Below are 72,089 nucleotides of genomic sequence, written 5' to 3' on the forward strand. Positions count from 1 at the left end.
CCCAAGACTTTCAAAATCAATTAAGAAATTAACCTTAGCCAAAGTTGATCCTTGGTTTTAGTGATTGGTTTAATTAAGTGTGTTGAGATTGGTTAACAACAGTGGTCATTACAACAATAGCCCTTGCTTGCCCCTTGTGTATCTGTCCCTAATCAAGGAATATGGATCATGCAAATTGAGTTACAAACTGTTGACCCAAAAAAAAAAAAGAAAAACAGTGACCAAACGTAATCTTACAATGAAGAATAAGAAGCGTCGGTTGATCCCACCCACTGAGATAGTCTGGAGGATACCATATCAAGCTACGTATGATTATTTATTTATTGATTATTAATATATGAATTATAATATATGGTAATGTATGATTATTTTTTAAACTATCATTTTTTTTTACAATAACCACTTGGAAGCATGTGAAAAATGTGGACCCTACACCTAATGGCCGCTTGTCCTTTTAAAACTTGGCCAAGTTTTCCATAGTCAGATACCCACACTCCTTCGCTTATTAAAAGAAAAAGTTTTGCAAGTAACTTTCAAGAATCACATCGTCTTTGTCAGTATTCCACTCTTAATCTTAACCCACATCTTCTCTCATTTTTCTATCAAACCTACAATCTTCCATTGTTTCTTTTGTCAGTTACTTGAAATTATAAATTTTACTCTTATAAATCATGAATAATATTTTGGAATTCTTCATGAAAGGAAGTAGGTTGAAGATCTTTTAGAACTATATCTATATATTGGATGGTATTGCTTGTGAAAGCTATGGGAAAATGTCAAGGGGTCATTCTTAGGAACCAAATCAACGAATTCAGATTTCAAGGCATCTACCCATTGATGATGGTGTCATCAAGAGGTGCTAGTTGCTTAAGTTCTTGAATTACTAATTGAACTCTTCTTACATTCATTACTAAAAAAATTAAATTTATTGAGGAACAAATTTCTCACTAAATACCATTTTTCCTTGTGAAAATGCATTTAGTGAGAGATTGTGGCCTTTGTTAAATTCGTTATAAAAAAGCAACTTGCTAAATTTAGTGAAGGAATACAATTTTTTTAGAATTTAGTGACGGATTTAGTGAGAAATTACATCCCTCACTAAACATGTTCAAATACTAATCACATCAGTGAAGGATGAGCGAGGAATATGGGTCCTTGCTACAATCCTTCCCCAAATGGTGAGGGAATACAATTTCTTTGTTAAATTTAGTGGGCTTTTTTTTTTTCCAACGAATTTAGTGAGGGTCACAATTCCTCACTAAATGAATTTTAGCAAGGTTCGTTACTCCCTAGTGTTTTGATAGTTTTTTAAAAATAAAAATCCCTTGCTAATTTAATTTAATAAATCCCTTATCAATTTGCAAATTTTTAACATTTTAGTTCTTATATAGCCACACAACTAATCATCTATTCAATTTTCTAATCATAATTCATAATCACATTAATATAATATAACAAAAATTCAATGCCACATCAATTATAGGTAAAAAATTCAAACTAGTTCAGCATAGAAAATTGAGCAAAATATAAAGGAGTTTAAAAAAGTTCAAAATACTTCATACAAAAGTTACCTTGTTGCATAAAGAATATGAGCTATTAACATTTTGTTGTGGAGTTGAGACTTTTTCACCCAAAGTTTAAATAGCCCTGAATATGTTTTGTTATATAAAAAGTCTCATATCTAATGTCCTTTGATCCAATGATTGGTTCATCCTTTGGTGGGATCAATGCCTTATTTAGTTTAGGTTTTACAGCTTCAAGGTTCTTGTCTCATCATTCTATAAGTTTAATCAAAGTAATTTAATACATTTTTAAGTAGTACAGTGGTATGTAAGCATAAGAATTACCCAATTCTACTATAAGCGAGTGTGAAAGTCCCATGCCTCAATTGGGGGGCACATCACATGTTTGCTGGATTCCAATTCTCTACCTTTGGTGTACCTTGAAATGACATGAATTTTTGAGGATCAGAAGAACAAAGAGCCCCCCTTTTCCAATAGAAAATGTTAAGCAACAAAAAGATGGGCTAGAGTGCTCCAAAACATATATGTATGCATGTACGTATTATTTTATGAGCAAAACCAACACACTAAAATTTATTATTTTACGTGAAAAAACTAAATCTCAAAGCTGTACAAATTTATATTCAAACAGTTAAGAAATATCATACTTTGGCATATGACCTTTATGATCTTTCATCTGCATTAGCACCCAATTTTTTGTAGATCCAAGCCAGCTCTAACTTGTTATTATAATAAATTTTATGATTATCAATCTAATTTACTTTTAATTTAAAGGGTCTAGTTTAATATCAAGATTTTTAATTTTTAGAACAATTCATATTTAAAATTTTTAATTTGTAATTTTTTTAAAAAAGTGCTAGTTTTATATATTTTAATTTTTAATGTAATATTTATCCCTCAGACATCTCATTATTTTCCTCGTTAATTATATATTTTAGATAAGTATGAAAATGCATCACTAAATATATATTTTTAGAAATTTATAAAAATTTCCATGGTCCCACTGAATTGTTACTTCTCCTTACTTGATGTTAGTCAATTTGAGTTGTTAATTTTTTATTCTTGTTTTTTAGACATTTTGTGTTTTTCTTAAATTGTTAGGTTTCTTCATTTTCTCTATCTCTATCCCTTGCCTTTAATTGTTTTTTGACATTGAAAATCTGGATTCAATTGCATTTCTTGATTGTTTTTTTATGTTGATAATCTAAATTTAATTTTTCATCTTAATGGTTTAAGTTATTTTGCATTTTTAATATTGTGAATGAAGAAGATGTTAATGAAGACAAAGCATAACTCTTTATTTTTTTATTTTTAAAAAATGTCATGTGGCAAGTGAAATCAAACAAAACGGTCAACTCTAACAGCAAGGCAACATTGCACCGTTTTGAAGAGCTCTGAGGCAATATTGCTCCCAAAAAAAGTTGAGAATACTAAACACTCAGAAAAAATTTTAAGGTAAATTTATACCTTTATCATTTTTTTAAATTTTTAAAAATGCCACATGGCAAGTCCAGCTAAACAAAATGATCAACTCTAATAGCAAGACAATATTGCACCGTTTTGAAGAGTTTCAGACAATATTACTCCCAAAAAAAGTTCAGGATACCAAGCGTCTCTAAAATAAAAGTTTCAAAATAAATTTATACCTTTACCTTAAAAAAATTATTTATATAATTAATTTAAGTATATAAGCAATTCCATTATATATATACAAAAGTTCAACCAACAAATTTTCAATACTACAATATACATAAATATAATGTAGATTACAATCTAAAAATTTTAAAACATTTTCAACACTCACATACTTACATGGTACAAATACATCTAACACTATTCTTATTTGATTGTAGAGTATTCATTCACATTCTGTTTGCAAAAAAAATAAATAAAAATAATTTAGTTAAATTATAAATGTGATATTAATTATGAATACTATCACAGTAATCACACCCAGAAAGAATATATGCGCAAGTCAATGAATTACTCCATGCTAAGATTTAGCTCCTCCAAAATCTGAACCAAAAGAAATATCAGCATGAGCAAATCAAAATATCAGCCATAAATACAACAAATTCACTTGTTCCCTCTTATTGCAGGCAGCAATGCTGGAAGCCAGGAAAGCAAAATGAAAAGATAGTATACATACAACCTAGAACAGCTAGGAAAGGAAAAAATCTATCCACAACAACGTTCAGACTCCCAGATTTTTCTAACAAAAGGATAGATATTACGACATCAGTGAAAGGTAGCCCTGGATTAACCCAAAGTTTAGTTACAGTTTTGCATGCACAAGCAAACAAATCATATTAATACTTTTTAGCAAAGAGAGCTAGATACTAATACCATATACAACAGGAATGCATTTATCACCAGGAGTAATCTATCATTTCGCATTAACATTTCAATCAAAGATACTCATGTAAAGAACATGGAAAATGAACTGTATATTAAAAGAATGATGAAAGGGAAAGTAAAGTATATAAAAAAGACAAAAGCGTGCAATAAAAAAGTAGTCATACAAATAGTAACTAAGATGATTTTTAAAATGCGGGAACCATAGACCCCTACCCAAACTTCGACAAAAGATGGAAGAATGAGATCTTCGGGTGGCCATGAACTTTGCAAAATGGTCTGAACAGAAAATCTAAAGAAACACATCTTACTTTTAGGAACCTGGCTCTTGCCTCATTGTTTTGCTTAAGACTTCTTTCCTCCAGATAAAATAAATCCACAAATTATTTAGGCAATTTTAAAAAAAGTATAATACATCGACAAAAGATGCACAACCTCATAAGTCGCTACCTTTTCCTTAGCTGCAGCAACTTTTATCTTTGCTACTTTGGAAATTTCAGCAAATCTTGTGTGTTGCTCATCAATAAAACTCCTTAAAGTCCTGGACAGATGTAAATTACAAATCATTCCAAAAAAAAAATTAAGACTATAAGAAGGGCAAACTTGAAATTTAAGTCCTCACCTAAATTCCAAAATCAAAATTTATTGTTGTTATATTGCAGTACTGTTTCGACATTAAACCCAATTGCTGCTTCAAATAACAGAGTGAATCTGTCAGTAATTAACTATACATAAGGAGATGTTTAACATCATACATACAAATTGTCCACATTCTAATTCTAATTTTCATATATAATTAAGCACAGGATAATAGGTTAATTTTTCTGGAGCTTACAGTACAATATAGATTAATTTTTACTTCAAAGCTCTACCAAAGAAGGCTTTTGGAACTCTCATACGATACATGTGATTAAGCATAGTACAATACGTGTGCTCTGATTTAAAGCTCGTATGTCATACCCACCTTGACCAAACACTTATGAGGAATATTGAACACTTTGTCACTCTGTCTCAAGTTTTTCTTCAGAAAGTTGTAAGCAACCACCTCGCTCTCACCAATCAAGTGAACAACACTATCTCTCATCACTCTCTCAACGGCCTCAATCTCTCTTTTAACAACCTCTTGCGGTCTCTCTTCACTACGAGACTCTTGGACTCCATCTTCAACCTCAGTTTCACCATTCTATATCAATATTCTCTGTGACACCAACCCTCTCCAAAAATGAATTCCTTCAACCTCTCAACCAATAATCTCTTGCAAGGCTCTTGCTCGTTGCGTACGTCAGTGTACCCATATCTCAGCTATACAACAGAACACGTTAAGTTCTCTGGGTTCCACATTCTAATTCTAATTGTACATAAGATGTTCCGATTCCGCAGAGGGATGGGCAGAATAATCTTAGTGCATGAATAGCATTCAAATCACTAGAAAATCATCAATAAGCTATTTTCACAGAAAATCAGATCAGATCCTAAAGCAGAGCCCTAATGCTCCCTGCAAAATAGTAAACTAAATTGGAGGTAGCCAAAACATTTCAACTGGAACAAACCTACAATCGAACGAGCTGTAGATAGCAATGGCCAACAGCAAGACAGCTTCTGAGGAGGAGACAGCAGTGACTTGGCTGAAGAATGGAGCCTCAGTACGAGTGGACGACGGCGCTGCACGAGATCTGAAGCTCCACACCTGCAGGCGAACAGCACGCGATCGACGGCGCCATAGTAGATTGGAGCTTCACGGAAGATCGACGTCGACATTGGAGGCTGGAGCGGACGATGGCGCAGCGACTATAGGGAGCTGTTCGAGCGAAGAAAAGAGGAAAAGCCCTCTGACCTTGCATAAATCTAAAAATGAATGGAACTGGTTGGACAAATAAATAAATAATGATTCAACCAAAATAAATAAATAAATAAATAATTAATTAATTAATGAACATACAAGAGCATTTTTCATATAAAAAGCTCGCGCATGCACTTGCCTGTGGGAGTATTTTGCACACAACACGCTCTGGTAGGCTTGGAAATAAAAAATTTAAAAAGAAATGAAACACGTTTTAGTAGGCTTGTAAATAAAATTTTTTTTTTTTAAAAATGTATCTTACGAAAGCTTTTCTGCTAGAAAAAGCTCCCGTAGGTTATAAATATTAGAATGTTTGTATTCAAAAATGCTCCGGTATCTTTCACATTATAATTTTAAAATGTTTTTTTTAATTAAAAACGCTTCCATATGAACATCTTTTTTTGCAGTAGAATTTGGTTGACATAGTTAGACAGAGTGGCAATGCCAAATGCTAAGACAGTAGCGAGGCCATGGGAGCATTGGGAGCTGTGGATTTCATCGATGGCGGCCATGGTTTTGGGCTTGAAGGTTGAGAGGATCATCACTGATATAGCGTATATGAAGCAGAAAAGGAAGAAGAAAAAAGAGATATGTTTTTTTTTTTTTTTAATGCCATGTGGCTACTACTTATCAACCCACTGTCAACCATGATGGTAGAATTACATTGCACTTTTTTTAAAAGTTTTGGATTAATATTATTCCAATAAAAAATTTAAAATATTAGATGCCTTACATAATGAAGTTTCAGGGCAACCCTTCAATCCTTTATTAATTCTCGTTTCAATTACCCTATTCCTCTAACTAAAACGTTATAAACCTCATTGTTATAGAAATAATCAGTTTTCTAGTTTTAAATTCCAAATTGAATGGACATTACTCATTTTATTCCTTTAATTATTTACTTGCGTGCACCCACCATGTTTGGGTCTTGTAAATGGCTTAGATCCACCTATTTAATGTCTCAATTATAATCATTGAATTTTATCAATACTTAAAGATTATTAAGATATATTTTCTCCCAAAAATATAAAACAAACCTCGTGATCAAAATACACTTTATGTGCATTATGCATTTATCCTTTTCAAAAATTTAAAATTTGGTGCTTTTAAAGTATCATATAACAAAATATTTGACTCAAAATCCGTCAACACCATTAATTCAAGATATATATATATATATATATATAATGATTTCTGCAAAGACAAAAATATTAGAATATCAATAATATCCGGAGATCATAATAGAGCAACAAAAGTTACATTATATCCATGGATAAACATCTCATCTTTCCTTATTATTATGTAATTATAATAAAGACCTAAAAAACAATATTCTTCTTTCATGTTCCTTTTACTTTTGGTTCTTAATTTCGGAGAGTGAACAAAAATTACAGATAACCCTTTTCCTTGCAGCATTGAATAGCATCATCAAACGTTTGTTCCAATCCATACTTGAACTCAAACCCAGCATCCATAAGCTTCTTCGAACATAGATCTGGTAGCTTGTAACCCTTAATTTCCTTTAGAGACCTGTATATAAAAATTGAATTTAAAAAGAATAAAAACCAAACATATATATATATTAGTCACATACATATATACATACATCCCTCATATGTGTGTGTGTGTATTTCTCCAATTATTTTTATATAAGGTGCTCTACATGCATAAAATTAAAAGTGATCCCAATTGTAAGGTGTCTCACAAAAACATAAAATAATATAATGTTCCATTTTTATCCTTTAATTTTAATGGTATTCTTATATAATTTGAGAATGCATGATGACCTTGCACAAATAAAAAAATGTTCTTCTCATGCTTTCATTGGCTACATTTTTAATAATAATATTTATATCCATTTAATTAATAACAGTACATAATTAGAAAATTGACATTCATTCTGGTCCTTAATATAAGGAGAAGTTTAATTTTTTTCCTAATCCTTATTATAAGGCAAAGTTAAATAATTAGTGTTTTTTTAAATTTTTACCCCTTATTTATTTATTGTCGTTTGAATTTCAATCAATAATTTATTATAATTATTAACTTTAAAAAAGGATAAAATTAAATAATTGCATATTTTTTTACAGTTTTAAGGTTATCACTAACATTTCTTAATAAATGCAAAATTAGTTAATTTCACCTAAGAACCGGACGAAGTATATTTTTTTTAACAAATAAAATAAAATAATAATAACTTTTCTTAATGTATATGAAAACTGTATTTAGTACTAGAACTCACTCTTTTGATGGGATCTGAAATTCTGGGTGTTTGGCAGAGAGAAGCTCAGACATGTCTTCAATGGATACAATGAATGGTGAACAATTATATCTTCCTTTTGGATTAGGATGTTCAAGCAGAAATATGTGAGCTCGAGCCACGTCATCGACATGCACCATATGAGCACGAAGAATCAAACCGTATTGATCCTTCTCACCTGCATCAACTTAATCCCTTTTTTTTAATAAAGAATCTTTAAAAGAAATTTTAGATTGAAATATATTCAAACATTATTCATAACCATTCTCTCCTTTTTATTTTATTATAAGTCATCTCTAACATATTTAATTAAAATTTAAAAAAACTTTTAAACTCATCAAACTCTTATTAAAAATTTAATAAGTTGTTAATTTTATTTTTATTAAATATAAATAATTTAATAACTTGTTTACTCACATCAATATTTAATGGAGGTAAAAAGATAAAAAAAAAATTCTTCTAAGTCTTTGCCTTATAATAAATAAGACCACAGAAGTAAATAGGGACGCAAGGACAGAGAACAATTCAAAGAGTGTTTTTTTCTTTTGACTCTGAAAGTATGATTTAATCCTAATAACTCCTAGAACCTACCTTACCTAGAAAAAAATCAAAACATAGACCTTTCATTGGTAGAAGACTTTTCATCGGTGAAGAATAAATCATTGTAGACTTTTTTGATCCGCCATAACCACTAATTCATAATAGATTCAATCTTACATATACATTCACTACACCTCCAATTTATAAAATATTTTTAGAGAATATTTTATTAATAAAAAAATAATATGTTTTGACAAAAAAAAAAAGATTTCATTAATTATTTTAAGATTACCCTCATTATTTCACCCCTTAAATAATTTTTTTCCTTTTTATTTTTGAGAGTTTATAAAAAAAAAATAAGATTGCAACCTGTATTTATTAACTTTTATTGTTGTGTATAGTATTGTTAAAAAAATATATCGTTTAAATTGAAATGACAGAATATGTAATAAATGATAAGCAAGATTAATAAAAGTAGAGGACTTACCGAAAACCAAAGACAAAGAGAGGTGAACAGAGCCAGGAATCTTAGGGCAAATGAAAGGTCCAACCACAAAAGAAGGCATCAAACTCACAACTTGTAATCCATTTCTTTCTCCAAACTCAAGCACTGCCTTCTCTGCTAACGTCTTTGAAACTGCGTAAGTCCATGCGAATGGTTTCACGCTTCTCAGAAAATCCACGTCGCTCCAGAAGCTCTCGTCCATTACGTCGTCGTTTTTGTTGTTGTGGATCACGGCCGAAGCACTTGACATGTAAACGACGCGTTTCACAGTGTTTGATCTCACACAGGCTCTTAAGATTCCCAGTGCTCCCTCAATCGTCCTCCTTGTGACCACTTCTTCGCTTTCATTCTCTTCAAAATCAACTGGTGTTGCTGTGTGGAACACTCCTACGCACCCTTCAATGGCGTCTTTGAAACTTTCCGGGTCGCTCAGATCAGCGTTGAAGAACTTAAGCTTCTGGGCAGCTCCAGGTAGGATTGTGAGGAAGCTCAAATCTCTCTTGCGTCCTACACGTTATAAGTTAATTATAATCAATCAAGCTTTTATGAGTCCCAAATTTGGAAGCTTCATAAAAAAAAATGAGATTTATAAGTTCAACGAACCTTTTCACCTAACAAATTAGTTTTTTAAAATGATTTTTCTTTTTAATTTGAATATATGCTCATAATGTTAATACTTTTATTGAGAGGCTAATATTATAAAAAGAGTTAGTCTAGTGAAATGTTGTGAAATGGATCTATTAGAGGCATCAATTCTAGAACAGGAATGCATTGTTATATATGAGTCCTAGATGAGTGAATCCCATAAAAAAAAGGTGAAGTTCATAAGTTCAAGAGGCCTTTTTCTCAAGTAAGTTTAGTTTCTTAGGTTGGGGTTTTTCTTAAAACATGTGCTCATAATAATTGATACTTTTATTAAGAGGCTAATGTCAAAAAAATCATAACTATTAATGAATCTTTTGACCAACAAGAGGTCAAATGAAGTGACGTGAATTGGAAATAATTGAGAAACTTTATAAAAAAGTAAGATTTATAAATTTAAGAGATTTTTTTATCTAACAAGTTAGTTTTTCAAGATGATATCTCACTTTAAATTAATTATGCTTGTACATAACACAAGCTTGTTTAACCTATTAGGTTTGGAGAGCATCCTAGAAAGGGTGAGTTGTCAAGAATTAGAGAAAGATGCATGTAAGAAAAGTTATACACCATATTTTAATTCAAAACCATTTTAAAATTACAAGTATATACCTGGATCGGATCTAATGGTGGTATTAACAGAGTAACCATCTTCGAGCAGCCTCTTGATGATCCATGAAGCAATAAATCCAGTGCCACCAGTCACACATATCTTTCCCTTCCCTTCTGACGATTCCATTTTTTCAAAACGCTTTTGATGTGTTTTTGGATATTTTGAAGAACAAGGGGAAAACAAGGCACATATTTATGTTGGTTTTCATTTTCTTGTGTAGGTGAATTGTTTCAAGCTTGTTTTCTGGTCAAAGCATTTATTTCAGACTGGACTTTTCTTTTCATTGACTAAGTGGTATATATTATTGTGTGTGATTCTTTTCCCAGTGAATTTGGCTGGACTTTTGAGATTTGTCTTCTATCAAGTTTGCCACGATAGCCATGTCGTGCAAATTTAAAATTACATGAAAGTCAAACTACTTTATATATTAGCTGTTAAACCGTACAAATCTTGTATAAAATTATACATTAATTGATTTTTTATCAATTAACTATATTTATTAATGAAGATATGTACATATAAACAAAATATATGTAGAAAATAAATTCTTAATTTTTTGGGGGAATCTTGTTCATTGCATGCACTTAAAATATACACTAAATATAGTTGTTCCACACTTATTTTTGTAGATTATATTATGTTAACGTTGATTAACATTTTAATATATACTGCCAAATTATGTATTTCCCTAGCATTCGCATGAGGTGCTTCATCCTAGTAAAATGTTTAATTTATATTTGTAGGATCTTCTAGAAACTAATTTTGATCCCCGGTCAACCATCCAATATAATATATATATATATATATATATTTTTTAATTACCAAGACTTTACTTGGATTGCGTATGTGGTTTTTTCTTTTTTTTTTTTGATTTTTGGTAAATCCAAGTTTAAGTGAGTTAAATCCAATGGTTTAATAGGGTTAGAGCATGATACATGCAAGCTTAAAAAATACTTATTGAGGTATTTACAAATGACCTATTGATTATAATGTTCTTACATTGACAGTAAGATTTTAATCCATGAATTATGCATCAAATCTTTTTTAACTGGATTAAATTTTATTAATTACATGGTTTTTGTTTAATTGATGATGGATGACGACGATTTGTGGGATTTATAAACATACCACTGTCCACCAGGTGAATTTGGTTTTGAGGGTTATGATTCTTTTTTCTTTAGTTATTTGATTTTTTTTATTACCGAAATTTCATGTAGAAATTTCAAAAACCACCGACCTGGGATTTGGACGAAAACATCTTAATGATATTAAAAAAGCCATGAAACAGTTAAGTCAAAGGCTCTAGAACGTAGAATTGTTCCAAGGGAAAAAAACCTTTAATCAATTAAATTAAATACTTCAGTCTCTATTATATGATACTTCTATTTATCTTATCAAAATCAAGAAAGGGTGGTTAATTATATCCCTATTTAAATAAAAAATAAAATTTGCATTATAATATTTTCTCTCATAATTAATAAATTTAAATAGAAATAATATTAGAAAAATAATTAATACCACATCAAATACCTCATATTAAGGACTGTAATTTCTTTCAGAAAGTTTCTTTATATACATGACTACGATTTGTTAATTCTATTACTAAGTTGGTAAAATTATAATAAATTATATATTATCTAAGCAAAACAGTTACTAACATTTCTTCCTTTTTGGCCTAGTCGTTGTGTTTTATTCTTTATGAAACTTTGCTCATCATGCATTTAAAAATTTTGATTTAATTTCTTGCTCATTTCCCTTTGTTTTATACTCATTTTTAATGCAACTCATTATAACTTGAATAAGTCATCACAACTTAAAAAAGAGGGAACGAAGTTTATGTGCACGTTAGTTACTGTTAAGTCTTTATAATCATATTTAAAAATATAGAGATTAATGTTGTAGACAAATAAAACTCAAAATAGTTACTGTTAAGTCCTTATAATAATTTCACGCCAACAGATAATGAAGAATGATGGATCTCTAATAGAAGGATGAATTTCTTTTTTTGAAAAACTTTAGGGGTCACTAGTAGAAAAAATGCAAATTAGCGAGATAATTTAGTGAGAGATTGTCTATTCCTCTCTAAAATACCAAATTAGTGAGAAAATTAGCGAAAAGAATATTAATTTCGTAGCTCGACTTAAAATTAGTGAGAAAAATAGCAAAAAATTATCAATCCCCTCTAAAATGATATGATTAGTAAGGAAAATAGTAAAAGACTGTCAATTTCTTTTAAAAAAAAACTAGCAAGAAAAATAGTAAGAGGCTACTAATCCCTCTATAAAAATAAAATAATTAGTAAGGGATTTTATCCCTAGCTAAATATTATAGAATATTTTGACTTTTGGAAATAACTTTTAATTATATATTTAATTATTTTTATTTAAATTTAAAAATTAACTAAAATATTATTAATAAAATTATTTAATATTTAATAATTTCTTTATTTTAAGTTCATTTTCATTATTAAAATAATATTTTATTAAAAATATAATATAAAGAATAATTTAAATAAAATATAAATATTTTTAACATATTAATAATTGAAAATAAAATTTAATATATATGTGTGTTTTTATGATATATTATTTAATATATTTATGTAGTTAAATAATATATATTTAATTTTTAATATAATGATTGCAAGTGTCTTTGAGTTTAACTGGCAAAGAAGGACAACATAAAGCTTAAAAAATAGGAGATTAAGGGTTTAAGTCTTGATCTTGGTATAAACATAATGAATATATGACATGACAAGGAATGAGTGATATGACATAAGGTGAATGATAACATGTTATGAGTTGACGCACACATGACAGATGATGTGACATTACCATTGTTAAATATAAGCATATTTATTAAGAGATTTTCTCGTTGAAGTTATCAAAATTTGAATAATATTAGCAAGAGATTAGAGAGAGATATGACCATTGCTAAAAATTAATGAGGGACTAAATCTCTCGTTAATTAGTGAAGGGAATACAATCTCTTGTAACATTTAATGAGCTGTTTTTTTGCTGTGAATTTAGTGAAGGACAAATTTCTTCATTAAAATACAATTTAGTAAGAGAAAATGACATTTAGTGAGGAATTTCGCAATTTTTTAGTAATGAATGTAAAATGGTCTTTAACCTTATAGAAATCAAGGTACAAAGACTGCATAGCTCTCCAACACTTCCATATAACTGTTTATTAAACAGAAATTTCCGTTTATGGAGTAGAGTATTGAACTCCTGGTAACAAATATTGGACTGAATAATGCTATGTTAAAACCACAAAATACCGGAGTTAAACTTTACAAATATAATGTCTGGACTCTGGACCTATATATAATACTTCAAACCAGAATAACAATAACACCCTACTGAGTAAATGGGCTTAAGCCCATAACATTGATCACAATTGGGCTTAACAGAGACTATGTGCCAATGCCAATGCTCATGCTCTTACGGTATATTGGCACATAAAATCTATAAGTAGGAAGTCATAAGTTTAATCCCACTTAAAATATCAAAATTTTAGAACTTATCGACAAGAAATTATTGAAATTATAATCAAATGCCATGTTCCCTTGTTTTCTACCGGACACTAGAGACAATTTCTCTGGGATATTGAGAACAAATGATAGACCATTTTCAACTAATTAGTTGTCATTTGATAAATATACAAAGGTTATTCTACGACTACTAATTTAAATGACAAGAATCTACATGCTCACACCAATTAACTTGAATTGGTAATACAGTATACTCTCTAGCAAAAATTAAAACTGAATCGAGTGAATCACAATGTCTATTTTATTAAAATCTGAATTAGATTATTTTCCCCACTAACTTTCAACATATTTTTAGTGCTTCAAATAATTATCATTTGAGTTTATGGCAAAACTTGAGTTCAATTCTGCAACTTAAAAGTTTTTAACCGGGTCACTCTTTTTTCCAACCCAGATTTGGTATTTTTCATAGTCATAATTTATAACCTGAAATCAAAAAATGATTACGGAAGCAGTACATAGAGAATTAGTTGGGAAAAAGGTAATATACTTGAAATTGAATAATACTAGAGATAGGTTGAAAATATATAGAAAGTTAATTGGGAAAAAAAGATAAATTAATTTTTTATTATTTAAATATAAAAAAACTTTTTAATCAATTCAAATTATTTTTAATCCTAACCAACAACCATTTCCAATAACTTTTTGTGCTCTCAATGCATAATAATATATCAGTCCTTTCTAAAAAAAATTGTATTTGACAACTTGATTGTTGGTAATCCGTCACCGTCACCGTCAGAGTAGAAGACATCACGTGTAACTCATTCGTACGAGACACAAAAATATGTAGATAAAAACAAATGACAGTTCGATTCCAGTGGATGATACTATAAACTAATGAATAAATATAATTGATTTGCGTATATGATTTGTCTCTCGTGTTTGGTTCGAGGAACCTTTCACCAATTTGCAGCAGAACTTCTCTCTTAAAAAGGATCGATGCAGGTACGCCAATTAACGCAGTAACTGCATGATGAATTTTAAAAATTTTAAAGCATGTATATGAATAAATATATATTATATAGAAAGAACGATAAGGAGGTCTCAAAAGGATCAATTAATTTAAGTTAAGTTTTAAATGTCAAATTTAAAAAATTTATAACTTAATCATTCAATTTTGCAATTACATTGTAATAAATTTGCAATTTATTTTTCAAATTTTAACATAATTAAATAATTAAAAAAATTATTTTTTCTATTAAAATTTGGAATATAATTTGCAAATTTATTACAATAGAATTGTAAAATTAAGAGATTGAGTTGCAAATTTCTAAAATTTAACACTTGATATTTAACTTGAATTAATTGGTCCTTTTAAGACCTCTCTGTCATTCTTCCTATTATATATTTCAATATAATTTAGGATAAGGATACATGTATTTTAGGCAAATATTTCAAAATTAATATAAATATATTTACAACAATTAACCAAAATATTAATTGGAAAAATGATAATAAAGCCTCTCTAAATTATATAAATGATAATCTGGTTTCTCAAAATCGACATTAAGTTCTGAGAAATTTATTTGTAGACATTTTTATCCCCAATCAGATGATCAATTCTTCCATTAAGATCAATAAAGAAATTAGCAACATTCAAATGAGTAACATCCATGTCATCACCATAATCAGAATTGCCTTTTTCAGAAGCAAAATGTGTATCTATCTTTGCCTCTTTGTTTTTATTTTTATTTTTAAGAGATTCTTGATAAAGATTAATCAAATACTTTAGAGTGCGACGGGTACGTAACCAATGACCTTCACCACCACAACGATAACACAAATTTTCAATATTATCATCATCCCCACTTGTTCCTTTCTTGAATTTCTCTTCATTATTTATCCAGATCTGAAGGAAGATGTATTACCATGGCCACAACCACATCTACATCCATGGCTATGGCCATGACCTCGAGCTAATTCATTTGGCATTGCATTCACTTATTGGAATGAGGTAGAATTAGTTGGACGAGATTCATGATTTTTCATCAAAAGCTCACTATTATGTTCAGCCACAAGAAGATAAGAAATTAATTTAGAATGTTTTTTGAATCCTTTTTTGATAATGCTTTTGTAGGAGCATATTGTACCATTCGAGAAATTTAAACTCAAATAATTAAGTTTAATAAGGATAATTAGTGAGTTGATTAGGTGTGTGGCCAGAGGGGTCTAATAAGTGTATTTGATTGTGATTTTAGCCTAAAAAGCAGGTCCGAATTGAAGTTAGGCTATCTGGGCAAGGAGAGAAGAAGAAAAAGTGAAGAAAAGCCATTTGTGCCACATGTCGCAGTGCGTGGATTATCCGTTGCAGTGCATAGAGGAAAATAAGTGTGCATTAGGCCTCTTTGTGTCACACGCCATGGCGGAAGGCTATGTGCACTGGGGCTCACAGCCAAAATCTGACTTAATCTGTTCGTGTCTGCATGCAAAATCAGAAGAGGAGGAAAGGAGAAAATGAAGAACACAAAATTTCTTTGCTAGGGCACATACATTAGGACCCTCGATGATAGTCAGAAGCTTCCCAACACCTAAGGTAAGTATAACAAGCTTTCTTCCTTCCTTCTACTTCTATTTTTGAGAAGAGTTAAGTTAATATTTGAGTATTAATAATGATTTTCGGTCTATTTGAGTTGTGGGTCTGAACCTATTGGTTAAAATAAATATAATAGGAGTCATTTAGAGTATTTAAACCTAACATTAATGGTTTAAAGGGTGGTTAGTGGTTGGTAGCCATTAATATGCAAAATTTAGCATTTATAAAGTGGTTGGAAGTATTTAAGACTCATTAATGATGGTTTATGGACTCATTAATGAAAATATGGTCAATGGAACTTAGTAAATCCAATGAGTATTATTAGGTGTGATTTTATGATTTTGATGAGAAAAGGATATGAGGAATTTAATATTAATAAATTTCCTAGAGTGAGATAATGATTATACCTTTGTGGAATGATTGTAGTGTAACTCTTTTGGCACCATTTGAGCTAGGAAGAAGCCTTAGAAGTTAGTATTGTAAGGGGTAAACTCTTGATCTTTCAAAGGTTTGAGGTAATCGGGGGAACCTTAATCTACATAGTTGTATTTTAATTATTAAAATTTGTAATTTAAACTTGTTTGTTGTTTGGAAAGTTATTAATGCAATTGTTAGCAATGTCTTGTATAATTCATGACAATATTTTGAAAAAAAATGAAGAAGTTTATGTATGAGGTATATTTGTGTTTTGTGAAGATAACTGACAACGTGATATCACAAAAATATGCTATATATGATATGCAAGATATGGAGAGTGTTGGGTGTGAATGATAATTGTGAATTTTGTCACAAAAGCATAATATGTGTCAAAATATGCATAGCATGATTATTAGTGGGAGTTTGCCTAAGGAGGGTAGTAGTTGGTTAAATCCATATGGTATTGGTGGTGACCGTTAGAATTGAAAGCTTGCCTTGGCACCGACCATTGAAATTAAGAGGTAGCTCTTATCTCATGATTGATTCAAGACTGTCCTACTTGTTCTATGAAGGACTCAAACCTAATTAGTCTCTATCAGTTCATGAGTAGGCTAGATTAGGAGTACGACACCCTATGATTGTTAGTATTGGGAGAAATCGTGTTACACAAGTGAGTAAGTTGACCTTGACCCGGCAGCTCCTCACAAATGAAAGGTTGGGTTAGTCCGTGAAGGATATAGCCACGTAATAGCCACTAATTTTATGTCGAAGGTAATAGGAAAATATAAGGCTGGCATTTGATCATACATTTAAACCTGACCACATGGTTGTTATTATTGTGGTTCAGCATGAGTTAGGGGCACATGGTTGGTAGTTTTATGACCCCTATAATGTACATTATTGTTAAATATGATTATATGTGCTTTGAGCCCGATCACATGGTTGTTATTGTTGTGAACCGTGGCCATAATTGTTATGCATGCATTCTTTGTGTAGTTCTTACCATTTGGGTACATTTCTAATTAATATGCAATTGTATAGATTAGGTGAAACTTAATTACTGAGTAGCTGTACTCACATCTCAATTCTCAATATTTTCAAGGCCTAGCTCATTAGATCCAGATTGAGGAAAAACATGCTAAGGCATAGGATTATATAGTAATCCTTTTTAGTATGCCTCATTTTATATTTTTTATATGTATTAATGTTGATTAAATTGCCAACTAAGATTCATATGATTATTTTAAACTATTTGTATTATTATAGTGTACAACTTGTGTATTTTGCAACTTGGGTTAATGAGTTTTAGTTGTAAACCTTTGTATAGGGCTAAAATAGTTGTGCAAGTAGGAAAATATGTATTTTGATTGGTTTGGAATTAAAATGATTGTTTTGTGCAAGAAATTCCTTCCCCTTGTGTTTTATGAAATTTGGAGCTAGGTGGTGAAAATTTGACATAAGTGCATTTGTATGAGTATGGTGTATTGCACGAGTCCTTTAGGGTCTAATGAGTATGGTTGAGTAGTTGGTGCATGCTTTTAGCACTTGTTTGCAAGTTTGGACACCATTATTGTGAGTTTTTGTAAGAAAGTGGTGAAAATGGATTTGAGTGTCCTACTCTTTATAAAAATGAATTTGACCAAACTTGTGTCATTAGCTAGAGTTAGGAGAAAGCTCCGTATAAACACCAAAATCATCTCAATTAGACATAGGACGAAGATTTGAGACATGTCGTAAGTTTATTTCTAGTGCTTTCATATGATAACAACTATTTTCTATCATATTCCATGCAATGTGTCATGGCGCGTGGTGCCTCAAGCTGCAGCACATGGCATAAAAGTGTGGGATGCCGTGGTGCATGTGCACTTAGCTGTAGCACATGTCCCATTTTTTGCACAAATTATAAATTTGAGTTTTAAAATAAGTGTTTTGGGCTCTATTTAATTTCTAAGCTTCCGCCATACTTTGAAAACCCTATTTTGAGCTTAATAAAAAAAATGTTTGGGAGAGTTTTAAATGTTAAAGTCTTGGGATCCTTTGGTAAATAGTTTGAAACTTGTCTCTCATTCATTAAACGTGAAAACTTGGTAATCCTTGTGAGTTTAGTCCCATAATTACTTCGATATTTGGTTAACAATGGTTATTTAGTGAGGAGATTACACATATCAGATGTATGAAATGTAGAGAATGATTTTTCTAACATATCATCATCGATGACATTTTTTTCCACATACTTTTAGTTGAGAACCAATTCTAAAAATTGCATAATTATATTCACTCATAGATTTAAAATCTTGTAAATATAAATGCACCCAATCATAGCAAGCTTTTAGAAGAAATTATAGTTTTCTAATAGTCGTCATACCTTTCTTTTAAATTATTCCAACAAATAAGAGGGTCTTTTATAGTCAAATACTCAATTTTCAACCCTTCATATAAATGGTAATGAAGAAAGATCATGGCCTTGGCCTTATTTTAATTGGATACTTGATTGCCATATTTAATTATGTCTCAAAGACTATTTACATCTAGTACTCAAGACAGATAATTTTTTTCAAGAATGTCAAGAGTCATAAACTCAAGTTTCGAAAGATTTGACATATAAATACTATAATAAAAATATGATAAAAGTTAGATGATGTTCAAGATTAAAAGGATCAAATGGTTAGAGAATAAATTAAATCATATATGAACATAAAAATTATCTTATAATGAAAAACCTTGATACAAAACCTTTAGATTACCAGTGCTCTTGTGTTGCTAATGTGTTATAAAATTAAGCAACTAGAAAATAAAGATCTTAAGAGAAGAAATAAAGATAAGAGAATGAGAGAATTTTTTTAGAGATTATTGTGACTTTTAATGCAAATAACATGTCCTATTTATGGGCATGGTCTTATACATCAAATATTATACAAATGATAAAGGCAAATAAAGAGTAATTAACTCTTCTGATAGTGAGAGTTTCATGAGAAAAGATGAATATGAAGAGGTGAGGAAGATTGTTGAAGTACATAATTCCTACTCACATATAGGCATCAAAAAGTCACATGAGCAGCACAAGAAAAATTGAATTCTAGAATCCTCTTTACATTTGTCACTTTTATGGTGGTTGTAACTATCTATAAATAATGAACGCTATACACTAGTTATGAGTAAGGAATATTATTTCCTTAGCAAACCCAAGCTAAACTTGTTTATCTCCATCAACAAATCACTACTATTAAAAAGGAAGGATAAACTATCTCTGAGTATCATAGATGAGCCACTATCTTAGCTAACTCTCTTGCTGCTACTGAAAATAGGGTTGAGCATCGGTTGGTTCGGTGTCAAAATGTGTAAAACCAATTGACCGAACAACACTAAAATATGAATTGAATTAAGCAAGGATTGAATCAAAATTTGAAATTTTGGTTTAGTTAGTTAATTCAATTCTGGGCTTCATGTTTGAGTTGCTTGGACTTAGGCCAATTTTGTTACTTTTTTCTACTAAAATGGACAATGCTTATATATAAAAATGGGCTTGTAAAGTGATGGTAGCTCATTTTAGTGAGGGGTTAGGGCTTTAACTTATCAAATTATATATTTACTTTTATTTAAGTATAAAATTAAAACGAATAAAATAAAATAAAATAAAATAAAATAATTAATTAATAAACTAAATATAATTTATAAATTAATAAATTATATATATACTTGATAATTCAATTGGTTCAGTTTATTCAATTTTAAATCTTACTAATTGAATCGAACTGATCAATTGAAATATTTTTTTTAAAAAAATTGAATCGAATTGAAAAACCAAATATACGAAATCAAATAACAAAAATTTGATTCAATTTGATTTTTTATTTTGGTTCAGTTTTGTTCACCCCTAGCTAGAAAGCCTATACTTGATGATGATTTATTACCTATTTTCGTACAGCTCTGGGCATTGACTTCACCAGTATGGTTGATCACCTCCTCAACCACTCAATACTTCCTCCATATTAAAGAAATTTTCAATCATCTCCTCATACATGAAGTACGTCTGAACCGACAGAACTCCATCCAACTTTCCATTTAACTTTTGGCCAATGCTATTCAGAAGGCTTCTATTAATACTCCCTATCGTCCTTTTGTGGAGGTAGGGGAGGTCGTTCTACTTATATCCCAAGTGGTTGTGGTGGTCGAGGAAGCTTCAGAGGCCATGGTCACTTTTATAGAGGTGTTGCTCTCCTTGCTCTTTCTTTCAACTGGAGTCTAATCCTCCTTACCAAATATGTCAAAAATACAATCATAACGCCCTTGTGTGTTCTCAAAGGTATAACTGAGCAGTATAAGCAACTTCCTTACCAGGTCTTACTATCTCGTGGCTAGTCCTTAAGACATATTGATATCCAAAATGCTTTCTTACATGGATTTCTTGATGAAAATGTTTATATGGTTCAACCTCTGGGTTTTGTTCATCCCAAAATTTTCAATTATGTCTTGCAAATTAAATCGAGCACTCTATAGTTTAAAGCAGGCACCACATGCCTAGTTTGCTCACTTAGCCTCTCATTTGATGGAAGTGAGCTTTTTATGTCTCTAAATCTAATTAGTCTTTGTTTATTTGTAAAAATTCTCATTGCACAATTTTTGTTTTGGTGTATATGGATGACATCATCATTATTGGTTCTTCCCTTGAAATTGTTAGTCATCTTATCACAGCCTTAGGCAAGTCATTTCTTGTTAAGGATCTTGATCCTTTGCATGATTTTTTGGGTGTTTAAATGTTGTCCTCCAACTTTAGTCTTGTTTTGTCTCAACATAAATACGACTTGGATATTCTTCACAAGTCCAACATGGCTAATGCTCATCTTGTCTCCACTCTTATGGCCCCAACTCTCATCTTTCTTGATTTTTCTAACCTTTTTCTTCATCAAAGCATAGTTGGTAGTCTTTAGAATCCCAGTTTTACAAGGCCTAATATCACCTTTGCTGTAAATTGAGTTTGCCAATTTGTGCATCATCCTAAAACTGCCTACTAGACTGCAGTGAAGAGAATTCTTAGATACCTACGTGATACCACTCATTATGCCCTCCATTTTCATCCATCATCTTCCATCTCACTTTTTGCATTTTTTGATGTTGATTGGGGTGGTAATATTGATGATCTTCAATCCACAAGTGCTTTTGCTATCTTTTTTTGACCAAATTTGATTGGTTAGAGTTCAAGGAAACAATCAACTGTTGCTAGATCAAGCACTGAAGCTAAATACAAGGCAATTGCTACACCACTAGTGAATTAATTTGGTTACAAAACTTACTTAATGAACTTGGTGTTTTTCTCCCTCAAGCACCCTTCCTTTATTGTGACAACCTTGGTGCTACATAATTGGTTGCCAATCCTGTTTTTCACTCACGGGCCAAACATATAGTCCTTGACCACCACTTTGTTCGTGAAAGGCTGGCTACCAAAATGCTCAATGTGCTTCATATATCACTTCTATAGATCAGTTAGCTAACATTCTTACCAAACCACTTCCATCATCTCATTTTGCTTCACTCAAATGGAATCTCATTGTTCTTCCCTCATAGTTTGACTCACGGGGGGTGTTTGAAGCACATGATTCCTACTCACATACAAGCATAAAAAAGTCACGTGAGAAGCACAAGCAAAATTGAATATAATTCCAGAATCTTCTTTACATCTGTTACTTTTGCATGGGTTGTAACTATCTAAAAATACTGAACATTGTACACCGGTTATGAGTGAGCAACATATAATATACAATAATTCAGCTGCCTCCTTTTCGTTTTGTCTATTCTGTCTTTTCTTTTTTTGCTTCAATAAAGGTAGACATTTACCTTCCTTTTAATATTCATAACACAAATATATAAATATATCAATAACTAGATTAGTTAAAGAAAATTTGTCCCTGAATATTTTTAAAAATTGAAAGGCGTTTGGTAATCAGCCGCGTCACCATCAGGCGTCGTACAAATATAATTCATTCGTACAATAACTCACAAGAAAACATCGAAGAAAACAAAACACAATTCGACTCTATTAGGTCATCACCAACAATAAATGAATGAAGTAATTAATATTTAATCAGGACGGCTCGCACTCATATCTTGTATTCTACTTGCCCCAAGGAATCATTCATCACTTTGCAATTGAAACCGTTCTGTCTCGCTCGCTTCAAGTAGACTCTTTTATATATATATATATATATATATATCAACACTACAAAAGGGAAGAGCTAGAGCTCGTGTTTGTGTTGTTAAATTAAAATGGAAGAGGGAAAAGGAAGAGTATGTGTTACAGGTGGTACTGGCTTTATTGGATCATGGATCGTTAAGAGACTGCTTGAGGACGGTTATTCTGTTAATGCAACCATTAGATCTCACCCAGGTACCATCAATTTTTCCCCTTTAATTTTTTTTTGGTACACAAATTTAGATAAGTTGAGTATCAAAGACTTACTAAGATTAGAGTATGTTTCTAAAATCAAAGACCATTTATAAAAATACTTAAAAAATGTTCACAAAAAAAGTGATCTTTACATCAATAACAAAATTTAAACTCTTTGTAAATTATGAATTAAATTCTTATCACGTGGACTCAATCTTTGTTGGTATTTTTTTCCATCAAATTTAGTTGAATTTAAGTAAAAGATGACTTAAAGGGTGTTAATATCTAATTCTCATATATAATTTATACACTTTTATTTTGTTTTCTTTTCAAAGAAATAAAATAAAGAATGAAAAATATCCAATTACAAATTTCAGTTACTATTGTTTTTAAGAATAATGTAATGTTTAGTCCTTTAAGTACTAAAACTTTTTGAGTTGATTATGATTTCCCCTTTTGCATTGTAGATTTGAGCTTCCTCACAAATCTACCAGGGGCATCTCAAAAGCTTCAAATATTCAAGAACGCAGAACTAAACAATCCAGATAGTTTCAAGGAAGCCATTGAAGGGTGCATGGGAGTGTTCCATGTGGCTACCCCACTGGATCTTGATGACCCTGAAGAAGTATTGACAAAAAGATCAATTGATGGAGCATTGGGCATTTTAAAGGCATGCCTTGCTTCAAAAACTGTGAAGAGAGTTGTTTACACTTCTAGTGGCGTTACTGTTTCTTTCGATGGCAAAAAAGATGATGATAATGATGATGAAGTGATGAAGGATGAGAAATGTTGGAGTGACATAGAATATCTTAGAAGCTTGAAGACATCATTGGGATGGTGGTCTTATGCGATTTGTAAGACATTGACAGAGAAGGCAATGCTTGAATTTGGAGAACAAAATGGATTAGAAGTTGTAACTTTGCTTCCCACTCATGTTCTTGGATCCTTCATCTGTCCTAAGCTTCATGGCTCTCATCGCACTACCTTGGATTTGGCATTTGGTATGTTTTAGTATTTATGGCTACTTGTCATTATATGGATGACTATTTTTTATTTTTATTTTGGTTTTCTTCAATATAATCTTGCAAGGTTATGCCTTTAGTTTCTATTCATTAGGATTATTAGGGGAGAATAACCTTGCCTATAGTAATCATCATTCTAATATAAGCATACTTTTAATAATTTTATTTTAATATAATCATGTTTTGTTGACCATATAATCATGGAAATGGTCTCTCTCATATAATGATCATTCCATAAATACTAACAATCTAGATTGATGACCTTATACATGTTAATCTTTTCATGTCAATCTCTCTATCATTTGATTGCCCTTCTCTCACAAAAATTTATACATGATATAGTTATTATGATTTTTGTTCATTTTATTTTTCATCAACCCTATAATTAATTTCTTTCTTTTCCTTTTCAATCAAACGACTATAGATTTTGGTTGAATGCTCAGAATCTCATCACACACGAAATTTCTCTCTCTCTATCTACACACACATCAGTAATAGATATTTTCTAGTATAATATTATGAATCCATCTCACTGCAATTTTATTTCAATTAAAGTATATATTTAATCATTTAACTTTACATAACGCTTCATTTTAATCCCTTAACTTTATAAAATATTTTTTTAATTTTTTAATCTTAATACTGTTAGTTTTATCCTAATAAATTTTTACATTAAACTTTTAAATATTGATAAAATATTTTTAAATATTAACATATTAAGTTTAATTTTTTTCAAAATAATAATGATAGATACAAAAAATAATCATTTGAAACTAACAATGTTAGGATTAAATGACTAGAAAGATATATTGTAAAATTAAAAGACTAAATTAAAACTTTATATAAAGTTAAAGAACTAAAACTATACTTTAACCTTTTATTTATTTCTCTTCAACCATATGTCAAATTTTAAATACACGATTCTTGAAAGTTTTTTTTCTTTTTAACAGAAAGTCAATTTTAATCAAGATAAAGTGAGTTACATAAAATTATTAAAAAATAAAAGGTGAGTTACATAAAAACTAAGCCTAAAATGATTAAGTATCTGTTTAGATTTTAGTTTAAATATAACAAAAGTACATTTAGGGCATATAACTATTTATTAAATTTGGCAAAAGTATATACCAAATATAATTTGAATGTATTTTTAAAAGTTATTTAAACAAGCCTTAGACTGTTGTGGGTTGAAAGTTTATTTTTTGGCCAACTTTTATACATTCATGCAACTTTGCTTGTCACACTTGAGTCTTAAAATAAAATGCAGTGTAGAGTTGAATTCTCCCTTTATTATTATTTACGTTTTACTTTATCATTTTTATTTGCTCATGATCAAAATTTTGTTTGGAATTTAGGAAAAGTTGGAATTTCAAAGAAAAAAGAAAACGGAAGTGAAGAGAGGGCAAATAGATAGGAAGATTATAAGATTAGATTTAAAAATAAAAATAAAAAGTTGGTGATTAGCATATTAAGATTACTGATGATTATAGTAAATTGAATTAGGTGGGGGGGACGCAGGGGCTTATTTACAGACACCTGTAGTGCATGTGGATGACGTGGCAAGGGCCCATATATTTCTGCTTGAACATCCCAATCCAAAAGGGAGGTATATTTGTTCAGCTTGTTCGGTAACTATTGAAGACATATATGAAATTCTATCTGTTAAATATCCAGAATTTCAAATACCAAACAGAGAGTAAGTTCTCTTCATCTTCATATGGTTTATCCATATGAAAATTTGATTAAATGATAACTCTCTTATAGATATAACAATTTGACTCTGATCTTTTTTCCATTTTAATGTTCATTAGCTATTTGAAGGAAATGAAAGGTCCCAAATTTTCGTCTCCATCATCAAAGAAGCTCATGGACGCTGGGTTTGAGTTCAAGTACGGGGTTGAGGAAATAATTGTTGATTCAATTGAAAGCTGCAAAGAAAATGGTTATTTGTAAATGTTTTTATCATATATACGTTTCATATATATCCAAACAATTATGTGAGCTATGTGAAGTGTACCACAAATAAGGAAATTTTCCACTATATGTTCTTTTATCTATTAAAAATGAAAGGTCCCAAATTTTCAGATCTGTCATAAAAGAATCTCATTGACGCTGAATTTGAGTTCAAGGATGGGTTCCGAAGAATTAATGCTTGTGGAAGCAATTGAAGGTCGCAGAAAATATCTTTGCTCATATATATATATATATATATATCGTCCACGTCCAAGGAATTAATGTTAGATAATAAAGGAGTGTACCACCAACAAAAAATTCAATTCAAATAAAATAATTTTTTAAAGTACTGAAAATCAAACTTGACTTGCCACTTGATCATTTAAAGTCGTCGTTCAAGGAATGATGATTAAATTTGTAATTAAACTATAATTAAACCAATTAATATATTAATTTAACGGCTTACTTGATATGATACTCTTTCTATCTCTATATATAAAATATTTTTAATTAAATTACATGAACTAATAAAAATTAATTATTTAATTAAAAACATAACAACATTTTAATTTTACTCCTAATTATTATAAATAAAAAATAATTTTTTTAAAAAATAAATTTATGAGAATACCTATCTTTTTTTTAATTTAATAAAAATATAATAATTTATTTATTAAAAAATATTAATAATTTTTTATATTTGAGAATAAATTTTTTTAAAAGATTTTTTTATATGTAAGGATAAAAAATAATGTAATTTTTTTAAACTTTTGTATGGCCAACTACAAAGTGGGTACCTATTTTGACTGAATCATGACCGCAAATCACGGGGGGCTAGCTTTTTTGTCATCAGCTAAAAGAATGTTTGCTTTTTATATGGACACTACCTTCCCCTTTTTCTATTCTTCAATTTTTATTACAAATATCGTGGCTTTTTTTTTTTAATATTCTCTCTTCTCCCTAAATCATGAAAAGAGCAAGAAAGTTCACAGTGGTGGATCGAGAAATAAAGAAGCAAAGAACCGAGAGGTGCAATTAATCAATTAATCTCTGCAACACATGATTCACTAAATTAAGTTAAATAAGTGAATATCCAAGGCAAGTGCAAGGTGAATTACAAAGTATGAAAATCCAGTTTAACCATATTGTTAAACTATTAAATTAGTGTTTTAATTAATTTATAACTAAATTAATAAGATTTAACTCTAATTTTTTGGGCAAAAAAACTATAATTTTGATTATTAAATTTTATATCATACCTTGATTAATTTAATAATTGGCCCTGCTATTTAATTCTTTGAGAATAAATGAAAAATCCCCATAAAATTTACTTTTTTAATCACGGAAAGAAAAATTAAGTAGAGGTGGTGATGAAAAGAAGAAAAATTGTCCTACCTCAAATCCATCTATGAGGCTCATCATCTTGATAAGATTTGAATCATTTAAATTTTAATTTAAATGATTTAAATTTAATATTTTTTAATTTTAATTTTATATATATTTAAATAAAATTTAAAATTTTTTAACAAATATTTTATCATCAGTTGAAACCGTGCAACTTTAAGTGAGATGATCGAATTTAAATTTAATATTTTTATAATTTTTATAAATAATTTATTTAGATGTATTATGTACGGTATTGATGTAATATTAATTTTTTATTTTAATAAATATAATATTAAAAAATAAAGGTAATATTTTGATCGGTACTTTTCTTTTAAAAATATATTTAAAAAATTATTAATTAAAAATTTTAAATATAAAGGGTTCAAATAAATTTAAATAATCGATTTATAAAATTTTAATGTTAAAATTAAACAACTCAAATTTAATTTGTACTTTTGTATAAGCAATCATGTGATGTGATGGCGGAGGAGACGGCCAATTACAATGGGCCGTTTGTACCATAAAAGACGACGGCAAATAGACTAATCATCACTTTCTGCTGTTTCTGTTTCTCAAATTGAGAACCTTTTACACTATTCGAGCCTGTCTTCTTCTCATTCTCCGAATGGAAGAGGGAAAAGGAAGACTGTGTGTTACAGGCGGTACTGGCTTTATTGGTTCTTGGATCATCAAGAGACTTCTTCAGGATGGTTACTCTGTTAATGCCACCGTTAGGCCTCACCCTGGTACTCTGATCTATTGTTATGCTTATATATATATATATATATATAATATCAACGTTCAAGTTTTCCTTCTGTAATAACTATTAGTGTTGGAATATCCCTCGAGTATAGCCGTGGTGAATATTTAATTTAATTAATATCCAAAACTTGTCCTAGTTTTGTTCTTCCCTCGAGCATATTTGACTGATTTGGGGCTCTTTTTCTTTCTCTTTTTAAAAAATTTTTAACTGATAAATTTTCTCGAACAATTCTTGATTGATATGTTAAAAAAAAAAAACACTCTGTACGTAAGTAGATAATTAAGCTTTTTAATTCACTTTACCTTTGACATGTTTTTAATGCCTATTTACATTCAACAATAATTAGTATATTCAAGGGTCTTTGTCGGATTTAACAGTGTTGCTATAATTCATTTTAACCCCTTGGATATCAATATTTGTTTGGAATTTTTTATTTTTGTTATACGAGAGACCATACGAATCTCAAGAAATTAATCCTGAGAGAAAAATTCAAAAGCAAAAAGTTAAATCTTAGGAATGGGGACAGGAAATAGGAGGAAATTGAGATGACAAACAGATAAGAATAATAAAAAAACGACACAGTTTAACTTAGAACTTTAAAACTTAAGTTTATTAATCATTTCTCTTTATTTTATATTAATTATTAAACTTGAATTATTACTTGATGAGGGGATTTTTCAATATCATCTTAGATCTACTTACATCTTGAACTAACAATGAATCATCCCCTTTCAAAACGATACCCAAAGATTTGGCCATTTTAAGATTGTCTCGTCTGTTCTTTTCCATTGCAGAGCAGAAGAAAGATTTGAGCTTTCTCAGTAATCTACCAGGAGCATCTCAAAAGCTACAAATTCTAAATGCAGATCTTAACAATGTAGAAAGTTTCAAAGATGCCATTGAAGGGTGTATCGGAGTATTCCACGTGGCAAGCCCAATGGATTTTGAGAAGAACGAACCTGAGGAGATTGTGACTAAAAGATCCATTGATGGAGCATTGGGTATTTTGAAGGCATGTGTTGCTTCAAAAACTGTGAAGAGAGTTATTTATACTTCTAGTGCCTCAGCTAATTCCTTCAATGGCAAAGAAGATGAAGTGAAGGATGAGAGCTCATGGAGTGATGTAGATTATCTTAGAACTTCCAAGACATTTGGATTATGGACTTACGCAATTTCTAAGACGTTGACTGAGAAGGCAGTGCTTGAATTTGGAGAACAAAATGGATTAGATGTTGTGACTCTGATTCCAACTTTTGTTGTCGGACCCTTCATTTGTCCAAACCTTCCTGGATCTATTCTTTCTTCATTCTACTTTGCATTTGGTATGAGTTATATATACCTTGTTCCCGTCATTTTAATCACAAGATCTAGGATTTATTCATAGTACTAGCTAGAAAGAGCATAATTATACGTAACTAATGCATACAAATAGAGCAGCTTTTGCTTTTTGTTTAGAAAAAAAAGTTCATGTGAGTTAGTTTTCAAAAACTTATTAGAGTTAGGGTATGCCTTTGGTATCAAAAAAACACTTTCAAAGATACATATATTACAAATTGCTTATAAATAAGTCCTCACAATGATGATAATAAGATTTGAATTCATGACTTCATAGATTATAAGTTAAATTATTGCTAACTGGACTGACATTTGTTGGTTTGCAGCTTTTGCTTTTATTTATAATGTATGTGATTAATATGGATATTAGTTACATGGGTGCGCGCGCAATTAATTAGTCGTGCCTTAAAATTTATGTTTTTTTTTTTTATGAAAATGATTCAGGTGACAAGGACCCAATTGGCTATCTGCAAACACCTATGGTGCATGTGGATGACGTGGCAAGAGCACAAATATTTCTGCTTGAACATCCCAATCCAAAAGGAAGATATAACTGTTCAGCATGCTTTGCAACTCTTGAGAAGGTGTTTGAAGTTATATCTGTTAAATATCCTGAATTTCATGTACCAACCATAGAGTGAGTTCGCTTGTCCTTCTTCATGTTGTTTTACAAACATGAAAATTTTGTTGAAGTGATCAATGGCTGATGCTTGATCTTTTAACCATTATTCTTTTTTTGGTAAAGTCTTTTAACCATTATTCTGATTACTTCTTTTAAATTTATATAGTTCTTTGAAAGAAAGGAATGACCTGAAATTTCCTGATCTGTCATCAAAGAAGCTCATGGATGCAGGATTTGAGTTCAAGTATGGACTTGAAGAAATGTTGACAGATGCAATTGCATGCTGCAAAGAAAAGGGTTATTTGTAGCTATAAGTTAACTTTTCATCATATTGCCCAATAATATTATGGTATATGGAACGGGGTTATAATAATGTATGCGAAATGAAAATAAAAGCCAACCAAAGTTTTGGTTCAATATAATGAGGCATTTATATTTTGAAAGAACACGAGTTCAAATCTTGTTCTTGCATTATTGGTGAATATTTTGCAGGTTCATAAACACTCTAAGTTGTATGGTCTACCTTGTTAATCCTAGTAAGTACTCTATAAACTCACCGCACTTCTAATGTAAGCATGCAAGACTCAAGAGTTGAATGCTTAGATATTCATGAAAAAAAACTTACAGAAAAAAAAAGCATCACTATTATAAAAAAAACTTATCAAAGAGCCCATATTGAAGCACTTATTAAAAAAGAAAAAGCTCCAAAAGAAAATAAGATGGACACATACTGGAGCGTTTATAAAAAAAAGTGTTTCAAAATCTTAGATCTTTTGAAATGCTTTCCTTAAAAGGCACTTTAAAAGACTAAAAAATAAATAATTTTAAAGGGGTTTGTTGGAGGTGAAGGAACAGAGAGAAAGACATATTGTGTGGGAGTTCAAGGAGCTCAAACAGATTTAATCTTTAAAATTTGTTGTTTTTTTTTCTTTTTTTGTGGTTCCAAAGTGCTTCCATGTGGAAGTATTCCAAAACCATGAGCTTTTGGAGAGCTTCAAATTGGGTATGATTTTTTTAAAATAAATTATTAGCATTTAATATTATAAAATTAATCATAATATTATTTTGTATTAAATAATTAATCTATTGATAATAAAATAAGTTAAAATAATTAAATAAAAATTAAAAAAGTATTATAAATGATAATTTAATTACACATTAAATTTATAATAAATAAACAAAACTAATTTTAATCAATTGCCTACAAAACAAAATTACAAAAGCAAATAAAATTATAATACAATATTTTATAAATTATTTTTATTAATATTTAAATTAATTATAATATTTAAAGTGATAATATAAAAAATAATATATACTAAATTAACTAAAAATGAAATGATTAAAAATAAAATTATTAAAAAATTATCCTGACATATTTTAAAGGACATTACACCCTTTCAGAGTGCCTCTGCTTTTTAAAATTATTATTTTTGTAAATTTATTTTTTAAAATTATTCAAAATTATGAGTGTCAATGTCACTTATTATTTTATTTTTTTCATAATATTTGTTTTTAAAATGATGGATGTAGCCAATGGCTTTGTAGCCCAATGACATGGGAACTCCCCTATTATAAGTAGGAAATCGCGAGTTTGATCTTTCTTGTAGCATCAAGCCATGCCTCTTTTCTTTTGTTTTTTTTTTGAAAAAAAGATTATGGATGTATGGCAATCTAGTAGTTTCTACGCTTTATTTCTAACTTTTTTGACGTTCAAACTATCATATCAAGGTTAAAGAATTAAACCTCAATGATTGTCTAACAGAGAGTAAAGTAATTCCAAATTTTGATATTTTTAAGATAATTGTGCTATGCTACTGTCGATGCTTCTGTCCTGTTTCCCATGAATTCAAATCCAGAAACATTACTCTAGTTCTGCTAAATTGTATCAGTTGTTCTGTTAAAATAAGGTATGGCTTTTTGGGCTGAGATAAATACTACAAAACTGAAACTTAACTCTAACTTTTGCTTTGTCTCTCTATTCTTTATTTGTTATGAATATAAAGTAATCTACATGGTTTCTTCTTGTAACTCGTTCTGTCACTGCAAGACTTCGGGTTTAACTCGTGTACAGGTGCTGGAGAAGTATGTCATGATAAAGTTATTTATCTGTGTATTTACCAATGGATCTGATCAAAGAGGATAATTTTTTTTAGATTAAAATCTAATTTTATTCCTATATATATTTTTTAGGAGTGTTAGTTATTCTATACTCTTAAGTAGGACAATTTTTTTTTAAAATAATTTTTCAAGGTCTAAAAATGTTCTTCTGTTAACCAACCATCAGTGTTTTCAGAACCGGACCGGACATTGAACCGGAAAAGTCAGCGGTTCACGGTTCGCATGGTTCAACCGGTTGGACCAATGGTCCAACCGGTGACGTAATAATTAAATTAAAAAAAATTATATATGTATATAATAATTTAAATATAAGAAATACATATAAAATTGCTATTTAACTTAAAAAACTTAAATATTTTAAGTTTATTATGACTTAACAAGCTATATGATACACTATAATATCAAATGATTAAAAAAATTAGTCATTTTTTTAAAAAAATTTGATAAAAAATAAAAAAAAAGTTTTTTTTTGAACAGTCCGGTTTTTGAAAACCGGATCCGGTTCCCGGTCCGACCGCCGGTTCGAAACGGCTCAACCCGGCTCAACTCTGAAAACGGTTTTTTCCTTTGAACCAGACCGGAAACCAGACCGGTCGACGGTCCGACCGGTCCGACCGGCCGGTCCGGTTCGGTTTTCAAAACAGTGCCAACCATGCACTCCCCCGTTACCTAATGATGTGGCAACATGTGGGGCCCAAGCAAACACCCTTTGACCCTTTGACGTGTCTTACTTTCATTCTTTTGACTAGATAACCCACAAAATTGTCTGAAATTGGTGACCTTTGGGTAAATTAGAAGAGCATAAGTGACCTGAGCTTCAAAACCTATATGAACCACACTCAAAACTGCTAATGCATTCCTCAAACCTTAATGTTCTTCATCAAATTCTAAAGTAACTCTCATAATGAAGAGTGGTTTAGATCAAGGGTTTTGGCAAGGTATCGAATTTCATGGTTATCAGCTTTCGAGGGGAAACCATTGGCTTGCAAAAATGTGGTTTGCTTGGCCTAAAAGTCACAAATGGAGCCAATCTTAGGAAGTGAGGTTCTACAATTTAAGGTTTCTCACTGTTGTTTAAGGCAAGGTGAAGATAAAGTTTCAAAATTTGGGGTTTCTCATTGTCTTATATTTTAAATCAATTTGTGCACACCCCTTTCTCTAACTTCTCCATCACCATCGTCGGTCCAAGCTCCGCAACTACATCTCCCATCGATGTTGACCTTAAGTTCCCCAGTCTTCCTATCCACCATTCTATTCATGCATGTGGACTTTATTCTCTCTCAATCACATCTTCTTTCTTATTGGCTCATCAATCTCGGCCAGATCTCCATTTTGAGCTTAAGAGAGTCTTCAGCCACTTTAACACCAACAGCACTAGCCAAACCTCTATTTTTGAGATTGACAATGTTCTCAAATCCCATAGCCAAATGTTTGCTGACGATGACTTCACGGAGCTCCGTGATTAGGTCTAAAGATTTGTCATGTAAAATCAAGGAGGGAAGGTGGATGTTTAAATGAGAGTGATTTTGTCATATTCTTTTCTAGGAAAAAAATTTGGATCGGAGAAGCTAGAGTGCTTTTATGGCCAAAATAGATTGGCATTTTCTTGCCTATTTTCATATCATTTAGAGTGAAGAACACATTTAGTTATGGGTCCATATTATTGTGATGCTTTCCCTTCATCTTTTTAGATTCTACTAATCACTTGATGCTTCTTTTAGTTTTGGGTCCATTTGCTTCTCGAATGTTCTGAATTTATAAGGATTGCCTTTTATCTTGTTGAAATTTTGCTTGTTGGATTTGGTCCCTGTTCATTGTTCTTCTTTATTTTATTCATGGCCAATTCATCTTGTTAAGTGTTTAAAATGAGAACGATGTAAAATCCAATAGGAAAATGAGTATTCTTATCTTGTGAAAATAAAGAATTCATGTTTAGATGCGTGCTGTGGTTTGGAACTTTTCTTTAATTAACATTCACCCTATACCCTTATGTGCATGTAATCATGAATTTCTCTCCTTTAAGTAAGATGCCAGCTCATATGGTCCAATTGTCAGACTTCACATATTAGAAGCTATTAACCTCTAGAATTTCATGTTATTTTATCAAATTTTTCTTAGATTCTAATCCATTTTGGCTCAATTGTATATGTTTTTATTGCCTAAATTAGAAAAATATGCATTTTATTTTAGTTTTGTATTCTTGGGTTTGATTTGACATTTTTGCCCTAATTTCATCTTATTTTGATTGAAGGTTCGATTAGAAGCATTTCTGAATGTTTTTGAAAAGGCTTTGGATGAAGAAATCAAGCACAAAGTGAATAATTTTCGTTAGCTAAAAAAACATTGTAAAAGTGTCAAAGCTATCTCAAAGTTGTGATTTTCATTCATGATTTTCGCCATTGTCTGAAAAACACTGTATTTTATTAAGTTTGAACTTGGTTGGATAGGACACATATATTTAGAGAGCTTGACCCAGAAGTTATTCTACTCACTTTTAGACACATTTGGAGCTTGGATATGCTAGGGTTTGGGTATTAGAAGTGCTTGATGTAACATCCAAAAAATTTTAAAACTCAAATTTATTTTAAAAAATAAAATAAAATATCTATAATTAAATTAAAATTTAGAATAATTTAATAGAGGCTCAGAGTTTGAATTTTACTAAGCAAAAGTTTGGTTTTATTTGATTTTTAACTATGGGAAAAATTACCAAAGTTGACCCGGGCTTTTGTACAATAATAAAAAATGTTGGGCCATTTCTTGTAATTTTCTCCAAACTTTTAGATCAGCTTTTATAAGGGGAAAACAGACGCAGAAACGCAGAGAAAGGAAAGGAAAGGAAATGCACGAGAGGGAGAGAGGAAGAAGAGAAGAGAAAGGGAGGGAGTTAGGCTTGGATCTAGGAGTCTTTGCAATCGTTGCGAGCTCGGCTACACGATAGGTAAACTCCCTACTTCAATCCTCTTCTCTTTCTCTTAATTTTCTTCAATTTTTGGAAGAGGAGATTTTTGGATTTTAATCCCAAAGGCTTTATTCTTGTAAGCTTTTATTTCTTTGGATCCTAAGGAGCATGTTTTGAGTTTCTATATAGTGATCTAATGTTTTGAGTGGATAATTAGATGAAAAGAGGTGTTTTGGGCACAAAATAAATCATGAGAAATTGGGTTTTTTCTCTTCAATGGTTTAAGCTTATTGATTTAGTTATAATTTTGCTATTTGAGCCCAATAAGATTTAAATTAAGGTTTAGTTTTCATTATAAGGGCTAATGGTGAAAGTTGGTGGCACTAAGTAAAGGTTTTTAATTGATTAAAAATTATATAAATTGAAAACTAGCCTAGTGATGGCTAATAAATGATTTTGGTGGTTAAGTGATACTATGTGAATGGTTGGTTAAATATATGGACCATTGGGATGGATTATGACTCATAGATCCAAGTTGTGTGGTATGAGTTATAGTCTTCATTAATGCTGTTTGACATGATAAGTGATGTGAATCACTTATATGTTGTAGGGATTGTTGGTGGAATTTGTTCGGAAGTCAAGAAACAAGCCAAGTTCTATTTTATACAAAAGGAACCCTTTTGGTACCAAAAGGTTGAGGTAACAGGGAAAATTTATATTTTTTATTACTCTGTTTTAGCTATTTTTGAATAAATATTACTAGCTATCATGCATTACATGTTTTAAAAAATTAAATGTACTTTATAAAGGGTTATGAGGTACTAATTTGATTATAGTGCAAATATGTTTTCTAATTGTTTAATAACAATTTTTTTATGGAAATAAGATTTGTTTACATGTATTTTAATCATAAGGAACAGAAGTTGCACTTAAAGAAGTGTAACTAAGTAAGGTACCTTAGATAGGCTAAGGAACCGTTTAAGGGAGATTTATAAATGTTATACTACCTTAGAGTGTTGAAGTGGTCAATACTCGGGAAAGGCAGACAAGAGTAAAAGGCATGATCTCGGTGGGAGTTCACCAATGAGAAGGTGTGGATTTTTGATATTCTATGGCACACTGTCAGTACTCAGTGTTGTCTTACGTATTGTAGGCTCAGTGCACTAAAGTGGTTAATGTATTGAGTGTTCAACACCTCTCAGTGGGGGAGGGAATCCGATATATGAAGTGTGAGGTTGAGTGCCTAGGCTAAGGTAGCCCTCACGTGGAGAGTAAGTCGGGCTGGCTCTGGGAGGGAGTTAGCTTTGACTGCTCAGAATTCACGTCGAAAGGGCATAGGCGGTTCAGTGGATTAGATCATGCTTTAGATTATGTTTTGTGCCTGTGGAGGTACAAGTAGGTATAAAGTTTACTTGCGAGTTAAAAAGTGCCAGGGGGCATTCTGTTGGTCATGAAAGGCCATACCGGCCTAGGTCATGCATTCATGCATTTTAAATGGCTAAATTATATACTATATTGAATTTATTATTCGTTTATTTGATTATGGCTTACTTTGTAATAATCAATGTAGATTTCTCTGTTACTGAGACTGTGGTTGTCTCACCCCTTTCTTTTCAATATTCTAGGTCCAGGCGAAGGATCCAGTGGTGGATGGGGAAAGGAGCAAAGCTAGGGGTTTGCTTGTGATTTGTAAAGAACTGCAACCCCTTTTTTTGAGCAAATATGTTGTAATGTATTTAGGATTAGGGTGCCAGTAGGATATGATTATGTATGTGTGTGTGAAAATGTGTGGATTGTGTGCTTGTGTATGAATTTTTGTCTGTTTGTAGACTTGTGGCTAGGAAACTTAGTTATGGTGTATGGTTTTGATGGATTTACTTAGTAGACCAAGTTTCTATTATAAATAGATATTTATTTTGATATATATATGATTATACAAGCAAATGCAAAGTGGTTGCATTGCAAATGGTGTGTTATGGGCAAACATATACCTTGGATAGAGAGAGTGGGTGTGTGGGCCCCACAAAGAGCTCTGAGCCAAGTGAAAATGTTTAGCATATGTATTTATATAAATACATGGTATTTGGATTGATTTGTGACCACTTTTATATGGTTTGTGCATTTTGGAGGTTTAGGGTCCATTTTGGAAAATGGCACTCGGGTGGTCAAATTTTGATGTATGGGGGTTTTCCATCATTTGAATGTTCTATCAGGTGTTTTTAGTCTTATTTGACGTGTTCAAAGTGTTCCCACAGGTTTGTGACCATTAGGATGAGATTTGGACAATTTTGAAAATGGTTTTTACTAAAAAGCTGTACTTTTACATCCGGGTGTTCAAATCTTAATCCGACCGTTGGATTTCTCTAAAATTTGGGTCACAAGTAAAACCTTTTATACGCTTCGTGTGGGATTTAGAATCATATCGATCGGATATCGGATGGAGAAACGACGCACTCCAGAATTTGGTATGGAGGTGCTGTCATGACAGCATTTCATTGCTGTCATGATAGGTACAGTAGTTATATTGTAACCTACACAAAATTCAATTCGTCCGTTGGATCTTTTCAAAATTTGGTATGCTAATAGTATTCTTAAAAAGTGACATGTGGGCTTTGGAATCACTCCAATCGGAGGTCGGATGATAAAATGGTGCACTCCAGAAGTTGGTCCAGAAGTGCTGTCATGACAGCTAAAGTTGGTCCAGAAGTGCTGTCATGACAGCTTTTTAGCTGTCATGACAGCAAAAGTAATCAAATTTGTAACATGTCAAATTTTTAATCCGACCGTTGGATCTTTTTGAAATTTGGTACACTTATAAGACAGAACGGTGCCTCCCTAAAGTTGACTCAGGAGGGCTGTTATGACAGCAATTTAATGCTGTCATGACAGCATATTTTTACCCTTCTTTTGTTTAACTTGCTTCCGTGCGCTATAGGTAGAACCTATAAAATTTTTTAAAGGCTTTAAATGTTTAATTTGCAATTGTGTATTTGCTTAGTGATTTAAATGGTTTGTTTCCTAAGTTGGTTTTAGGATTAATTCCTTAACCACATTTAGTTTATTTGAATTGTGTGATTTTTGGATAACACTCGGGGCAAGTGTTACACTTGAAGCAAGGAAATGGAGTTTTAAAAACATTTGGAGCTCCTTTTCTTTAGTTTTTCTATTCCTCTTCCCTTTCCTTCTTGTAATCTTGTAATGGTTGTGAATATCTTGTGTATTTATAGCTTTTTGATATTTACGAGTAGTTAAACTCTTTGCTCTAAGATTATTTTGAACCTGTATGGATTAACATTAAGTTCCTCCTCTCTTTTTGTGATTAATGATATATATGTATTTATTTTACTCTTTCCTTAATGCTTCTAAGTGATTTGCCACCATTTAGATATTAGGTTCACTTAATTGATGCTTGAGAGGGTTAGGTTAAATGTAGAACTTGAGTAAAATAGTGCAAGAACTTGATATTTACATGTTGAATGGATAGTTTTGCTGGTAAGATAGAGATACCTTAGGGTTGGTATTTAAAATTGAGTTTTATTAACTGTAACAAGAGATTGAGAAATTAAGTTAACTAAATATTTATTCATGATTGAGAGAGCTTGTCATGTATTTTTAGAACCCTATGTTAGCACTTATTTTCATTAAAAATATTTATGAAAGGAGGTAATTTTGATGTTATGAAATGCAAGGGGGATAAATAATCTTAAGTGCTAATTTGTGTTTGAAGTGTGTGAATCAATTACTTTTTTTTTATTTTCTAGTATTAGTTTAGTTTGCAAAATCAACTTTTTCCTAATTGTGTTTAACTTAACTTGATTGAACTTGTTTAGTCTTTTGTCTTATCATTATTTTTAAACAAATTCTTGAGGGAATGATACTTTACTTTTATTATATTACTTGCTACGACACGTGCACTTGTAGTGAGCAACAAGTTTTTGGCACCGTTGCTAGGGATTTGCTTTTGAAAATATTTTGATCAACCTTAGACTAGTGATAGTAGATTTTGCTTGAGCTTTGTAGATATTAGTTCTAGATTTTTATTTTTATTTGTTTAGTGTTTTTGTTTTAGTTTGATACTTCTTTGGTTGTTTTCTTCTTCAGGTACCCATCTGGCATATGCAAGCCATTGGCTTAGAAGGATTGGAAGCTATACTTGAAGGATTAATAATTTTTGAAGAAGTCGAGTCTCTAAATTTTGAAAGAACTTCTGAAACTCAACTTGAAAATATGGTAAAAGATGAGTATGACATTGCTTTAGTTAATGACTTTGCTAATCAGAATCTGAAGGGTACTCAATCTTGTATTCAAATGCCGGAGTTTCAAGCACATACTTTTAAGATCAAGCCTGCCATGATCACAATGCTTTAAATGAATGGGGTGTTTCATGATCTATTCAATGAAGATGTGAACAAGCATTTGATGTCTTTTGTAAAAGTATGTGACTCTTTTAGACACAATGGGGTACTTAAAGATGTCTTGTGCTTGTGATTGTTTCCTATTTCTCTATAAGGCAAGGCTAAAGAATGGTTTAACAATCTCCTCAAAGATTCTATTGGTTCATGGGAGGATCTTGAGAACAAGTTTAAAGCTGATTCTTCTCTGATGATAAAACTGTGAAAGCAAGAGATGAATTTCTTAGCTTTAAACAATATCTAGATTAGCATCTCTCTACAGCTTGGGAGAGATACAAGACGTTGATGAGGAAATGCCCCAATCATGGAGTAGATAAATGGGTAATTATTTAGATTTTCTGTAATCATATGAATCCATTTTCTAAGGCCATGGTTAATTCTATCACAAATGAAGGATATTAGAATGTGCCTGTCAATGAAGTTTTTTGACTCTTGGATCAATTGTCTATAAACAACACTCAAAACACAAATAGAAGGAGTACATCAATGGTGATTAGTACTAAAGATGATTCTTCTTCCCAAATTATAGCTATCTTAAATGCAATGAACAAACGTTTTGATGTGTTGGAGTCTCAAATGTAAAGGAAAAATTCTCAGAATGTGTATTTTGTTCATGCCATTCTAGCTATGTGCAATTAATACAATGATGTTCACATACTCGATTAGTGTCCTCTCTACATGACTAATGAATTTGTCAATTATATGGGCAAGTTTCAAAATACTCACAACAACCCTTTCTCTCAAACATACAACTTAGGATGGTCCTAACTTTTGATGGAGTCAAGGAAATTCTTCAAATCAACCTTCATCTTCTGATATTAAGCCAACTCACTCTCTGAGTTTTCAAGCTCTACCAAAGCTAATACCAGTTAAGGAAGAAGAGTCTAGAATGGAGAAGATATTATCGTAAATCTTGAGTAATCAAGAGTCTGCAAGAGTTGAAATTAAGGAAACTCTTTCTCTCCATGAGACCGTAATTAAGAATCTTGAAGTGCAAATAGGGTAATTGGTTTCACAAATGAATGTTATGTTAAGAAGCAATTTCCCTAGTGACACCATTCCAAATCCTAAAAATAATGGTAAGGAAGAGTACAAGGCAATCACTTTGAGAAGTGGGATGCAATTACCAGAAGTTCTTATGCCAAGTGCAAGTAGTGTGAGTAATGGTGCTACTAATGTGGTTGTTAATAATGAAGTGGTTGATGTAGAAATTGTGGTTAAAGAGTGTGACAACTCAAAGAATAATCAATAAGAGAAAAGGAGTAATGATAAAGCCAAAAAGGTTGGTGATAAGAAGAAGCAATAAGAGGCTAAGCCAAAATATGTGCCTCCACCACCTTTTCCTCAACGACTTATGAAGCAACAAGAAGATGGCCAATTCAAAAATTTTCTTGATATGTTCAAGCAATTGCATATCAACATTTCATGGAAGCCTTAGAGAAAATGCCAAAATATGCCAAATTCATGAAGGATGTGCTCTCTAAAAAGAGAAGGTCCAATGAGTTTGAGACGATTTCTCTAACTAAGAGTTGTATGTATATCATCAAGTAATTACCTCAAAAGATGATGGATCCTGGTAACTTCTCAATTCCATGTCATATTGGAAATAAATTTTTGGGTAAGGCATTATGTGATATTAGTACTAGTACCAATCTTATGTCTCTTTCTATTTTCAATAAATTGGAGTTAGGTGAAGCTAAACTAACAACCGTGACTTTACAATTAGTGGATAGACGTTTAGCTTATCCACATAGTGTTATTAAAGATGTTCCTGTGAAGATGGATAAATTCATTTTTTCAGTTGACTTCATTGTCCTTGATTGTGAGGTGGATCGTGATATTCCTATTATCTTAGGAAGACCATTCCTAACAACTGCTAAAACCTTAATTGATGTTGAAAAGGGTGAGCTTACTATGCGAGTTGATAATGATCAAGTCACTTTTAACATGTATAAGTTGATGAAGTCTCCCAATGATCTTGAGCAATGCTTCTTTATTGATATGCTTAATCAAGTTGCACAAGAAGAATTTAATGAGGCAATTCTTAATGATTTTTTAGAAGCCTTGTTGCTAGGAGCTCAATTAGAGACTCAAGATGGAGAAGAGTGTATGGCTATCATGAATGCATCACTAATTTATTATAGAAACTGTGTCCAATTTGAATCTCTAGATTTATCTTCTTTTGATAGACTAACTTTGAAATCCTCTATTAAAGAACCACCATCTCTTAAGTTGAAGACATTACCTTCTCATCTTCGGTATGTCTATTTAGGAGCCAACAACACTTTATCAATGATTATTGCTGTGGACTTGAATGCACAACAAGAAAACCAACTTGTGAAAGTCTTGAAAGCTCATAAAAGAGCTATTGGTTGGACTATTGCCAACATAAAGGGTATTAGCCCTTCAATTTGCATGCATAAGATTTTTTTTGAAGACAATCATAAAGCTTCTATAGAACATAAAAAAAGATTGGATCTAATTATGAAGGAGGTTGTGAAGAAGGAAATCTTAAAATGACTTGATGCAGGCATTGTCTATCCTATCTCTGACAGCTCTTAGGTAAGCCTAGTCCAATGCGTTCCAAAAAAGGGAGGGATGACTGTAATGGCAAACATCCACAATGAGTTAATTCCTACTTGCACTGTTACTAGCTAGAGAGCGTGTATGTATTATCAAAAGCTAAATGTGGCCACAAGGAAAGATCGGTTTCCTCTTTTCTTTATCGACCAAATGCTTGAAAAATTAACTGGAAGGGAATTATTTTACTTTCCAGATGGATATTCTGGCTATAATCAAAATTGCCATTGCTCCAGAGGATTAAGAAAAAACAACATTCACTTGTCCTTATAGAAACTTTGCTTTCAATTGTATATCTTTTGGGTTATGCAATGCAATGGTTACTTTCCAAAGGTATATGATGGCAATTTTTTCCAACATGATCGAGCATACTATAGAAGTCTTCGTAGATGACTTCATGATTTTTGAGGATTCTTATGACAAGTGCTTGATCAACTTGGCCAATGTGTTAAAATGATGTGAGGAGATTAACTTAGTCTTGAATTAGGAAAAATGTTGTTTCATGGTAAAAGAGGGCATAGTTCTTGGTTATAGAGTCTCCAAGAATGGCTTAGAGGTTGATAAGGAAAATTTTTTTGTGATTGAACAACTTCCTCCACCTACTAATATCAAAGGTGTGAGGGCTTTCTTGGCATGTAGGATTATATCGCCACTTCATCAAAGATTTCTTCAAGATAGTCAAGCCTCTTTGTACTCTTTTTGAAAAAGATTTTGACTTTAAATTTGATAATTCTTGCTTGAAGGCATTTGAAGAGTTGAAGAAAAGACTTGTGTTTGTACCTATCATGATGGCTCCTGATTGGATTTGGCCCTTTATTATGATGTGTGATGCTAGTGACTTTGCTATGGGTGCTATGCTCGGTCAAAAGAAAGAAAAAGTACTTCACCCAATTTACTATGCTAGCAGAACACTTGATGATGCTCAAGAAAACTATACCATGATTGAAAAAAAGCTACTTACAGTGATGTTTGCTTTTACCAAGTTCATATCATATCTTGTGGGTGCTAAGGTGATAGTTTACACCAATCATTTAGCTTTGAAGTACCTATTCAGCAAGAAGGAATCTAAGGCAAGGTTAATTTGATGGGTACTACTTCTATAAGGATTGGACTTGCAGATTGTTGATAGGAAGGGTACTGAGAATCAAGTAGCGGACTATCTCTCCAGGTTGAGTATTGATGCTCAACTTGAATATAATATTTCTATTGATAAAGCTTTTCCTGATGAGAAACTCTTCAAGGATGTTAGAAATTGTGCCCTAGGGCTAATCATTGTACTATGCACATTTTTATTTAATAAATTTTTCTTTTGTTATCATAACAATTGCATGTTCAATATGATAACTGTATCCCTGGACAAACTATAGTGATTGTCCTAAATGTCCCTGATCGGTCATCTTTGAGGGATCATAAATGAAACAAGACTAGTATGACTTTGATTAATTATAGAGATACAACTTAAAGTCATAAGCACTTGAAAGAGTATGAGGTGCTGGACCGACCCGCAATGAGAAAGTTGCATGATACAAGTCATAAGCTTATCTCATATGTAACTATATCACTAAACTCTTTAACTTGAGATCATCATGGATTCCTACATGATGACCACTGAACTTTGACCTAGTTAAAAGTTACCTTTGATCGGGTGATTATAAAGGTTATGATTGAATTTAGTGATATTCATGCTGACGAATATGAGTAGTCAAGATGGAATTTATCCCTCACATTAAGTGAGAGATATTACTAGGTTCCTCGATGAGTAAGATTGAGAAAATGTATGGCCATACTATAATGGAAAGGATTTTTCCATTGTTACTGTCAATCCATTTAAAGATCGAGAAAGTAATAGTCAGGTAAAAGAGAATGACAATTCCATGTTTCCTACTTGACTAAAATATCGCGTGACAAAAGGAATGTGATATGATTGCATGATAGATTACATTGGCTCATCGATCCCCGTTTGAATTGGGTAGTTACAATGTCTTGCTAGAGGCTACTTGTGACTTGTGGGCTAATAGTATAATTAGCCTACTGCCAATTTTATATGGGCCTATAAGGTCACACATAAGAACTACCCAACTCGAGTTATAATGTCCAAGTTCATTGAATTTAGAATATGTCTAGATTCAATAATATAACATAAGATTAATGAATTATATATATATATATATATTTGAATATTCATTTGATAAATATTTATATGTATATTTATATAAAATATAATTATATACATATGAATATATATATTTATATATTTTCAAAATATATATATATATTCATATGTATATATATATATATGGTATATGATATATATAAAATTAAATATAGATAGAATAATATATATATATATATATATTTGAAATATATATGTGTGTATATATATTCGTATATATATAATATAATATATATATGTGTGTGTGTGTGGTGTGTGTGTGAGATATATATTATATTATATTATCTTATGTTAGTTTTAAATTTAATTTTATATAATAGATTAAATTTGATAATTAATATGATAAGAGAGAATATCATGTCAGTTTTATAATTTAAATTTATAAGATAAATTCAAATTAGATATGATATTATGAATTAAATTTATGAGATAAATTTAATTAAATTTTTTGTGAGCTTTTAAGTGGAAGACAAAAACCCTTATCTATATACTATATATAGATAAAGACGTCCTTATGAAGGTAGAGAGAGTTAGAAAAGTTTTGACGGCAAAAACACTTTGAGAGCCATGAAACACCCTATAGAAAGAAAAATTAACATTCAAAGAAGAACGGACGTAGAGAGCGCTAGCAGGCTGTTCGAGTTAAAGAGCTGTTCGTGTGGATACCGGTAGAGGGAGCAGATCTACATTGTCAGCTCTTGAGACCCAAACGTGTGCTAACTTTAAAGAATTAAAAGATAACTCTTCTATCTACTTTGACTTAAACGAGTTTGTTCGGTCCATATTAGGAAAGGGACTTTAAAATTTTAATCTTTCACTGTGCCTCTTTATCCAACAGGTTGACAACATTCAAACACTGTAGTATGCAGAGATTGTCAACTCTAGGTTGAGTGCTGATGGTCAATTTATTTTACTCTTTTCTTAATGCTTTTAATTGATTGGCCACCATTTAGATGTTAGATTTACTTAATTAATGCTTGAGAGGGCTAGGTTGAGTGTAGTACTTTAGTAAAATGGTGTAAGAACTTGATATTTACATGTTGAATGGATAGTTTTGCTAGTAGGATAGAAATTTACTTGCTAATCTTGTATAGCCACCTTAACGTTGGTATTTAAAATTGAGTTTTATTAATTGTAATAAGAGATTGATTAACTAATTTAACTAAAGACTTGTTCATAACTTGAGAGAGTTTGTTTATGTATTTTTAAAACCTTAGGTTAGCGCTTTTTTTATTAAAAGCATTTATGAGAGGAGGTAATTTTGGTGTTATGAAATGTAAGGGAGATAAATAATCTTAGGTATCAATTTGTGCTTAAAGTGTATGAATCAATTACTTTTCTTTATTAGTTTGCAAAATCAATTTTTTCCTAATTGTGTTTAGCTCAACTTGATTGAATTTTTTTTAGTCTTTTGTTTGATCATTATTTTTAAACAAATCTTCGAGGAAATGATACTTTACTTTTATTATATTAATTGCTATGACCCATGTACTTGTGATGAGAAACAGAAGCCAAGCTAGAGTTTGTTTAGGCCCTAGATGTTGCCACATTATTAGATAACAAGGAAGTTCATGACTGGTTAACATAAGGACATCTTTAGATCTTGAAAAATTATTTCAAGGGAAAAATTTCCCCTACTTAAAAGTATAGAATGCCTAGTGCTCCTAAAAAATAAGTATAAAAATAAATTAGATTTTAAACTTTTTTTTAAAAAAATTGAACTATATCAAGAACCACTCCTTAGATCTACATATAGGAGCGCTTTTCCAAGAAGCCCTCTCGTATAGCCTCATAAAGCTTCATACAAGAGCTCTTTTCCTAAAAGCACTCTCGTATGTCGCTCTACGAGAGCACTTCTTAGCGTTTTCCTAAGAAGCGCTCATATAACCCTCCCTTAAACTCAATTTGTGTTCTTGTTGGGTTGCCTATAGGAGCACTTTTCTTAGAAGCATTCTTGTAAGATACAACTATAGGAGCTCTTTTTAAGCCCTCTGTACATATAGGAGCACTAGCTATAGGAATGCTTCTAAAGTGTTCCCAAAGGTAAAAAATAAGCACTCCGAATCGGTAGTAGCGCATGTGCTATGTGGTAATCATATAAGAAAGATCCAAGTCAAATCATCCTTCTCAACCATAACACTTAAGTCACCAAAACCTCTAAATCAATTGGTCATGTTATATCCTTGAAGTTGTCATTTGTTAAATATATGTTAATTTTATTGTTAACATTTACAAAGAATAACTTAGAAAATTTTAAAATAGAATTTTGGAAAATAATAGAAAAATCTCTCTGAGATATACAAATGACAATGAAGTTTTGAGAAATATTATAATTCTTCTCAAGTCATTAAAGACCTTTTTGACATTAATGATTTTTTTGTGAAATGATTAGAATACTCTCAATTTAAAATAAAAAAGCAAGAATTCTAATTCACAATAGTAAATTTCAGTGACTACTTTAATTTAAATAATATTTATTTTTGTTCTAGCAATAATTAGAATGAAGCAAGTAATTACAAATTTTTAATTCATTGAAGACTAAATATTATAAATATATGTAACTACTTTAGTTTAAGCAACAAATACTTTTTTCGTCGCAATGCCTAAAATGGAATAAACAATTACAACTTCTCCAATAAAAATTTTTGATTCATTAAAATTAAAGTGTTGTAAATATCTGTAACTACTTTAATTTAATTAATGATTACTTTTTTCTAACAATGACTAAATTGGAACAAGCAATTACAACTTTTCCTCTACAAATTTTTTATTGCAAGTGAATAAAAATTTGCAGACAAATTTTTTTTATTCCAATTCAAGTTTCGACATCAAACTGATTACTTATTTGAAGGCTAACAATTAAAATACAAAATGAAATTGTGCAGATAAATAAATATTTATAGCAGGTGAGAACAAAAAGAAATTAAATATAAACATCAATGACAAAATCCAAAGGATCTAATAAATAAGGTAGAATGGGATGCATATAGAGAGCAAAAGGAAGAAAACAAGCTTGAAGGAAAACTTGCAGAGCTTTATGAATAGGATGTAGCAAAGCACAATAAAGGTCTACCTGACAAATGAATTTGGTTTAATTTTAATTTTTTTTCTCTTGCAAATGAATGCAAACTTGAACTTGAAATTTGATACAACTTTTTTGTTGGGAGCCAACTGAATTTGATACAATTTTTGCACATGACTAAAAATAACGAGAGGATGATAGAAGTAGGAATAGAGCAACAAGGCTTGACACGAATTTGTACTTGGGCTAATGACAACTATAGTGTCTATTGTTAGTGCACTCACAAGGAAGATCGCCCATATTTTTTATTACTTAAAGATATATATAGATAATCCTATTCAAGGAACGGTATGGTATTAAACGTGAGTATTTCTTTCAATGAAGATTTGATCCTTAGTTCTCCATATTATAAAAGTCTAGCCCATTCCTCTAGACTCAATCCCTGTTGGATTCAAAACTTAGATATTCATGAAAAAAAACTTACATAATATGGTAATCATATGAGCCACTAAGATCCAAGTCATATCATCCTTCTCAACCAAAACACTTGAATCACCAAAACTGATAGATCAACTAGTCATGTTATATCTTTGAAGTTGTCATTTGTTAAATGTATGTTAATTTTATTGTTAATAATTATAAAGAATAAGCTTGAAAATTTCAAAAAAGAACTTGGAAAAATCACAAAAAAATTTCTTTGAAATATACAAATGATAATGAGGTCCTGTGAAATATCATAATTATTCTTAAGTCCTTAAGAATCTTTTTGACATTAATTATTTTTTGGTAAAATGATTAGAATACGCTCAATTTAAAATAAAAAATAATTATATATCAAAAAAGTAAATATCAATGACTAATTTAGTTTAAGTAATGACTATTTTATCTTTTTTATTATAATGGATACTATGTTTTGCCAACATTAGGATCATAATTATGCATATGGATTATTGTCATTTGCATGAGAGCCCTAACTGTTGATGGTGAGCATTTTTTGTGGTTGTTGGCTATATGTTTTTAGGAAAGGCTACCCATGCAACTGTGTATATAATGATGAGGAATGTTTGAATCCTTATATTGTGGTTTATGCCTGAGCATTCACATTTTGTGTTTGGTTGAGTTTTTATGAGAATTGTATTAAAGAATGGCTTGTGAGGGGAGGTGCTTAGTAGGTGTCCATGGATTAACATTTGGTTTACCCTAAGTGTTCTAAGATCCTTATTTAGTACCGGGTTAAGTTGTAAATGGTGCCAAAATATATTTCTTAATTATCTACAAGTGCACACTTAGATCACCTTAATTGGAGGTTTGAACAATTAATTAGGTGATTTAGAAGTTAGAATAGTTGCTACATTTGCTGCGCTGATAAAGGGCTTTCGCCACAATAGATGTGCACTTAGTTGCGATAGATTGCATCATGTTGGGTAGGCTATAGTGAAATGGTTTCTGTACCAAATGCAACAGTAGACACATACTTAGTTGTGGAGAATATTAAAATTCAAGGTTAGCCACGGCGCGTGCGCTATGAAAGGTTAGTCATGGCGGATGAGCATAGTTTCGAGTTAATACTTGTTTTGCCTTTTTTGAAGCTATTTTTAATGTTCTACCTCTTCTCATACTTCCGTATATCCTTCTTACTCTAGTTTTAGTTATGTTTAAGTATTAGTCTCTTTCAAGTTATTACATCATAACATCATATCTATGACAACAAGTATAAACTTGCTCTTATGAAATCCACATCATTCATTCATGATATTAATTATCAATACTTGTTATAAAATCCATTAAATCTTCTCAAAGTTGTTACAATCACCAATCTCAAGCTACACTTGCATTTATTATTTCTAAAGCATGCTTATGTCGTGATAAATAAGAATATATGTTCATATATTTATAGTGGTATTTATAAAACTCTATAACAAATCATACAAGCAAAATATAAAAATTAAATTTTCCTAGTTACCTCAAACTTTTGAAAAGTCAAAAGTTTATCCCTCAATGCTAACTTCCTACTAAAGCTTTCACTAAGCTCAAGCGGTACATAAAATGATTAATTTACAATCAATCATGTAAATCAACATTAATACCATTACAATATACTTTAACTACCCAACATTAACAACCACTAGCATTTACTCGCACCCATTATGTGCATTAGCTTTCATTAACTCTAACTAATTTTATTACACTTAATAAATAATATTAATGGCTGCCAATGCAATGAACTCCGTCATTGATAACATTTAACTCCACTAACTAATAACCCTTAGCTCTAAGGATCAACCATAGCTTTAAAGTTTAATGATATTAATAAAAGTCAATGCTAAAATTAGGATCCCATAAATATTCGAAAAGATTAATATAATATTTTTCAAAAATCAGATTGTTTGAGAATATATGCAAAAATATGGATAAACAAAACATAGCATTAAGAAAGGAATGAAAAGGACAAATGGTCATTTTAGAAGATTGTACTAGCTCGCTGTGGCTAAGAGTACCTTAGCCACGGCCAATTATGTATTAACCCACTTACCATGACTAAAGGCACATTCATTGCAATGTATGGCATAAAGGCCAACTAGCCAAGGCTAACATACAATATACACTCATCGTAGTAACCTTATGTTATTAGCACAATCATCATAGCATGTAGAGATAAACTTTCAAACCCCCATAATTGATCTCTAAGATCTCTAATTAAGTTGATCGAAGCTTTCACACACAAATACTTAAATAATCTAACTATTGGTACTATTTACAACTCAATCCAGTACCAATTGAGGATCCTACAATACTAGGTGACAACTTGAGACTTCAAACTCCTTGTGTCAACCACAAGTGCCTCCCCTCATATATTAAAGTAGGCCTAAAATACAGACATGAATTAATATTCAAATCAAACCTAAGAAACCAAATCACAAACTATATTGCATAAAAATGAAGATGTCAAATCAATCATAATAGTTAGACATTCGCACAATTGACCTCTCAACTAAAACATGAGGCCAATAACCCACAAAATTGCCCAAGTTCAAAATTGGGCTCATATGCAAATGAAACATAAATCCTCCCATAAGTAAGTGTATGCAACAAGTGCTAAAGTTGGCAACATAATGTTTAATTACATAAAAATGCTAACTAGAGACTTTACAAAAATATCTTTAGTTCTTCAGTGTCAATGCTTCCCCCTTTTCCCTTTGCCTTATTGTCTTCTAAAAGAATATTAAGTAATAGGAGTGAGATTGAATAATCTTAATAACTAAGAAACTTAAAGAAAGCATATTAATTAAATCGTGGCAGTCACATTAAGAAAGCATTTCTTAACATATAACTCAAATCATCACATAATCATAAAGTTCTCATATATCAATGCTTTATGATAAATGCTTGTCTTATATCCCTTCTTATATCATTTGACCAAACTCATGGGTTGATAATTTATGTAGGCCTAACTCATATGATTAGATTAGCCCCGCCTTGCAATTATGAGGGGTCGCTTGGCTAAAGACTCTCATAGTCACTCTTAGACCATTGGTTTCCCTCATTCAAATTTTAGGGTGTCATAATTAGTTCCTAACCCATACTGTCCAATGCAAGATAAGTGATTTCGAGCATCATGCACCATCCATGCACATTAGTAATGATATTTGCCAACTATTGCGCAAACTCATTAAAGGCTACATCATATGAATTTTACTAATATAACCTCCTACTCCAAGGTGAACTCTGACTTAATATGCCTATGCAAGTCAATAACAACATATGTAAATTATCTCATACATATTATAGTAAGTGAACATTTTCATTAACAATTACACATGCATATTATCACAATTCATTTAACCATAAATTACTCAATACTTCATATATATTATTGATTATCATATTTGTTCACACTACCGGCAATCCAAGCATCCAATCCATCATGTAAATGTCAATCATCACACATAACCAATCTAGACATTCATATTTCATCACCACATATCATCTTTATCATCATGGCAATCAAATAGATATCATTATCAGGTATATTTCTCATTTAACAATAATCTCATGTTCACAGCCTCAAAGTAATTTCATGCTACTCGATTTATGTCACTAGTTACATAGCAAATTGAACACAATTACAAACATAATGATATGCAACAATAAGATTTTGTTACCTTTACTCTTGGACTACCACCTTAAGAGTCAAATTTGGATTTCTTGAGGAAGTAACTTCGAACATAAGCTCCAAGCACAACCATTCGATAATCATAATTCATAAAAATAGTATTAATGACTAATCATCATTAATTAATCCTTAATCATGATTAAGGCCTAATCCATAGCTAAGTGTGATTAAGCATATATAGCCCCAAAACTAACTTATATTAGTTTATTTAGCTCCCATTAAGCTTAATAATTACTGTCATTAGCTCAAACTTGATTATCTAATATTAGGGTTTAGTCTAAAACTTTTATTAATGGCATTTAATGCTGCCAACCATTAAAACTCAAGTATAGAAGCATTAAATAACTCTCAAACAATCTATTTAATTCACTTTGATGATTGTAGCTCAACCATCAATTTGGGCATCACTTCCCTAAGGCTAAAAACTAAAAAAATAAAGTGAAAAGAAGTAGGAGAAGAAGGAATGAAGTTACCCAAGGTTGTAGGAGCTTTGAAACACTTTAAAAATGACCAAAATAAATGTGTAACACTAGTAGAGTACATCACCTTTCTCTTGATTTCTCTCCCAAAATTCTGTAGAATTTGTCATTTTAAATGACAAATTTGAGTTTTGAATTCTATCACGCTTGCCATAAGGAACAACCCAAAACGGGCAATTCTACTTAAGCCAAATTCTTAGGCCCAACTCAGCCCAATAGCCTTATTTCAATCTTTTCAGAGAGTTCAATAGGCCTAAATAGCTATCCAAACCTAAATATTAACCCATAATCACCCTCATTTAATTAAGTAAACTACCTAATTAATTAAATTAATCATTAAATAAATTTTGAGATGTTACAACCAACACCACCTAACAACTATATTTCATGGCGGACCTACATATTGTTGAGGATGGGAACATGCCCCCATTCAACTTGGAAAAGTTTACAAATATGTATTGTAATTTTTAAAAATTTGCACCTACTGGCCTAATAATTTTGAACCCACTTGATTTAACATGAAATACATTTGAATTCTAAAAAACTTAAGCCTTTGATATTTCATTTAAGCCTAAAGATTTTAAATTTAACTTTATATTATCATTTTTAGGTATATAAATTTATATTATTTTTCAATGAAAATATCAATATTTTATTTTTTATTATTTTTAAATGTTATGCCCTACTGATCCAAGGTCTTGTGTCCGCCACTGACTATATTAAATTCTATTTTCGTCCATTAACGAGAACTCATTTACAAGAGAGCATTAAATTATCAAACCTAGGTTTAGATAGCTCAAATAACTCTCATTAATTCTGTTTAAGTCAATGGGTTTGGACCTAATGCCCTATAGGCTAACAATCATCTTCCCACTGCAAACCCTAACTCAAAAATGGAGTAGAAGGGAAGAAGAAAGTTAAGGGAGACTTACCTTAGTTATTAGAAACCCTAGAACCTTCCAAAACTCTAATGATCATGTGCCCTAGTAGAGAGAATAGTTTTCTTTTTATTTCTCTTCATTCCTTTCTGTTGGGCCCGAAGGCTCATTAAATAAAAAATTTGACCATCCACCATAGCACAAGGGCATTTGTCGTGGTGGATGGTACATAAAAGGCTACAAGCAATTTTATCTTCCATTTGAACCTAGGTAGCCCAATCTAACTCTAGACCCAATCTAAAGGCTATGACCAAAACCAAATAGGTCTATTAACTCTCTTTAACCATCATCAAATTTAAATTCACTTAAATTTACTTAATTAACTCTTATTAACTTTATTAATTTGGAAGCTAATTTCCAAGATGTTACAACATACTATTGAAAGACAATAAACTTCTAAGGCAATTATATAATGCAAATAAGATGTTAAGATTTGTTGGCCTGAGCTAAAAGAAGATACACTCTTGCCTGAATGATTACATTTTATTCAAGAATGAACATGAATCATTATTTGAGCGCCCTAAATATTTTGTATCATGCTATAAGGAGAATGGAAAGAGTTCAGAGAAGATGCTATGGTATTTTCCTATAGTACGTAAATTTAGACGCTTGTGAGGAAGTAACATGGAGTAGAAAAATTGTATTTAGCATAAGGATGGGAAGATTAAAGATACGATGCTAAGGCATCTTGCCAACTCTCCTTAATGAAAAAAGATTTATAGTAAGTACCCTAACTTTGCAAAAGACAACATGAACTATGACTTTCACTATCTATTAATGGAATAAATTCACATGGACTTTAGAGTGGTACCCACAGCACATGACCAGTGATTTTGATAAATTATAATCTACCCCTTTGATTATGCTTGGAACGCAAGTATTTAATGTTGACCTTGCCAATTTAAGGGCCAAAACAACTTAAAAATGATATAGACATGTACTTGGCTTCTTTAATTGAAGATTTGAAGATATTGTGGGAGATAAATGTTGACGTGTATGATAGGTACAAAAAGGAAAGACCAGCTTTAAATGGGATGTTGTTTTTTATTCCTTAACTTAATGCATGACTTACTTGGTTTTTTTTAATGAAATTTATACAATTTATCGTCTTTTTGAATTTTCAATTATAACACACATCATCCAATTCTCCTAAGGGACACTAAATGTTTATCGTGCCTAAAGATCTAAAGTTGTACTATTTGGACTCAGCTCCTCACAATGGGGATTCAACTAATTGACTAGATATGATGATGCTATTCAATATATAAGTACATTAACTAACTAAGATTTTTTTTTCCAAAATTCTACTTCTAACATTTTTTATCTTCCTTGTTAGGGTTAAGTGCTATATTGCATCAAAGCCATTGACTGGAATGTAATACACGTATATTTATCACCATATGCAATTATTTTTTACTTTCTACTTTAACAGCATATAATTATCGTCTTCTTTATGTAGTGCCCCGACAAATCAATAACAGCAGTAATTGTGATTATTGTGTGATGAGGTATGTTAAAAACATCATCACTCAAGGAGGGCTTGCAATTTCCTCTACAATACATATCATTTAGTATAAATTAATTTTCATGTTATAATTATGAATTTTAATTTCACCATTAACTAATAACTTCATTGTCATGTACATTGTAATACCATCCAGACTATACTACACCTTATTTTGAGGAGTTGCACATTAATTAAGTTCTCAAAAAGTGGAGTGAATATGCATAATACAAATGGGTGACAAGAAATATGGGGCAATAATAGTAAGTTAGTTTAATAATAGTTTAGTTGAATTGTGTAAAAATGTAGTTATTCAACATGGTGGCATTTAACATTCAATTTGTGAATATATAGTTTAGGAATTTTTTAGAAATTGTAAGTTAAGTATTTTTTAAGAATTGTGAATAGTGCACATTTATATAGTTTTGATGATTCTGGATGTAGTTTTGATGATTCTGGACTGTTCTAGATATATATGTGTTTTCTATTACAACCCCCTTATTTTTTTAAAAAAAAATGGCCATATAAAACAATTATAGCTATAACCATCCTATATAGCCACATATAGAGGATGGTTATGGCCATAACCATCCTCTATATCTTTAGCTGAATTGTGAAATAATGGAATTATTCAACATGGTGACATTTAACAATCAATTTGTGAATATTTAGTTTAAGAATTTTTCAGGCATTGTAAATAGTGCACATTTATGTAGTCTTGATGATTCTGAACTGTTTTGAGTATATCTATATTTTTTATTACGGGGGGTTGCTAGAAAAGGAGCCCTTTGTTTTTTTAAAAAAAATTTAGCCATATAAGATGCTCATGTTCTCAACCATCCTATATGGTCAAATACAAAGGACAGTTATGGCCATAACTGTCCTCTGTATTTGGCCATATAGGAATTGCCCTATATGGCCTCAAAGGTTTTAGATTTGGTTGAATTTAGAATCTCATATAGGATAATTTGTTAACAATCATACTATATTTGGATCTATATGGGATGATATTTTGGAAAACAATTATCCTCTATAACTCATTCTATTACAGTATTAATAAAATCTTATCACAATATTTTTGAAGAAGTTAATAACCCATTTTATTCTCTATTATAGAGGACCTATAATTTTGGTAAAATATAACTTTCAATCCCTACACTTTGTGCACGTTTTGTTATTGATTCCTACACTTTATTTTCATTGGTCTAAGTCCCTATAGTTTGCTCCATCTACACTTTAGGTCTCTACACTTCTTGAGGGGTGTTGACGTGGAACTAATAGCGTTAATTATACTGATGTGGGCATTAACTCTATTAATTATGTTGATGTGTATTTTTTATGGGGGGAAAAAAGAAAAAAAAAGCTTATGTGTATTTGTTTAATAATCAGACCCCATCCACGTGTGTATTGTGCGGACAAAAACAAGAAACAAGTAGGGCCAAGAACCATCAGAGGACCACAGCCCTTATTCTTAGGGCACGATCGAGAAGATTGAGGCGAGCGTTCTCTCATCTAGGGCAGAGGAGAACTTGGACTCAAAACTTGCGGCAAGTTTTGAGGAAACACATTTTGGATAAAAGAGAACAAAATTTAAATAAAACAGGCTTGAAAAACATCAAAAATATATAGATATATTGGTTAATCTAAAGTTTTAATTCCCTCAATATATTTTGTCGCGGGGAAGTTGAGGGTAAATACTTGCAACATAGGTTGTTTTCAAAACAAATCAGAAATTAGAATTGTTTACCAAAGTATCACTGGGAGAAATGAAAGAGAAATAAAGTAGGGAATATAAGAAAATAGAGGGAGAACATAGACTAAGGAAACAACCTAAGAAAGCCTAATAGGGAACATACTTAACTATAATAAAGTCATAAAATTAAATTGCTAAAACATCACAAAAATCTTTTGCAAATTTCCACCATTAGCTATCAAATCTTTCAAAATAGAACCACACTTATTGCAGTGGAAAAAATTATTACGACCACCAATTTTGTTTCCAATTTCATAGATTACATCATAAATTAGTTAAAATTAACGTAAGTGAGAAAGTAATGGAAGATAGAAAACTAACTCAAACATAGCAAAGTAGACACCTGTGTTAGATGTGCTAAGTCACTACACGAGTATAAAAGATTTATAAGAATTGATAAGTGCTTAATCAAACCCAAAGTTGTGTTAAAAAGAATTCTAGAAAGGTTATACACTTAACACAACTTATAACAAGTGAAAGGAATTGATATAAAATGAATTTTGAAGAGAAAAAACTCAAACACGAGGAACATAGCATAAAAATTAATGTTTATATCATAATAAGTGAGTTTATACCAGAATAAGTGAGATTATATGGGTAAGAGATCGTTTGTACCAATATAACAAAGTTTTGTACCAGTAAAGATAAGGTTAAACTCAAAAAATGAAAGTTTGTACCGGTATAAAAAAGTTTGTACTAGAATAAGAAAGACTTATATGGGTATAAACGGTTTATACTTGTATAGATGATCAAAAAGTATAGGTTAATTTTTAATGGTTATAAATCCTTCATTTTAATTCCAAATCAGGAAAATGACCTATGGTTGGAAATCTATGAATGTCTAGTTTCCAATGAAGAAAGATCTACTCAAAAATTCAAAGTACATAAAGAGATATGATCAAAAAGGTGAGCAAAGGTCAGTAGCGTTTTTTCTGAAGTATTGGAAACTTCAACAGCCAACTTTGAAAAATCATATCTATTTTATATAAAATCTATTTTGAGTGAAATTAAGTCCTTTGGAAAGATATACAAGTTTATTTTTAAATGAAAGTAGTTTCACATTAAATGAATTTGTATATTAAGAGATATATAGAAAATACTGAATAAAGGTTAAAATCGTATATATCTAAAACTCTTAATTCAAAACATAAACCTCAAGTATTAAATACAAAACTCCACTAATCAATAATTTTGCCATCTAAGTCAAATCCCATATACAAAACATGTACCAAAATACCATCTAAGTCAAATCTCATGTACAAACATGCGGGCAAAAAATCCCATATTTGCAAAACTGCAACAAGTTCACATCTCAATTAAGGTTGATTGCTACCAGGAGAAGTTGCATTAATGGACTCTTGTGTGCAAGATGTTTGCCTCTTTGTACTTTTGATAGGTAGCTTAGCAGGTTTTTTTCTTGTTGCAGGTTGCTTATTGGGATCCTTGCAAGTCCCTTGATTATGTCTATACTTCTCACAACCTGAACACTTCAGGCTTGTATTTTCTCTCCTCATCTTTGTTGATGTTGCATCCTCATCTACCCCTCTTTTTTATTTCTATTTTGGCTGGCCAGGATGCTTGTGGTGTATTGGGGGATCAAGAAGGTCTCCATCAGTTAAAGAAATCATCTAATATATCCCCAACACCTATAACTTCATCTAATATATCTCCAACACCAGCACCAACATATTGATTAAAGAAACCATCATCAATATTTTCAAAGTCACTTATATCTATATCGGACAAATTCACATCTTCACTACCTTCCCCTTCACTACTGTCGCTATAATCAGTCTTTAAGTCCATATCATACCTTGTAGCAAACTATAAAACTTCAATAATCATTCTAAATAAAAAAATTTGTTCAAGCATAGAGCAATTAAAAAACAGAGCAAGCTAGAAATTAGAAGAAAAGACATGTAAAAATCATTGACCATAGACGACATTAATGAAACACTAAGGGCGCTTTTCATGAGCATCTCAGATATAGTAATAGAGTCAAGTAAACGAGAGGACATGATCAAAGAATAGAACTCTCACAATGCAAAGACCTCAAAATGTAGGGACAGTAATAAGTAAACAAATGAGGAGAAGATACTATAATAGGGTTGAATGAGTGGACGAGTAAATGAAAGACATACCATCAACTGAGTAAACGAGTAGAACTTATTGATGTTCACTATTCTAGCACTGGTGGTAGTTTCTTGTTTTTGTCCACATAATAAACAAATACACATAATCTTTTTTCACTTTTTTCCCCACAAAAAATACACATCAGCAAAATCAACAGAGTTAATGTCCATATTAGCATAATTAACGCCATTAGTGTCATGTCAAGATCTCTCAAAAAGTCTAGGGACCTAAAGTATAGACAGAGCAAACTGTAGGGACTTATACCAACAAAAATAAAATGCAGGGATCAATAACAAAACATGTACAAAGTGTAGGAACTGAAAGTTTTGTTTTCCTCATAATTTTTCATTTCATTTTAATTTATGGCTCAAATAGTGTGAAAAAAACACATTCATCTATAAATCTCATTAACTCTAGTTGAATTTTAAATTGTTAAAAGAGGATTTATAAATCTTGGAAGAATATTTATAAATATAATAATAAAAATAATATTTAAATGATTGGATATTAAAATATTTAATATTATAGTAAGATGTTATTATAATAAATATAATATTTTTTAATTACCTACTAATTTGTTTCCAATATTGGCAATCCGATAATCACTTGTAGCCTATCAAAGTAGTTGGTTAAAATAGTTTTTTGTCTTTTATATAGATAAAAAAGAATATTAGTCTATTAGAATTTATTTAACTTGAAATTTTGGAGACTTAATTAGTATTGATTTTCTCATAAGATCATATTCTGTAATTTTGTACTTTCTTTTCTATAATTTTCTCGATTATTCTCTATAATTTTTAAATTAACTAACAATCAAATTAACATATATTTAATGGAATAACATCATTATATTGTTTTTGTTGTTAATACATGAGAAGCAACATTGCATTGCCTTGATTTGAGGGTGTCCAACGCACTTGTAAAATTACTGAGAGGTAAAATAACACTCTAACCTTTCACAAAAGTGCCAATGTGCATATTCTAGCTCGGTTCCTTTATAATGGGGAAAAAAATTAGGTGTATATTAGTGACATAGGACCGCATTCGGTACTCATCAATGCCAATGAGCACCACCCTATGGGGTGATTTGGGTCCTTTATTTTTTTTTTCAAATGATATCTATTATTAATTTAAAATTATTTTTTAAATAATTTTATATTATATTTATTAAAATAAAAATTATAAAAAATGATAATATTAAATATGAATCATCTAGAGTATATTTAAATGATTAATTAATTAAAATTATAAAATTTTTAATATTAAATTAAACATTTTAAATTATAGATGTACAGTCCAAAGTACATTTGAATATTTAATTTATAAATATTGGTAAAAATAATATTAAAATAAACTATTCAGATTAAATTTGTATTGACAAGATTAGTGATAAATAAATGTATTAAATATTTTTATTTCTTTACATATTTTTATTTTACTAAATATAAAATAAAAGTAAATAACTTAAATTTGAACTATCTAAATTTTATCAGAGTTGATGAGTATTGTAATATTTATCATCCAATAACATTAAAGCCAGTCCATATTTAATATTATAATTTTTTATAATTTTTATATATTTTATTTTTATCAATGTAATATTAAAATATTTGCTTATCAATGTAATATTAAAATATTTAAAATATTTAAAAATTAATTTTAATTCAATGATAGAGATCGTTTAAAAAAAATGAAAGGCTCAGATCAATCCACATGGGTGATGAGCACGTGGTTCTCATGAGTACAGAATGCGTTTCCGACCAAACAACTTTCCATTTTCTATGGGCAGCTACTCTTCTATCTAGTTTGACTGAATAGTGACCACAAATAATCACACTGTAGCTTTCTTATCACCTTGGAGGCTTGAGTCATATCACCTTATCTATAAAAAGAAAAGTAGTGTGCCTCAAATACTTGCTTTATTTGGCAAAAAAAAAAAAAAAGAGAAATTGCTTACAAGGACTACAGCAGCCTTCGCTTTCTCTATTTATGTTTTAAAGAGTTGTGTGACATTTTGTTAAAAATATATGTCTCCTCTTCTTCTTAAATCATGAAAAGAGAGGAAATTTAAGAAAAGGATCAAGGTCTTTTGAAGTTATTTTAGAAATTAAAGAAAACATTGATTCTTGTTAGATTTTGTTTTTAATCTTTGCAATTTTTTTCAATATTTTTAGTTCTTATAGGGACTGAAAACACTAAAATTATAGGGATTAGAAAAACAAATGTCACCCAATATTATTAAAACTATAAAAACTGAAAATATTAAAAAAAACTACAAGGACTGAAAACAAAGCCTAATAAAACTATAGGGACGGATGATTATATTTTTACTAGAAATTATATTCAAGGTATTTATTTGTAATTATTTCCATTTATGTGGTTCCTTCTTGTAACTTCCGCTTAAGTTAGTGAAGAGGTGAAAAACTTAGAGTACAGGTGGAGAATGAAAGAAGAAAAGTCATGGTGAGTATACAAAAAGATAGATCATATGTGACATGACAGCCAATGAGAAAGGACCACGTTTCCCAAAAAAATAATAGAATATATGAGCAATATATGTATGCTTGCCTTCTAGTGTCTCCTAAGACTTGCTATCTTGCTCCGGAAATGGAAGAGGATAAAGGAAGGGTGTGTGTTACAGGTGGCACTGGCTTCATTGGCTCTTGGATCATCAAGAGACTTCTTGAGGACGGTTACTCTGTCAATGCCACCGTCAGGCCTCATCCTGGTACTCTATATTTATATTATTTTGCTTTTCAATTATATATCCAAGCAAATCACGACAAGGTTCAACTTCATTTATATCTGATAATCTTGTAATACTCTTAGCATTTACCTGAAGGATTAATTCATAGGGCATGATCTTTTTGGAGGGGAGAAAAAAGACATGAATGTTCTATTGATTTTTGGAAAAGGTCTTTAATTGTTAAGGATATGAGAAAGGATCTTACGAAGAGTAATTTGTAGAGAGAATTGAAAATTCAGAGGTGAAAAGCCAACTCATCACCATGACATTTCAAAACAACGCCCCAAGGTCTGCCACTTTAAGGTTAGTTTCATATCTTACTTGCAGAACAGAAGAAAGATGTCAGCTTCCTCACAAATCTACCAGGAGCAGCTCAAAAGCTACAAATTCTAACTGCAGATCTTAGCAATCCTGAGAGTTTCAAGGATGCCATTGAGGGGTGTATCGGAGTATTCCACGTGGCAAGCCCAATGGATTTTGAGAAGAATGAACCTGAGGAGATAGTGACTAAGAGATCCATTAATGGAGCATTGGGCATTTTGAAAGCATGTGTCAGTTCAAGAACTGTGAAAGAGTTGTTTACACATCTGGTGCCTCTGCTAATTGTTTCAACGGCAAAGATGATGAAGTGAAGGACGAGAGCTTGTGGAGCGATGTAGATTATCTTAGAACTTCCAAGACATTTAAATTGTGGTCCTATGCAGTTTCTAAGACATTGACAGAGAAAGCTGTGCTTGAATTTGGAGAACGAAATGGATTAGATATTGTCACTCTGATTCCAACGTTTGTTGTTGGGCCCTTCATTTGTCCAAAACTTCCTAGATCTATTCTTTCTTCACTCTCTTTTGCATTTGGTATGAGCTATACAACTAACTTGATCAAGTCATTTCAATTATGTAAGGTCTAGCATATATACTCTTTGTGATTTTAATTACTAGCTAGAGGGACTAGAATTATTCATGACTTCTGATAAACCGTGTGGCTTACATTATGTTATGCTCCTTTCGATTCTTCTTATCCGATATTTTCTATAGAAAGACTAGCTGGTGCAATATATAGTCATTTGGTGAAGTATTAATTATAGAATTTTTTTTTTGGTTAAAGTGTAAAAATATTCAAAAACTTTTTTATCAAGTTTAGAGTTTTTGGTATCCTTAAATCAATAATGATGCATGAATATCTATTTACTTTATGAAAAAAGTCAACATTTCCCAATTTGTTAAAATAGTGTAACTGTTAAATTTTAACGATAAAACTTAATGAATAGGAAAATGTTAGATTCTTTTATAAATTTAATGGGCATCCTTACACTATTGTTGACTTAAAAATATGGAGAAAAGGTTTTTGAACATTTTTTCACATAAACCCTTTTCCCTCTTCCAATTTACAATAAGAAATTATTAGAGATCACCAAGTGAGGTTTCAATTTTTTTTTTTTCAATTTATGATTTTAAATAGGGGTAAATTTAAAAATTTATTTTATTTACAAACTGAGAAAGACTTAATTGTCCCTTCTTAGTTATGATGGTGAGTTGGTGAGAGGTTACTTATATTAAATACCAAAAAGTGTGTGCGTTTTTATTTTTCTCCTTAATTTTAATACCAACATGGGTTATGTGTACTTATGAATTTATTTGTGTGTCCTTAAAATTCTGTTGGTTTTATGAAAATGATGCAGGTAATTACAAGGAATCAGCTGGTTTTATGCAAATACCTATGGTGCATGTGGATGACGTGGCAAGAGCACATATATTCTTGCTTGAACATCCCAATCCAAAAGGAAGGTATAATTGTTCAGCATGCTTTGCAACTCTTGAGAAGGCGTTTGAAGTTATATCTATTACATATCCAGAATTTCAAATGCTAACCATAGAGTGAGTTCTCTTATACTTCTTCATGTTCATATATGAAAATTAGATTAGATTAGACTGAAGTGAAATTGTATTGAATGGTCTTTAATTTGATCTTCTAACAACTAGCTATCATTATTTTGGTTGCTTCTGTTTAAATTTATTGTAGTTCTTTGAAAGAAAGGAATGGCCTGAAATTTCCAGATCTATCGTCAAAGAAGCTCACGAATGCTGGGTTTGAGTTTAAGTATGGACTTGAGCAGATGTTGGCAGATGCAATTCAATGCTGCAAAGAAAAGGGTTATTTATAATTATAATTTATTTTGTCATGATGGTCAGATTACTGATTCAAATATGTTATAATAAATAATCCAACCAATTCATATGCATGGATCCTACTCATATATCATTGGTCCTAAGGAAGCTTTGATTATTCTAATGAATCCCCTAATTCTAATTAACTCATTAAATTTTTCATTATAAATGTGTTTGTGTGTGTTTGAGACAGGTATATAAAGTCAAGATATCTCAATTACTTTTAATTTTTGTATGTATCTGAATTTTTATTTTAATAATTCTTATAACAAATATTTGGGAAAATGATAATAAAACTTTTCTAAATTATATAAATGATAATTTAGTCTCTCAAAATGCCATAACTTCAATGAAGTTCTTAAGCACCTCTGTGTTGATAAATTTTAAATTAATAAGACCATTTTACCTTTATTAATAAGTTTTAATTTTTTGTTCAATTCTTATAATTTTTTGAATAAAAGTTGTGATTCTTTAAATAAAAGTCATGAATATGGTTTGTTGTTTTGAAAACTCATTTTTTAATAATAGAAATTATATTTGATAAATTGTAATTTTTTGTTCAGCTTTTATTATTTATAGAATAAAAGTTGTTATTCTTTAAGCAAAAGTTATGATTAAGGTTCATTTTTCAATAACAGAAATTATACTTCACAAATTGTGCTTTTTGTTCAACTCTTATAATTTATAAAACAAAAATTGTAATTTATTAAATAAAAGATGTTACTAGGGCTTGTTATTTTCAGTAAAGGTAAGTGGTCTTTTCATTTTAAAATTTATTGAGATAGAAGTCCCTAAGGACTTTATTAAAATTATGACATTTTGAAGGACTAAATTATCATTTATATAATTTAGAGAAATTTTATTGTCATTTTCCTTACATATTTTTTTAGTTTTCACATTTTTAAAGATTTAGGATATGCTCGTTTAAGTTTAAAAATAAATAATTTTTAAATAGTGTATAGATTTATTTTTTGAACAAAAAAAGTCATTTTGTTTCAAAATTTTTTGAAAAGTAGATATTATTTTGTATCGGATTATGATATCTGTGTATATTCATCGTATTTTCAACAACATTTTTTATCTATTATATCTAATTATATTAAAAAGATACTTAGATTAATAGTTGGTAAAAATAATCAGAATTTATTTTTTCATATCTTAATTATTTTTAAAATTTTGTCAAAAACATTTTTTGAAAGAAAAAAAGTAAAAAAGTTTAACCACAATAATAAAATCAAAACATATAAGCATGTTTTAGAGCAAGTTGTACAAAGATAAGTAAATAAATAAATAAATAAATAAATAATCAAATAGATGAAATCATTAAAGCATATAGCTAGAGTCGTTAATTAGAGCTGAGCCCGTTGGATCAACCTTTTTAACCCCAAAATAATTTAAGGTTAAACCATTATTTTAGAGTTTAAAATGATAAAATAAAAAGGTCAGCTCTTTTAAGTTTTTGTATAATTATTTTAAAATTTTAATGTTAAGAAAAATTAAATATTATATTAATTCTAAAATCCTAACCTCATTTCATGAGGATGAAGAAAGAATATATAAAAAACTTAATATCTTTGCCACTGATAAGGCTCCACAAAAAGAATGATGAAATTATATTGGTGTTTATGACAATAAAAATCATCAAAATTTAGTTAATGATGTTAGCAAAATTTGATTATTATCTATGTTAATTTTGTAATTTTTTGTAGACTTAAATTTATTGTTGTGTGTATTGACTTAGATTTATTTTTCTAAATTTAATGTTATGTGTAATAATTTTTTTAATATTTTAAATATATTTTTTAAATTTTAAATTAAAAAATAAAAAAATATAGAGTCAAGGCCCTGAAGGCCAAGATTGAGCTGGCCAAAATAAAATATTGAAGTATAATCAAGTTTCACAAAATTAGCTCATTTAAATCATAATCTTTTAAGAATCAATCCTAATCAATAGCTTTGCATATAGCTGAGCCATTGTGGCCCACTAGGTTGGCATCACTACTTGAATGAAGAGGTTGTGTACTCAATCCATAAGCGTGCGAAGAATATGGTAGATGTAGAGTTGGTAAACGGGCGGGCCAAGCCCATATGGGCTTGGCCCTTATGGCCCTTATGGGCTCGGCCCTAAAGCCCGGTTACCACAATTTTACCTCAAAATTGAAGCCCGGCCCTTATTTATAGGGCTCAGGGCCAGGCCCATAAGCCCGGATAAGAATAAAATAAAATGAAATAAAATTTAATATTAAAATTTATTTAGAATATTTTAAAATTTAACATATATCAAACCAAAGTCTCACATAATCTAAAAAATGAATAAAAAATTTAAAAGTCCAAATAAGATGAAGGCAAACATCATCATCAATCCTAATCAAGATCTCCCTCATTATCATCCATAAATAAAATATTAAAACCCTCAGATGTAGGTCTACTTTGAAAGATGGAGGCGGAGGCTCAATATTAATTATTTCTGCAGCTTCTTCTTCATCACCTACAATAATTATTAATTAAATTGTTTTATTATCAAATATATATCTATACATATATCACAAGATAAAATATAAAAATTACTATAAAATGGCACAAAATAATTCAACCAATTGCTGGTACAAAATACAAATCAATGTTTGCACATTATCTGAAAAGAGGTAAAAAAATACTTTGTGAATAGTAAAACGGGCTTCACGGGCCGCCCGAGCCCGAGCCCGTTTTTCTAGGGCTTAAAAGGGCCGGGCTTTGAAGCCCGGTTATCCTAAAAAATGCCAAATTTTTAAGCCCGAACCCTTATTAAAACGGGCTTAAACGGGCGGCCCGTCAAGCCCGGCCCTTATTCCCGACTCTAGGTAGATGCATGTGTTCCTGCCTTTAGAGTGGGACTATAAATATGGGTGGGTGTGTGGATAATATAGGTAATTGCCGTGCCAAGATTGTGACTTTCTTGACAAAGGGAGATTGATAAATGTGGAAAAAAAATGAAAATCACCATCAAAGTTTTTAAAAAATCTTATACAACTATATAATAAAGAAGAATAGTTTGTAAAAAAAAATTTGAAAGTTGATTATACATGTAAAAAGTATTAAGCACCCTATAATACTCATTTATAATAACGGTTACCTTAAGCAAAGTTAATTAGCTTTTTAATAATATCTTAACTACCATTTATAATCACATGCAAAAAGAAAATAAATAAATAAAAGTTAAATGGAAAGAAATTATTTATTTACAGTGAAGGACTTGAATCAAGAATAAAACCTATAACCTTCGTACCTTATAATGGGGATTAAAATTTACATAATTCGAGGGTATTATTATTTATGTTTTTTAATTTAATTTCTTATGGAAAGAATATTATCTTGATATAACCTTTGTTATCATTATTGTTGTTGTATTGTAGAAAACTTATTCTTGGAAAATACCTTTGGGTAAAAGAAAAAAGATTTAATTAGTGTTGGAATTTGCAGTGATTTAATATCACTTACAATTCGCTAGTTGACACTTTAAATATGCACGATGATTTAATATTACTCATGGTTAACTCTAAAAGGAATTTTCAAAGAGCATATTCTAGATATAATTTAATTAGAATATGTTAATACAAACTTTGATACCTGCAATAATTTAGTATCATTTATGATATCATGATAGATATTTTTAAGAGTCCATAATAATTTAGAGTCTGTTTGATTCAAGAGAAGGGGAGGGAAGGTGAAGGGAGAGGAGGGAAGGGAGGAGGAGGGGAGCTCCCCCCCCTCAATTTGGAGGGGAGGCTTTGGAGGGAAAATTTTCCCTCCCCTCCTCCTAACCAAAGGATCCCTCCCCTCCCTTCCCTCCAACCAAACACACCTTTAGTATCACTCATGATATAGCCTTTCCCTCCCCTCCTCCTAACCAAAGGATCCCTCCCCTCTCTTCCCTCCAACCAAACACATTTTAGTATTACTCATGATATAGCCTAAAATATGTCAATAATTTTATTATATATTTATTTATTTTTACCTACAATGATTTAGTGTCATTCACAGTGTATTATTTGAGGCTTTTAGGTGTAACTTAATATCACTCATGGTATAATATAAAAATTATCAATTATTATTATTATTATTTACCTATGGCGACTTAGTGTCATTTACAGTATTTCATTTGAGGTTTTTAGAGATCCATAATGACTTGGTATCCCTTATGGCATATCCTAAAAGTATGTCAATAAATTTTAGGTTAAATTAAACATAATTTCCCTAAACTTTAAACCATATGCAAATAACATCCTTAATATTTAAAATTTAATAATAAACCTCTTTAAGCTATCAAGTTTATGCAGATAGCTTTTAATCATTAATTATATACCCTTAAACTTTATTTTTGTGTGCATTTAAGTCTCAAATTTTGATTGATATATTGATAACCTAACAAATTTTAGGACAAAACAAACACAAAAATAGGCAAGCCAATGAGGATGCGGCTAGGGAAGAATTATTTGCAATCGGTAATCAAACCAAGACACTAAAGGAGGCATGATATGGCAATCAAATGTGAAGCAAAACACAGCCAATAACGTGTAACCCAAACGAGAGTAACTGGATCAGTATATGGCAATCATTATCAGAATCTGTGAGAACTAGAATGATGGTGAAATCTAGACCCGGGAAAGCCTTTTGTTTTGCAAATCGAACACCCAGAGTTAGAGGAACTTGGAAGTGAAGTGAACATCAAAAAAACTAGAACTACTCACCTGGAAAGCTTTTTCAAATGCCTTTTGTTTCCTCCTTCTAAATTTCCCGTCCCTCTCAGTCCTCTTCTCTTCCTTTTCATAGGCTTGATTAGGGTTTTTTTCATTAATGATCCCATCAAGACATGATCATCTCAAATCATATTCTTATTAAGTTGTATTGGAAAAATATAATCTTTGGTCCCTATAATTTTATTGAGTTTTGCTTTTAGTCTTTATAGTTTTTTTTTTCAATATTTTCAGTCATTGTAGGGACAAAACTACTGAAAAATAAAAATTATAGGGATTTAAAAAACAAATGTTATCCAATCTTTTTGAAACTAAAGGGACTGAAAACATTAAAAATTTTACAGAGACTAAAAACAAAAGCCGATAAAACTATGAGGACCAAATATTATGTTTTTCCATTTCTATTTGACTACTCCCTTAATTAAATCAAATTTTCAATTTTTTTTCTTAGTTAAATCAAATTTCAATCAAGACATAGTCACCTCAAATTAGAGTTTGATTAATTTCTATTTGAATTTTTCAAATTTTTTTAATTTTCCCTTAATTAAATCAAATTTGATAGGAACATGATTAGGGAGATTTGGGGTTAATGAAAAAGGGAAGATTATTTTTTATCACAAAAACCCATTTTTTTTCTTTTTACTTATTTATTTTGTTTATTTTATTGGACATTTTATATGTAAATATTTAGACAAGATACAATGTTCACAATAATTATCTCCTATAAAAAATATCATTCTATATTGTAAAGTACATTACATCCCAATGTAGATCTACATTGATATGAACAATACTTTTACTTTATTTTTTCAACTTTTTTTATATTTTAGATATTATATGGGACTTGCAATATAAAAATGAGTGTAGGGTTTATTGAAAATATAATGGTAAATGTAAGACTCATAATAAAAATAATAAATGTATAGCCATATCATTTGATGTTTTATATGTATAAGATAATAATGTAAAAGGTGTTTGTTATATTGTAAATCTATAGTGAGATGAACAATAATTTTTATTTTTTAATTTTTTAATATTTTTAGAGATTATGTGAGATTTGCAATGTAAAAATAAGAGTGACATTTATAGTAAAAAATAGTAATAAATAATGTGAGATCCATAACAAAAAATAATAGGTGTGAGACTTTATTGTTTGGTACTTATATTTTTATATGTATAATCTAATAATATAAAATGTGATTGTCCTACCGTAATCTGTCATGGGATGAGCGAAATTTTTTTAATCTAATATTAAAAATAAATGTGAGGTTTATAGTGAAAAATTAGTGATATATATAAAACCCATAATAAAAATAATATTTGTGAGACCCTATTATTTGGTGCTTTTATTTTTTGTATGTAGAAGATAATAATGTAAAAGTGTTTGTCTAATTGTAAATCTATAGTGGGATGAATAATAATTTTTAATTATTTTAAAATTTCTAGATTTTGTAAGATCATGAGGCACTTACAGTAAAGTTAAACACAATTATATAGATAAATTTACTATTAAATTCTACTGGCATAATTTGCCAGGGGATAAATTCTGAAAATATTTTAATTTTTAATTTTTTTTGGATTTTGAAAGATTGTGTTGCACTTGCTAAATAATTTTAACAATATTTATTGGTTGATAAATTTTCTTTTTTTAACTAATTATGCAGGGCAGAACTTAGTAATATTTTTTTTAATTTGATTTCACATTTTTTTCTCATATTAATCAAGAGAAGAGTACAATACGATAGGAAATCGGCGTATTCATCCTAGGTACAGCACATTTAAAATAAAATAAGTTATAATTTATATTTTTAATATGCATATGAAAAATAAAATTTTAAATAAAATAAGTTGATGTTTATGTTTAATTTCAATAAATAAAAAATTCTAAATAGACTAAAATAAATTATTATTTTTAATATTAAAACTTCTATTTTATTTTTACCTTCTAAATATTAAATTATCACCGTGCATGGTATGTAAAATAAATCTAGTTAAAACATATATAATTCATATGAACCAACACATATATACACAATCATGACGTCATATATTCGCAAATACCTCCCTTCTATATTCTCTCCCATGTCCCTAATTAAACCCATGAGCTGTTGCAATCAAAAAGATCCACCCGTACAATCGAACCTCATCAAGCTTATCAATAATGAAGTGTTACCTGGCCAAAAGTGTAGATCCCAACACCAATCCATGGATTCCCTCTCCTTTATCGTCTAAAGAGGTGTCGTATGTGTTATCCCAAGAGCTAACTCCAATGTCAACCAAAAAGGAGAAATACCAGTGGGCCTAAGAGTGTGAAGTCATTATGTCCACCAGAGGCCTAGCGATGGTAGACCACGAGATCAAGACTCATCACTAGCTCCTCCAATCATTGACGTCTAACCATTTCCCATCATTAACAATACTTGCCTAATCGATTCTCAACAACACATCTCAATCATGCATCCTATATAATTACACAACATCAAATATAATAATTTCTCAACAATAAATATATCAGCCACCACGCATGTTATGTCAACAAGCTAAGTGCACAAATTAAAAACACCACTCTAAAATCAAATGAATCTCACAACAATTCAATATGCTAACGAATCATCAGGTTATTCATCAATACAATCCTTAATCTAGTTCCCTATTATTGTCTATTAGGGGTGTGCATTTTACCGGTTGACCTACAAACCTGCCCATACTTGCCTGACCTATTTAAAAAGGGTCAACCCATACCCCTTAAGCGAGGAAGAAAAAAGGGTATGGGCGGATATTTACTTGTATATGAATGAACAGGCGGGTAACGGGCAAGGCCTCAGGTGGCCCGTACCTTCTCGTTTATAATTTTTTTTTTAATTTTCTTAATCTAAAAGATAAACATGTCAATTCTAAATTTTGGGCTAAAAAACACTCTAAAATTTGAAAACAAAACAAAAGTTGTGGAGTCTTGAACATGAAGTCTTCAAACACTCGTGCCGTGATTGCGTGATTGCATGCGATCAGATTCTATGATGCATGCCTTAGCTCGTTCACACTATTCTTCAACTTCTCCCCCATTCACCTGAGACGTGCAAGAGCCTTCGCCAATTCACCTTTCACCTTCGCCGTTCATCGACCTTAGCTCCAACATGGCAGAAGCATGCTATTCTTTAACTTCTCTCCCATTTGCTTGAGTCGCATGTAAGCCTTTGCCAGTTTGCCCTTCACCTTTGCCATTTATTGACCTCAGCTCCACCGTGGCAGGAGCACTCTATCCTTCAACTTCTCCCCTGTTCACCTAAGTCACGTGAGAGCCTTCGCTAATTTGCCCTTCACCTTCACCTACACCTTTGCCGTTCATCGACATCACACGTACCTTCTTCTTAAAGCATCATCCTCAACTTCAAGCTCCAACTTAGCAGTCGCTCCATGCCTCTATCGTCGTAGACTCAGCCTCTTCGTCAATCTTGGCCTATCTTTTTCTTCTTCAATCTTCAGTTCTTCTTCTCAAGCATATGTTCTGATTGATTTTTTTAAAAGAAACCTAGGCTAAACAGGTGGCCTAGACCTGCCCGTACCCGTTTGGACTCATTTAAAAATGGGTGCAAATAGGTGAGTAGTGAGTAAGGACATGGATGACCCATACCCCACCCATGCACACCCCTATTGTCCACATTGCAAAAACATACACATTCATCATAACATGCAAGATTTCATTTCTCAAAACTCATTTGATATGTATGAGTGTATATTAATTTACACTGCAAAATTGATTGTTAAGGAAAAAGTAGGAACTATTGTTTTTGTGTGTGCGTGTGCGTGCGTGCATGTGTGTGTGATTTTAAATGTGATAAGTAACATCCCCTAAAACAGATAACTAACATGTGAGGTGTGTGTGTGATTTTAAATGTGATAAGTAACATTTCCTAAAACAGATAACTAACATGTGAGGTGTGTGTGTGATTTTAAATGTGATAAGTAACATCCTCTAAAATAGATAATTAACATGTGAGGTAAATTAAATGTGATTA

The 72,089-nt window shown here is 30.7% G+C and overlaps 3 protein-coding genes, 1 long non-coding RNA gene and 1 pseudogene across 6 annotated transcripts; 3 read left to right on the plus strand and 2 right to left on the minus strand.

Annotated features, from left to right (window-relative positions):
• Positions 1-3,332: 3,332 nt before the first annotated feature.
• LOC129291768 (uncharacterized) lies at positions 3,333-5,771 on the minus strand. 2 transcript variants are annotated; one of them, XR_008588765.1, is made up of 3 exons: positions 5,429-5,771; positions 4,501-4,566; positions 3,333-4,419 (listed from the first exon to the last, which is right to left on the minus strand). It is a non-coding gene; the product is annotated as an uncharacterized LOC129291768 (long non-coding RNA). The 2 variants fall into 2 exon arrangements; XR_008588766.1 differs by having other exon boundaries at positions 4,843-5,771.
• A 1,126-nt stretch (positions 5,772-6,897) lies between these two features.
• LOC129291464 (vestitone reductase-like) lies at positions 6,898-10,435 on the minus strand. Of its 2 annotated transcripts, none has more exons than XM_054928821.1 (4): positions 10,275-10,435; positions 9,006-9,530; positions 7,961-8,165; positions 6,898-7,248 (listed from the first exon to the last, which is right to left on the minus strand). In XM_054928821.1, exons 1-4 carry the CDS (start codon positions 10,399-10,401, stop codon positions 7,107-7,109), a joined length of 999 nt encoding a protein of 332 aa, XP_054784796.1. In that variant the 5' UTR covers positions 10,402-10,435; the 3' UTR covers positions 6,898-7,106. The 2 variants fall into 2 exon arrangements, with proteins under 2 accessions (XP_054784796.1, XP_054784797.1); XM_054928822.1 differs by having other exon boundaries at positions 7,961-8,156; positions 10,275-10,434.
• A 12,578-nt stretch (positions 10,436-23,013) lies between these two features.
• LOC129291753 (vestitone reductase-like) lies at positions 23,014-26,263 on the plus strand. Its single transcript, XM_054929275.1, has 4 exons — positions 23,014-23,160; positions 23,628-24,161; positions 25,683-25,875; positions 25,991-26,263. Exons 1-4 carry the CDS (start codon positions 23,040-23,042, stop codon positions 26,130-26,132), a joined length of 990 nt encoding a protein of 329 aa, XP_054785250.1. The 5' UTR covers positions 23,014-23,039; the 3' UTR covers positions 26,133-26,263.
• A 1,832-nt stretch (positions 26,264-28,095) lies between these two features.
• LOC129291576 (vestitone reductase-like) lies at positions 28,096-30,708 on the plus strand. The gene is made up of 4 exons (XM_054929029.1): positions 28,096-28,264; positions 29,076-29,603; positions 30,061-30,253; positions 30,405-30,708. Exons 1-4 carry the CDS (start codon positions 28,144-28,146, stop codon positions 30,544-30,546), a joined length of 984 nt encoding a protein of 327 aa, XP_054785004.1. The 5' UTR covers positions 28,096-28,143; the 3' UTR covers positions 30,547-30,708.
• Positions 30,709-61,001: 30,293 nt separating this feature from the next.
• Positions 61,002-63,464, plus strand: LOC129291392 (vestitone reductase-like; annotated as a pseudogene).
• Positions 63,465-72,089: the final 8,625 nt, after the last annotated feature.

Source organism: Prosopis cineraria, unplaced genomic scaffold, assembly GCF_029017545.1.
Source record: "Prosopis cineraria cultivar Desert tree isolate PC_DT_omini unplaced genomic scaffold, ASM2901754v1 PC13, whole genome shotgun sequence".
Lineage (NCBI taxonomy): Eukaryota > Viridiplantae > Streptophyta > Magnoliopsida > Fabales > Fabaceae > Prosopis > Prosopis cineraria.

Bases quoted from the DNA above. Each gene is read 5' to 3' on its own strand.
- LOC129291753 (XM_054929275.1), top strand. From the start codon at position 23,040: ATGGAAGAGGGAAAAGGAAGAGTATGTGTTACAGGTGGTACTGGCTTT. The intron at 23,161-23,627 runs GTACCATCAATT...TTTGCATTGTAG, and splicing joins AACCATTAGATCTCACCCAG to ATTTGAGCTTCCTCACAAAT. The intron at 25,876-25,990 runs GTAAGTTCTCTT...AATGTTCATTAG, and splicing joins TTTCAAATACCAAACAGAGA to CTATTTGAAGGAAATGAAAG.
- LOC129291464 (XM_054928821.1), bottom strand. From the start codon at position 10,401: ATGGAATCGTCAGAAGGGAAGGGAAAGATATGTGTGACTGGTGGCACT. The intron at 9,531-10,274 runs GTATATACTTGT...TATAACGTGTAG, and splicing joins CACCATTAGATCCGATCCAG to GACGCAAGAGAGATTTGAGC. The intron at 8,166-9,005 runs GTAAGTCCTCTA...AAAGGGATTAAG, and splicing joins CTCTTTGTCTTTGGTTTTCG to TTGATGCAGGTGAGAAGGAT.
- LOC129291576 (XM_054929029.1), top strand. From the start codon at position 28,144: ATGGAAGAGGGAAAAGGAAGACTGTGTGTTACAGGCGGTACTGGCTTT. The intron at 29,604-30,060 runs GTATGAGTTATA...AAAATGATTCAG, and splicing joins TTCATTCTACTTTGCATTTG to GTGACAAGGACCCAATTGGC. The intron at 30,254-30,404 runs GTGAGTTCGCTT...AAATTTATATAG, and splicing joins TTTCATGTACCAACCATAGA to TTCTTTGAAAGAAAGGAATG.